Below are 71,777 nucleotides of genomic sequence, written 5' to 3'. Positions count from 1 at the left end.
GCCCATGTGGAACATTAACTACTTGCCCATCCGCCGACACTCCATATTTGTCTCGGACGATTGAACACCACAAATTGTTTGATTCCAACCTTGCTGAAAGTATTGCGATCAGAGCATTGTGCAATACCAGTTGAGTCTCCCTTCATCCAAGGCTGACATAAGGCATCCCAGCCAGCAAGCGAAGTCTTCGATACAAGACATCCCCTCCCATGCAGAATTCCTCACGGTTTGCTCCGGATGATGGATAATGATAGAAAAAACTGTTAGGATTTGATGCCTCGAAATTTGATCTATATTGAGCCTGCAGCGACGTTCGCGATGAAAAACAGAATCCAACGAGATCAAGATCATCCCAAACGGAGCTCGGATGAAAGAGATACGTACTTTTGAAGCTTGCACGGAATTCGAGGCGATGGAGGACCGGCGGCGGGCCGGCTGAGCGGCGATGGTACGGCCGCAGGAGGTGAGACGCAGCCCAGTGCGAGCCAGCATGCGGCTCGGCCCAGACGCGCATGTGGGGGGCGCGGTCCGGGCCCAGGGAGCCTGGTGTGGGCACGGCCCAGGCCCGCGCACGGGGGCCGGCCCAGGCGTGGCCCATGCCCAGGCGCCGCGCCTGGGGCCCGTACCTCGGTCCATCATGGACTGGGTGGTCCATGGCCCAGCGTATGGATCGCGTGGGTATTTTTTATGCGTTTCGTGCGATCTACAGTACTATTCCGTGAACCGATTATGATCGGACGGTTTTGGAAGGCTTGCGGTCTTGATCCAATGGTCGGAGAGGTTTTAAGCTTGATTAGGATTCCTAATCCTAATCTAAGAGGTGTTTAAGGCCTTTAAAAAGGCCTGCACAGGAAACAATGGCTTTGGTGGTGGTTGTGGCTTGGTTTTTCTCATGAAAAACCCATGAGGTCTGTGGACGTGCAGCGCGAAGATCAGAACCCGAGAGAGGAGAGAGAGCCGTACGCTGGGAGAGAAGGAGCAGGGCTCCTGGACAGCGGACAGCGGTCATTTCAGGGGTTCAGGGAGATCTTTCAAGAGAGAGAGCTTTTGTGAGGAAGAACTTTCTGTGAGGGAGAAATTGGATGTACGAGGGTTGAGGATGAGATCACCTCTTGTAAAATTTCTTTTTCATAGTGAAGTTTCCATGCCCCATGGAGGTAAGTCCTTTTGTGACTGATCCACGTATTTTGATTGTTTTCTATTTTATTTCTTCTTTCTTCTTGCTGCATCGTGTGGTACGGAAAAGGTCTTGAAAAATGGTGTCCTGACCAAACATCCACCCAACAAGTGGTATCAGAGCGAGATGGTACAAAGATGCAGATTGCAATGGTGGTGAGCAAGACTGAAGATGGAGAAGACAGGAACAATTAAGATTGAGATCAACAAATTTGATAGTAAGAGCAATTTCTTCTTGTAGCAAGCAAGAGTGAAGGACGTGTTCATCCAACAGGAGTTGATTGATGCTCTTTTGTGCGAGGAGAAGCTAACCACCATGGAGGGGAGGGATTGAAAACGGCTACAGATATAGGCGGTGAGTACCATCCGCATGTACCTAGCGGATGAGGTAGTGATCCATGTGCTGAGCGAGACTTTTCCGACAATACTGTGGTCGAAGCTCGAAGAGTTATACATGGCGAAGTCTCTCACAAATACTCTTTTCCTTTGGAGGTAGTTTTACCAGCTGCAGATGGCTGAGAGACAGAGCATACAGGAGCATTTAAGCCACTTCCAAAAGATCCTCACCGACCTCCTCAGCATTGGTGAGAATGTTGAGGAAAAGATCAGGGCACTGGTTTTGCTGGCGTCGCTTCCCTCTTTGTATGAGTCCTTGGTGACTGCTCTTCTAGTGGGGAAGAGCACTATCAAGATGGATGAGGTCACCGCAGTGATACTCTAGAACGATGATCTCAGAAGGGAGAACCCAGTTTCGAGTTTAGGTGGTGGTAGCTCAGCTTTGGTGGCTTCTGGAGGAGTAGGAGGCGATAGACGGAGCGACAGGAGATTGCGACGAGGGCGGTTCAAGTCCAAGAGGGACTTGAGCAAAACCAGATGTTACCGGTGTGAGGAGTTGGGGCATCTAGTCAGAGATTGCCCTCAACTCAAAAATCAAATGGTGGCTGCTGTAGCGAGGACCGGCAGCGATTCAGATAGAGATGTCCTGAAGATATCTGACGAGGTATCTACTTTTTCCCATTAGTGGATATTAGATTCTGCATGCACCCATTATGTATGTTGCAGCAAGGAGCAGTTTGACTCCCTAGAGAACAGTGAGGGCACTATATATCTGCCGGATGGATCGAGCTGTGCGATCAGAGGCATTGGGACGGTCAGCTGGAGGACACATGATGGTACAGTGAGAAGATTGGAAGAGGTCCGATACATGTCCGATTTCAGGTGGAATGTTATCTCACTTAGCAGACTGGATTCGAGAGGCTACAGGACGGTAGCTGATGGAGGAATCCTGAAGATGTTACACGGCGATAGGATTATGCTGGAGGGGAAGAAGGGGAGCAGAAGACATTATTATCTGGCAGAGTGCCTAATGCGAGGTGGAGCTTCAGGAGCCAGATGGAGCCCAGAGCGAGGTGGAGCTCCAAGTGGAGGTGGATCGAGCACGAGACAAGAGACTCGAGAGGATGAGAAGCGGCGTCGCAAGGTAAGATTCCTATTGCTGTAGGATGATGCCTCGAAGAGATCTCAGGTCAGGAGGAGCACAGCATACGATGGAGATATGATCGAGCGGTCTGATTCGACTCTTATGTTTGCCCGTCCATGATCAGTAGGCGATTGTCCTAGGGCATAGGGGCGAGGAGATCCAGAAGCTCTCGAAATTAGGAGGAGGTCGAATATCAAGTCGAGGTGGAGATTGTTAGGATTTGACATCTCGGGATTCAATTCACATTGAGCCCACAGCGAGGTTTGCGACGAAAAACAGAATCCAACGAGATCAAGATCACCCCAAACGGAACTCGGATTGAGGAAATACGTGCTTTTGAAGTTTGCACAGAATCTGAGGTGACGGAGGACCGCCGGCGGCGGGCCGGTGGAGTGGCGATGGCGTGGCCGCAGGAGGCGGGACGCCGCTCAGCGCGCGACAGAGCTCGGGCCAGGGGCACAAGGAGCGGCCTGGTGCGAGGCGTGCAGCCCAGGCGCGGGAGCGTGGCCCGGCGCGGGCGTGTGCGCGGGGCGCGGCCCAAGCCTGCACGTGCGGGCTGGCCCAGGTGCCGCACCTGGGCCTGTACCTCGGTCCACCATGGACCGGGTGATCAACGGCCCAGCGTGTGGACCGCATGGGCATTTCCCATGCATTTTGCATGATCCACGGCATTATTTCGTGGATCGGTCACGATTAGACGGCTCTGGGAGGCTTGCGGTCTTGATCCAACGGTCGGAGAGATTTTTAAGCTTGATTAGGATTCCTAATCCTAATCTAAGAGGTGTTTAAGGCCTTTAAAAGGGCCTGCACAGGGAATAATGGCTTTAGTGGTAGTCGTGGCTTGATTTTTCTCATAAAAAACCCATGAGGCCTGTGGATATGCGGCGCGAAGATCAGAACCCAAGAGAAGAGAGAGAGCCGTACGTTGGGAGAAAAAGAACAGGGCTCTTGGACAGCGGACAGCGATCGCTTCAGAGGTTCAGGGGAGTCTTCCAAGAGAGAGAGTTTTTATAAGGGAGAACTTTCTGTGAGGGAGAAATTGGGTGTACGAGGATTGAGGATGAGATTTCTCTTTATAATTTTTTTTTTTATAATAAAATTTATATATCTCATAGAGATGAATCTTTTTATAACTGATCCATGTATTTTGATTATTTTTTATTTTTTTTATATTATATGATACCGAAAAAATTTTAAGAGATGATGTCCTAATCAGATATCCACCCAACAAAATCACTGGGTTCATCGTTAGACGGATAGACGTAGCTGTTAGGACCGAGTGAACAGGGACAAGTCGGTTCATCATGGAGAGTCATCTCCACCGACGGCCTTCGAGTCTATCACAAACACGCCATGACGTTGGAATAATCCGAAACCACCAGCGGCCGTCCCAAAACTGGTATCTCTAAATATAATCTTTCAAAACGAGGAAAGAAAAAATAAAAAATAAAAAATAGTTGCTCCGCATCTTCTCCGTTCATAAATTTGTTTTGGAGCAACACCCAGGATTTGAACCCTGGTTGCTCTGTCCCCCCTCCTTCTTATGTTGCAAGTCTTCTTTTCTGGGTGCAGATTTGTTGGACTTCTTGGCTTGCAACCCACGAAGTTTAGAAAATTACAGGCTGCCTGCCACGTTTGAAAATCTCTGTCTCCATGCAGAGTAAACGGAACAGGGGAAAAAAGGGGAAATTTCTTCGTCTTCCTTCCCCTCCTCCCCAATCTCGATGCTTCCTCGCTGGAGAGCATGGCCATCTTAGCCTCATCGACTGCCTCTCCGACCCTTCGTCCCAGCTTCCCCGAAGTTTGCATCATCTAGTCCCTGGGATCAGGAGGAGTCTGTGGGAGGGTAACAAGAGGAGGGTTCACTGATAAATTCTTGACGAGAAATGAGAGAGCCTGAATGCAAACTGTGACATGGATCCACGGAAGAAACGAAGGTGTGGGAGATACAGATGATGGGTCACGGTGTGTCCGTAGGTCAGATTTGGACATCAAAATGCTTAAATCTACTGCAAGTAATCCAACCGAGACAAACAATTCAGTCTTGGTTTATATACTTAATTTTCAACTTATATAATATAGAATCTCTTAAAACGAAGGGTTCGCAGTGAGATTCCATATCACCTATGTAGCCACGAATAACTTTTTCACTCAAAAAAAAATCTGCACCCCTTCTTTTTCATTCCCATTACCCTTCTTCCGGACAAAAAAAAAAAAAAAAAAAAAAAAAGCCATTACCCTCCCCTGAAGTCGTTAGGTGTCAGCTCCTCCCTCTCCTCTCCCTGCCTGCTACCTTGTGACCCCCCACTGAACCTCGCATATATATCCCTTCTGTATAAGTCCCAGGTTCTCCAGACCAAAACCAGCAGGACAAGAGCCCCAAACACCGTCGCCGCTGTGATAATGAGGAAGGTGAGCTTATAGCACCGCACCCCCATGCATGTTAGTGACTTCTGGGAAGACTGCAAGAGCTGCAAATTCTGCTTGGCCGCCTCTCTGTCATAGAGGTACCCGGCGACCCTCACATTTAGTACATATGTCCCGATTGAGCTAGCCATGGGTAAAATATTGTACAGAGTGGAGTAGTACTTGAGACCGAACACCTCCGATAAGATAGCAAAGAACAATGGCATCTCTGCTCCGAAGCACGAGCCGATGATCACCGAAGCAATGTACAGGGCGCTGGGGACACCGAAGGCGATGAGGAGGTGGCCGGCACACGAGAGGAGCAGGACTATAGTGAGCATTAAAGGGCGGGGTAACTTATACTGTTCCAGAAGGATATCGGAAGCAAAACCGGCGGCCACCCTCCCCCCAAAGTTCCATATGCTGATGAGGGAGACAAAGGTGCCGATGGTCTGGGATGAGTAGCCTAATGACTCCCCAATCTGACCCATGTTATCAATGGCTGTTAGAGTGCCACCAATGCCACAAATCATCCCAATGAAGAGTACCATCATGTCTATACTTACTAAGGCTTGTAGAATGGAGTGGTCCTCACCCTTCCGAGGAGTCCTGAAGATGTTAGTGATATAAGATAGCATAGAAGAGGTTGTTGTCGGTACGATGGATGGAGCTGCGGGCAGCAGTGGTGGTTGGGGCGTCGATAGAGCTTCTGTAAGTGATGGAGAATTTTGGAGCAATTGCTCCTTTGATTTGTGGATTTTGAGCTCTTCTTTGATGACGATGGCAATAGGCAGTACAAGGAGGAGCACTTCGATGGCAGCGCTGATGCGATGCGCGGCAAGGGTGAAGATGACTTGTTTCTGGACGATGATCATGACCATGAGGTAGACGGCGAGGGCGACGGAGAAGCAGAGGAAATAGTAGAAGGGCTTGGTTGGGTCACCTGGCTGCTGCACCACCTTCAGGATCCGGATGGTGAAGAGGAACATAATGGTAACGGCGGTCGGGAGCCATGCGATGAGCAGCACCATGGATTTGGAGTCATCACCATAGAAAGCGAGGTAGAGCTGCGCAAAGATGGCTCCGCTAAGGCCGGCAAAGCCCTTGAGGAGGCCGAGCACGGTGCCGCGGCTCCCCGGGAAGTTCTTGAGGCAGGTGACGACCACGCCGGTGTTGCTGAAGGTTTGGGAATTGGCACCGATGCAAATATAGAGGCATACCTGCCAGAGAGAGGGGTGAGCGAGGCGGCCGGTGATGGCGAGGTAGATCATGAGGTAGCCGAAGAGGTTCATGACGGAGCCGAGGGCGAGAACAAACCAAGGAGGGGCGACCTCATAGATGAGACCGGCGAGGATGCCGACGCTGGCGCCGAGGTCCTTGAAGAAGGAGACGGTGTTGAGCTGCCGCTGGTCGTAGCCGAGGGAGGACTTGATGTCCTTGGAGTAGATGGCGAAGACGTAAAGGGAGCCGGAGGTCGCATTGATGAGGAAAGATGCAAAGACTGTGAACCAACGGCCTCGGAGAACCTGGATGATCCGGTTTAATGGGTTGAACGCCATTGTTTCTCTCTCCAAAGCGCGCACAGAAAAAAAAAAGTGAGCCGATAGTGTGGAGGTATATGCAAAGGGAGATCACGCCATACGCAAAGTGGAGGATGAGGTGTCGATATTGAATGCTTACGCCTGTGGGGGCCATTGTGGATATTTTTGTGTGAGAATAGGGCAACTTAATCTGTTCTTTCTTATTTTACCTGTGGAGCTTGCTATTTTTTATAAAATAAATAAATTAAATCAAATGAGTATAATTACAGCTATAAAAATCAGCAAACAAAATATTTAACAACAAAATAAAAAGACATCCTAAAACCCTTTTTCCTACGGCTATATAAGATGCCATCTAATGGGTTAGCCCATTGTTTTTTTTTATTTTTCCTTTAAAATTCATGCTGGAGTAGAATCCTAATTCTTTTTTCAGCCGCTTAAAGTATCAATTCTTAGTCACTTACCACAAGTATTTTAAAGTATAGATATGATTTTTCTAAAAAAAATTTAGAATGGTAGAAGCTCATGCTGAAATCCGAGTGAGGCTTAGAGGACCTCATGTATTTTGGGTTCGGTGGTATAATCAAATCGGTTTACATTATGAAAACCTTAAAGCTTTCTGTATTGAATAAAGATAGTGAAGATAAGATCAACATGTATCTTGAACAGCTACAACATCAAATAAGATTGAAATCGAATCGGATATCAGTACATCTATATCCATATGTATTTTGTTTGACGAATACAAATACAGATACAGATATTATTTAGATACAAAAATTTATATCCATATTTATTTTAAACAAATACGAATATAATTTAGATATTAGAAGTATGGATATAATTACGAATATTACTTAAATAATTAAACTTTATGACTACAGAATCAAAGATATTACTAAATACATGATAAATCAAGTTAATAACGTGTTTATATGGTTGTATAATTCTCTTAAAAATTAATAAGTTCCATATAAAATTATAGAGAGTTACATATAAATTTGAATATTTGAAAACAGATTGAATAGTTATCTGTCCATATCTGTATCCATTTTTTTTTTATAGATATAGATACGGATATGAATATTAATCAGATATTCAAATTCTTATCTATCTGAATTGATTCGGGTATGAAAATGAATTCGGACGGATAATATCCATATCATTTTCACCTCTAACATCAAGGTATTTTCTAAGCTGTTTAATGTGAATTAATTTGATGGTTGCTTCCAAAGCTGCCTCAAAAATACTTTAACAACTCAAAAAATATAAATAAAATAAAGAAATTAAAAATCACTCGGCTGATTTCTTGTATTCTTATTGCTCCTGGCATCCTGAAAACCACATAAAAAGGAAAATGAACGGTGAGTGACCTTTTTGAGTGTTTTTTTCCGAATTAACAAGCATAGCGTTGTCTAGTTTTATAGGTCATGTAAAGTAACAATGATGAATTTAGTATTGTATACATTACGTATATTAGACTTTTCTAACAATAAATGGATCATCACATATTTGGGGGCCATAGCAATGAATTTAGTAACGGTTTGACTAAAAGACAATCATGATTTTGGTAACGTTTCTAAATTGTATTAAACAAAAAATTTATTAATACTATTAAATTAATACCAAATATAGAAATCCATTAATATTGATAAATTATTGATAACCAAATTTACTGATATATACTTAATATGGGGAGGGTTGTATCTTTAGCACAAAAAGACTCACGTTCCGTCATGAATGCGCCGTTCGTGGCACCAAAATTATCTGCGCGGCTGAATGAATGAAAGAGCTTGGAGTGCTTTCAAATCTATTGTGGGGGCGATGAAACAATGGATAAGATCAATCATTATGTGTGAATAATTTAACCTGGACCCATTTAATATATGCTTATCAAAATAAATGATTCTTTCGTACAAGTAAATTAGTATAAAATTAATGATATTTTTAAAAGAATCTGATATTAGTGAAAAATTTTATTATACTAACCCTACTAATATTCCAATTATTATATTATATTAATATTTTAATTTTTAATATATTTCTAATATCATAATCTTACTTAAAAAATGAGAGGATAACCACCAATGATTATGCTATATCGCATTTAAATGCCCATGAATATAATAAATTTTTTTAATTTCATATTATATATCATACTCTTATTATTTTATTATATTGATAGATATACAAATATTATTAGAATTTTATATAGTGATAATATATCATGACACTGAAATCAAAAATTTATTTTAGACTGTTTACACAAAGTGAAGGGCTGAGTGTTGACTACAAAGATGACTCTGACAAAAAAATTCAAAGGTAGGTATTTAGAGATCATGAAGACTAAAAGACTATTTCAAAGGTCGCATCGAATAGACAATCAGTGTAGACCATGTCGAAATAAGCCAGAGGGTTGGCATGACTATTGGTTTGATAACTATACAATGAATATACTTGGAGTGAAGCCCTTTGCCAGCATGCTCTGATGAATAAGAACGTTTTTTTTTTTTTGGCACTGGATAAAGACCTCAGAAGATAGTTAGATTGCCATGCTACACTCTAAGCTTTCTTCTGCAGAACTATAAGTTCTCATAGTAATTCTACATCAGCAAAGTCATTAATCTTATTTTTCACTTGTTCTGATATATTTTTCTTATCTTTCAGCACAAATTCGCCAATCATTATTATGTAATTCAGCCACTGCTTCATCTCTCTGTTCTAATGAACTGATTATTTTATATAACATAATATATTTATGAGAGAAGTGTCTCACTAATCTCATTTTCATCAAAAACAATTGACAGTAAACAACAAGGAGTTCAGACCAAGCATGGGAAATAACCCATATATCAAAATGGATAGTTATTGTGTGTGAAGGCAATTATTATATATAACTAATAAAATTGTGCTCTATATTAAAGCCATTTGACTCTTTAATAATCAAACAATTTAGTTCATTTATCTTATTTTTTTAATTTTTTTAATTCTAAAAATAGGTATAATTTAGTTTTTCTATCGTAGCTCTATATAATACCTCTTATTGTAGCCTCATGCTATACTCCTTACCATAACTCTGTATTACACTTTTACTATAATCTTAGGCTACAACCTTTCTACTATCACTCGCTATTTTTGAATCCTTTAAATAATAGTATAGTAGTGGCGACAGTTATTAATGGTCAATATTAGCGTTGTCAATAGAGTGGATTCAATATAGTTGGTGACCAAATTGAAATTGGATCTGAAATCCATCACATCTCGCTGAAATCAAAGTTAAAACTGAATGATTTTTGAGGTAAAATACCATCAACACCACCAAAAGAAAATTGCGAAATGAAAATCGAAATCGAAAAACCAAAAATCATTTAACTTTTTTATTCTTTTAAAAATTTTTATATGAAAATATCGGAATTAAAGATATCATCTGTTGGTGCAGAATTCCGTCGAAGCCGGAGAAACTGGAGCTGAGATGACCATGGCCGCCGTCGGGACCTGCAAGAGAAGTCTAAATTGGAGTTGGGGGTGCTCCGGCAAGACTCTCCGACGCTCAAGTCAGTACTCTGCTTCAACAGAAATGGAGTGCTCGAGCGAAAATTTTAGCAGAGTTTCGAAATAGAGTTGAGAGCTTAGAGAATAACGTATCTGGAGGGTCGCTTTTATAGACGGAGGAGCGTAACTGATTGACAGCGACGTCCGTAACCGCCTGGTAGTGGGCCGTTCGTGGCCGCGCAGAGTTTATTGCGGAGAGTAGTGGCGTCAGTGGGCCGTTCAGACCCACGTGAGGTTTGTTATGGAGAGTGGAGTGGTGTCCGTTGTCGCGACTTGCCAGAGAGTGGTGGGACCACATGGAATCTGTTAGAGAGAGTGGAGTGGGGTAGTGGCCATTGTCGTGACTTGCCAGAGAGTTTGGGCCTGTCAACTGAAGCTCGGCTGGGACGTCTGATGGAGCGGAATGGCTCTCTGTCCCTGCAATCTAGGAGAAGCTCGGATGTTTTCGAGGTTGTTGATGGGTTAACGGTTGTTGAGTGCCATTGGTGCTGCAGACGGGAGTCATCTGCTGTAGAAGCTCGGATAGGAACCGCCTATTGAAGAAGTCTGGTAGGAGTCCGATTGCTAGAGAAGTCCGTCTGAAATTTGCCTGATGTAGAAGCCCGTTTGAAGATTATCCGCCGGAGAAGTCCGGTTTCATGAAGAATCTGACAGAGGGTCGGCCGGCGGTGGACATCGGATGGCGTTGGGGAGGTTCGTCCGCTGGAGGAGTTTGGGGATCCTGTGGAAGTTTGGATGGCGTTGTTGAAGTCGGACTGACGCTATTGAAGGTTGATGGCTGGGGAGGTTTGGCAGACATCAAAAACGATCGGTCGTTGTGAAAATCTGGCTACTGGGGCCCGTCTGTTGTAGAAGTTCGTCCGGAATCCATCTACTATGAAAGATCGGACGGAGTCCGATTCTTGCAGAAGGCTGAAAGGAGGCCGTTTATTGTAGAGGCCCGATCGAAGATCGGTTGTCGTGGGAGCTCGGAGTAGTGACTTGGCTGGTAGAGCCTATCTCGTTGTAGAAGCTCGTCTGGGATCCGTCCACTATAGGAGCTCGGCTGAAGTCTGCCTGTGATAGAAGTTTGGAAGAAATTTGTTTACAGTAGAAGCTCGGATGGAATTCGCTTACAGTAGAGATCCGGAGTAGACCGCTCGTAGTAGGAGTTTGACTGAAATCTATTTCTCGTAGGAGCTCGGATGGAATTCGCTTATAGTAGAGATCCGGAGTAGACCGCTCGTAGTAGGAGTCCGGCTGAAATCCATTTCTCGTAGGAGCTCGGATGGAATTCGCTTACAGTAGAGATCCAGAGTAGACCGCTCGTAGTAGGAGTTTGGCTGAAATCCATTTCTCGTAGGAGCTCGGATGAAATTCACTTACAGTAAAGATCCGGAGTAGACCGCTCGTAGTAGGAGTTCGGCTGGAATCTATTTCTCGTAGGAGCTCGAATGGAATCCGGAAGGTGGTTGACCATCGTAGAAGCTTGGATGGAGTCTGATTACTGTAGAAATCTCATCGTCAGAGAGGCTCGGATATTGATGAAGTTTGAAAGAAGTTCGGAGTAGGGTCGTCCGCGGTCGGAAGAAGTCTGGAAGGGATTCGGAGAATAGTTGATCACTGTAGAAGGTCGGCTGATAGTGAAGCCCAAAGAGCTTTTGGAGCGGCCCGATAGATGAATGGAGAAGCTCATTGTCGAAAAAATCCGGATGAAATTATGGAAGCTCGGACGGTCGAGGGAGTTCAAAAAGACGCCACACAAGGTCGGATGCCGGAAAAGCCCTGGAGGGGTCGGCCTTTTGCAAACTTCGACTGGGGGTATTTTATACCCAACACTAGTCTTTCTACTTTCGAGTTCGGATTCCGAACGAAGGAAGTACAGAAAAATTTTTACAGTCGAAGTTGCCTCCCTCGATTTCTGCACTCGGTGGTTTTCAGATATTTTGATGTTTGGCGCGCTAATGCTGGAGTCTTTTCAAATCAAGGCGATCCGAAAAGACTTTTTCGGAATTTCCACTGGAGCACTGCTCTAGGTGCGGTGCAATAATGATCTTGTCAGCTATCAGTCATTTTTAGCCACCTGCCATAGTGAGTGGGACACGCGGCAAGCGTAGGTCGGCCAGAGAAGATCCGCAATCATTATTGCATCGGACCCCGGGGGTTATTTAAACACATCCTCTTCCTTCAGGGGTTTCACTTTGCCTGAGAGAATCCTTTGGTCCCCTCCTCTTCCTTGAGAGCTCCAGCTTCTTTTAGCGTCTTTCTTGGCCTTAGGCATCCTCCAGGTCGACTTCCATCATCCTTGTCGTCTTCCTGTACTCCTCGGGCCAACCTAGGTTAGTTCCAGAACTCCCTCTATTTTCGTGGCTCTGTTTCTAAGCTGTGCCGATTTTCTTTCGTTGCAGATATGGACGCGAGCGTGGCTTGAATGCTAGCCAAGAGTCTCGAGGTCCACAAGAAAAAAGGCGCTGCAACTTTCGGATCGGCGAAGAAGGCGAGGGTAGAAGAGACAGATCCGACCGTGCTTCGCCTTGATTGCCCAGAGCCCGCGCCTGTGGCACATCTTCGACCGCGAGTACTTTCTACTCCTGTTGTTGGGTATAAATTATCCGCAGTCGAAATCGACAGCAGAACGACTCCGCCCGGACTCCTACGGGAGCCGGGCTCCTCCTTCAACAGCAAAACGGCTCCGCCCGGACTCCTACGGGAGCCGAGCTCCTCCATCAACAGCAGAACAGCTTCGCTCGGACTCCTACGGGAGCCGGGCTCCTCCATCAACAGCAGAACGGCTCCGCCCGGACTCCTACGAGAGCCGGGCTCCTCCATCAACAGCAGAACGGCTCCGCCCGGACTCCTACGGGAGCCGGGCTCCTCCTTCAACAGCAGAACGGCTCCGCCCGGACTCCTACGGGAGCCGGGCTCCTCCATCAACAGCAAAACGGCTCCGTCCGGACTCCTACGGGAGCCGGGCTCCACCATCGACAGCAGTTGCAGCTCCGCCCGGGCTCCGCTCTCGGTACCAATTGCAGGAGGAGCCGAGCCCTAAAAGAGCCGAGCCTTAAAGGAGCCGAGCCTCATCCCTGACGTCAACGACTACAACCGCAGGCAGACTCCTCCCGGACTCCTACAAAGGCCGAACTCCGACCGCTGCCGAGCCTTGATCAACAGATCTGTGTCCCCTGGCAGATAACAATAACTGCCATGATCCTGTTCCACTTCCTGTAGCGGATTCCACGCGGCTCCACCTCCCCCTACGACAGGTGCGGCACGATCCCACTACTCTCTGACAGGCTGTGTCGACAGCTATGATGCTGCTCCGCTCCCTGCAGAAGGTGCTGCACGATCCCACTACTCGCTGACAACTAGCAGTAACGGACGCCGCCCCACTACCTGCAGCAGGCCCTATGTGGCGGGATATGATGATGGCCACGTGTCTGCTCCATTATCTTTCGCAATCAATTTCCCTGACCATGGGCGGCCCACTACCAAGCGGTTGCAGACGTCGCCATCAGTCCGTTGCTTCCCCCGCCTATAAAAGGGGGGGGACTCAGATACATTATTCTTTAAGCTCTTTTGCCTTATCTCAAAACTCTGCTAAATTCTCCGTTCGAGCACTCCATTCTTGTTGAGGCAGAGAACTGACTTGAGCGTCGGAGGGTCTTGCCGGAGCAACCCCACCTCCGGTCTAGACTTCCCTTGCAGGTCCCGGCGGTGACCGCGGCTTCCTCAACTCCAGCTTCTCCGGCGCAGACGGATTTTTGCACCAACAGGATTGGCGCTAGAGGAAGGGGGGCTGTCTTCGCAGCACCCTTGTTCTTGAAGGAGCGCTCAACGGACCCGCTTCCGGCCATCTTTTCCGGCACCCAATCCTCTTTTTCTCATCCGATGCCCTCCCGTGAGGTTTCCGCACAACTACCTCCGGCTATGGTTGATGATAAAGGGTGGCCGGATGACCAGCCTTCGCCGGATTTCGTCAACGTCATCTCGGGAGAATCCCGGCCGGAGGCAACCAGCACATCAGCTGCACCCCTCAAGCGGCAAAAAGTTGAAGAGCCCATAGCCTTCACTGAAGAAGACGCCCAGGGAGTCCAATTCCCTCATAACGATGCGGTCGTAGTTTCCTTGAACATAGCAAATTATGATGTCCGTCGCATTCTCGTCGACAATGGAAGTTCGGCCGACATCTTATTCTACAGCGCCTATTCGAGAATGGCCACTCTTGGCGGTCGTCTAAGACCGATGTGCTCTCCCCTGATAGGGTTTACTGGTGACGCCGTTCCGACGGAAGGAATGATAGCTCTAACTGTGACCGCTGGTCAGCATCCAAAGCAGTCCAGAGCCCTGGTGAACTTCCTGGTGGTAAAGGCGCCGTCTGCCTACAATGCAATTCTCGGCCGACCCGGCCTCAATGCCCTTAAGGCCGTTGTTTCAACCTACCATTTGAAGTTGAAGTTCCCCACTGACAAGGGGATTAGAGAAGTTCGGGGAGACCAAGCGCTAGCCAGGCACTGCTACAATATTGCCCTGCAAAGAAGCGATCAAGCGGACCTCTGTCCAGTCGACGGGTTGGATGCGCGCGACGACCTCACTGAAGAGAGGGGCGGCCCGATCGAGGACTTAATACCAATCCCTTTGAATGATGGGAATGCGGAGCACGTGGTGTTAATTGGCTCCAACCTGGAGGAGGAGGTGCGAACGCATCTCGTGAATTTTCTCCGAAGGAATGCGGACGTTTTCGCATGGGTCCCGGCGGATATGCCGGAGATTGAGACAGAAGTCATGGAGCATCATCTGGCGGTCGACCCTAAACATCGGCCAACAAAAGAAAAAATCCGGAGTCATGCCCCGGAGAGGCAGAAGGCGATAGCCGAGGAAGTGGATAAACTTCTCAAGGCCGGATTCATCAAGGAGGTCAATTATCCAGAATGGATCTCCAATGTTGTCTTGGTCAAGAAAGCAAACGGCAAGTGGAGGATGTGTATCGACTTCAAAAAGCTGAATAAAGCTTGCCCAAAGGACAGCTACCCCCTTCCTAGAATCGACCAACTGGTGGACGCTACCTCGGGCCATGAGCTTCTCACTTTCATGGATGCATTCTCCGGCTATAACCAGATTAGAATGGCATCGGAAGATGAAGAAAAGACTGCTTTTATCACTAATCGCGGCCTTTACTGCTACAGGATTATGCCATTCGGCCTCAAGAACGCGGGTGCAACCTATCAACGACTGGTGAACAAAATCTTCAAGGAGCAGATCGGCCGAAATATGAAAGTTTATGTGGACGATATGCTCGTGAAAAGCAAGTCTTCCGGGAATCATGTCACCGACCTCGAAGAAACCTTTGGCACTCTTCGAAAGTATAGAATGAAGCTGAACCCAACCAAATGCGCCTTTGGGATAACCTCGGGGAAGTTCCTGGGCTTCATGGTATCAGGGCGCGGGATCGAGGCCAATCCGGAGAAAATCCGCGCCATCCAAAATATGATTGCCCCAAGATCGATCAAAGAGGTTCAGTGCCTCACGGGAAGAGTTGCGGCTCTCAATCGCTTTGTCGCAAGGTCGGCCGAGCGATGTCTGCCCTTCTTTCAAACTCTCAAGTAGCCGAAAAACTTCTGTTGGACCCCTGAATGCCAACAGGCATTCGAAGAGTTGAAAAGCTATCTTGGCTCACCCCCGCTGCTGGCAAAGCCCGAGCCCAAGGAGGAATTATTTTTGTACCTGGCGGTCTCTCCCACAGCCCTTGCAGCCGTCCTTGTTAAGGAGGAAATGAAAGTCCAGCGACCGGTCTACTACGTTAGTCGCGTGTTGAGGGACGCCGAGATCAGGTATACTAAATTAGAAAAACTGACCTACGCCTTGTTGATTGCAGCTCAGAGACTCCGACCTTACTTTCAAGGGCACACGGTGACGTTACTCACCAACCAACCGATCAAGGCGGTTTTACACCGAGCTGATATCTCCGGAAGAATGGCGAAATGGGCCATCGAGCTCACAGAATTCGACATCAACTACAAGCCTAGACCGGCGATAAAAGCCCAAGTGTTGGCGGATTTCATAGTAGAATGCACCATCCCCGAGGAGGCCGAACCCGGGCAAAACAAAATCGACGACCTGAGGACTCAACCGAACTCCCCCGACGAAGAAGCCAGTTCGTCCGATGACTTTTGGACCCTCCATGTGGACGGATCGTCCAACATGGCAGGCGCGGGTGCAGGCCTGATCTTGACCAGCCCGGAGGGAGTCATTGTGGAGTACGCTCTGCATTTCAAATTCCCCGCAACGGACAATGGAGCGGAGTATGAAGCTCTGATCGCAGGGTTGAGGATCGCTAAGGAGCTTGAAATAGGTCAGCTCCGGGTGCACAGCGATTTCCAACTTGTGGTAGGGCAGGTCAGCGGGAGCTTTGAGGCACGGGAGGACAGTATGGCCAAATATCTTGAGAAGGTGAAGGAGTTCATCCCTGCCTTTGGCAATTTCGACATCAGGCAAATTTCAAGGTCGGAAAACACCAGAGCCGATCTTCTCTCCAAACTGGCGACATCGGTTCCGGCCGAATTGCCAAAAAGCATCCTCTTTGAAGTTCTAAAGCATCCGAGTACGGAGGAGCCGCGACTCGTAATGGAGATCGACCATGAGCCCAGCTGGGTCGACCCGCTAATAACCTATCTTAGAGATGGGATTCTCCCCCAGGATGCGAAAGAAGCCCGAAAACTCCGAAATCAAGCCTCCCGGTACATCCTTTATGAGGGCAAATTATACAAAAGATCGTACTCCTTGCCTCTCTTGAGATGCCTCCGACCCTCAGAAGTTGACTACGCTTTATGGGAAGTGCACGAGGGAGCTTGCGAAAGCCATTTAGGTGCCAGATCTCTATCCCACAAGCTACTCCGCCAAGGGTATTACTGGCCAACAATGCACCATGATTCAATTGAATATGTCAAAAAATGTGATCGATGCCAGAGATACACCAACGTCCAGAGACAACCTGCTGCCGAGCTTACACCCTTGAGCGCCCCATGGCCTTTTGCGCAATGGGGAATGGATATTCTTGGCCCCTTTCCCATGGCATATGGTCAGAGGAAATTCCTCCTTGTAGCGATCGACTACTTCACCAAATGGGTCGAGGCCGAGCCACTAGCCAAGATCACAGAAGCGAAAGTGCAAGATTTCGTCTGGAAATCGATCGTGTGCAGGTTCGGTTTACCTAGAACCCTCATCACTGATAATGGACGGCAATTCGCGGGAGCCAGATTTGCTGAATTCTGTGAAGACCTAAACATCTCCCACAAATTCACATCAGTGGCCCATCCTCAGGCGAACGGCGAAGCCGAGGTAACAAACAGAACCCTTTTGCAGGGTATTAAGACCAGGCTCGAAAGAGCAAAAGGGACTTGGACAGACGAACTTTATCATGTACTATGGGCTTATCGGACCACCCAGAGGTTGCCTACAGGAGAGACTCCCTTTGCTCTAGCCTTTGGTACGGAAGCCGTCATCCCGATCGAGCTCAAGCTCCCGTCGGCACGAGTCGTGGCATTCGACGAACCCCAAAACGCGCAAAGTCTCAGAGCCAACCTCGACCTACTGGAAGAAAGGCGGGAGATAGCTCAGGTTCGAATGGCAGCCTACAGACAGAAAGTTGCCCGATATTACAACGCCCGAGTGAAGAACAAGGCATTCAAAGCAGGGGATCTAGTGCTCCAACGAGCTGCTGTCTCACAACCTCAGAGCCAGGGGAAGCTTGCCCCAAACTGGGAGGGACCTTATGAGGTCAAGGAAGTAGTCCGACCTGGAACTTATTATCTCAGGGAGCTCGGGGGAGCTGACCTCCCGCGACCGTGGAGCTCAGAAAACTTGCGGATGTACTACCAGTGATTTCGTCCTAATCAAAAAATGCGTGCCCATTTGTCTTAGGACAATTCAGGCAGGCGGTATCAAAAACGAGAGGGCAACCTTATAAAAGTCGAAGGCCCGGTTCTTTTAGACCGGATGGGGGGAGAGGCCTTACAACGCCCATATGTGCCCCCACAGCCCTGTTAGGGATAGGAGGAGAACCTCGCCCTAACTTGAGCAAAGTCGAAGGCCCGGTTCTTTTAGACCGGATGGGGGGAGAGGCCTTACAACGCCCATATGTGCCCCCACAGCCCTGTTAGCGACAGGAGGAGAACCTCGCCCTAACTTGAGCAAAGTCGAAGGCCCGGTTCTTTTAGACCGGATGGGGGGAGAGGCCTTGCAACGCCCATATGTGCCCCCACAACCCTGTTAGGGACAGGAGGAGAACCTCGCCCTAACTTGAGCAAAGTCGAAGGCCCGGTTCTTTTAGACCGGATGGGGGGAGAGGCCTTGCAACGCCCATGTGTGCCCCCGCAGCCCTGTTAGGGACAGGAGGAGAACCTCGCCCTAACTTGAGCAAAGTCGAAGGCCCGGTTCTTTTAGACCGGATGGGGGGAGAGGCCTTGCAACGCCCATATGTGCCCCCACAGCCCTGTCAGGAACAGGAGAAGAACATCGTCCTGACATGAGCAAAGTGGAAGACCCGGACTCCTACGGGAGCCGGGTCCCTACGCCAGGAAGACTTCGCCCGGACTCCTACGGGAGCCGGGTTCCGCCGCAAAAAAGACTTCGCCCGGACTCCTACGGGAGCCGGGTCCCTACGCCAGGAAGACTTCGCCCGGACTCCTACGGGAGCCGGGTTCCGCCGCAAAAAAGACTTCGCCCGGACTCCTACGGGAGCCGGGTCCCTACGCCAGGAAGACTTTGCCCGGACTCCTACGGGAGCCGGGTTCCGCCGCAAAAAAGACTTCGCCCGGACTCCTACGGGAGCCGGGTCCCTACGCCAGGAAAACTTCGCCCGGACTCCTACGGGAGCCGGGTTCCGTCGCTAAGAAGGCTTCGCCCGGGCTCCAACGGGAGCCGGGCCCTGCCATCGACAGCAACAAAGGCTTCGCCCGGACTCCTACGGGAGCCGGGCTCCACCGCCAACGACAGCTACAGGACAACTCCGCCCGGACTTCTACGGAAGCCGGACTTTACTTATGACTTTGATTGCAGAAAAACTCTGCCCTGGCTCTTACGAGAATCGAGCTACTCCAACTCCCGGAGGGCTTCTCCGTTCGGACTATCAAGGGGGCCGAACTTAGCCCCGACTTCAGCGGAGAAGAATTCGGGCGAACCTGACAAGTGGGTATCCCCGAACGGCACAAAAGCCGAAAAGGAGCTCGGCAAATGACGACCCCACGTGAACTGAAAAAGTCGCCGACGACCTTGGAACAACGTAACACAGACAAAGAGAACGAAAGGAAAATGAAGAAGTCCGACAGACAACTATTTAACACAAGATGCAAACAAGGTACTGAAATCACTTTTTCATTTAACAGAAGTACACATTACAGGATCCGGTGGGTCAGGAAAAAAGAAGATACATGTCATCGCAAGTATCGCGGGCACGGTTCGGGCAGGACGAACCGGAGACCGCTCCGAGCTACGAACTCCGTCTCTATCCTTCTCAATCGCATGCTCCAGTGCGTGTAACAGCTCTCGCCCATCTCACCTCATTCTGTTCCCGAGGTCCCAACCTTGGCAGAAAAGGGGTGGGGTAGATCCCCGGAGGCGGAGGGGGCAACGACGGCCGCCACCCGAGACGCTCCGGCAAGGTCGGCATGCGTTACTTCCTCCGCCCCCGCAACAAGTTCTACTGCCCCACCGTCAACGCCGACCGCCTCTGGTCTCTCGGCCCCGACGGCGTCAAGGATCCCGTCATGGCTTGTGACGTCTATTCTGCCCTCTTGACCGGTATCACCCCGCCTTGCTGCCCCGAGATTCGCGGGCAGAATAGCTTCCCCGACAGCCCCCGTTATTAAACCCCTGTTGTTGAAGGAATTCTTCCTTGGGCTCCCTCTAGAGCGACGGAGATTCTCACCGGCCGCCATTCTCCTTCTCTCCTTCCTCCAAACCCTAAGAATTCCCTCGAGGACAGCCTCCCAAGTAGATAACATGGTTTAAGGGAAGGGGACAGGGACTGGGGCGAGAGAAGCAGGGCTCTCAGATGAAAGAACAACGTCAGAATGAAGCTACGAAGGGGCCGATGGGTTTAAATAGCCGATGGATCCTGGCGCAGTTATGGCGGCGGGTATTCCTGGGCCAACCAAGGTGTGCCGCGTGGCGCGCTTATCCCCTTCACCACCATCGAGGGTTGACCGCTCACAAATTCCCGCAAAGCAACGCTTGGGATCGCATTCCAGCGGGGGTTCCGAAAAGACTTTTCAAGTCACCTTCACCAAAAAACGGACTCTGACGTGCGCGCATTAAATAGGGGTGGCAGTGCGCAGGATTCGAAGGGACGATTCCGGCTGCGCACATCTCTCTCTGCATACTTTCTTCGCTTGAAATTCAAACTCGAAAGTAGGGGGACTGGTGTTGGGTATAAATTACCCGCAGCCGAAATCGACAGCAGAACGGCTCCGCCTGGACTCCTACGGGAGCCGGGCTCCTCCTTCAACAGCAGAACGGCTCCGCCCGGACTCCTACGGGAGCCGGGCTCCTCCTTCAACAGCAGAACGGCTCCGCCCGGACTCCTACGGGAGCCGGGCTCCTCCATCAACAGCAGAACGGCTCCGCCCGGACTCCTACGGGAGCCGGGCTCCTCCTTCAACAGCAGAACGGCTCCGCCCGGACTCCTACGGGAGCCGGGCTCCTCCATCAACAGCAGAACGGCTCCGCCCGGACTGCTACGGGAGCCGGGCTCCTCCTTCAACAGCAGAACGGCTCCGCCCGGACTCCTACGGGAGCTGGGCTCCTCCATCAACAGCAGAACGGCTCCGTCCGGACTCCTACGGGAGCCGGGCTCCTCCATCAACAGCAAAACGGCTCCGCCCGGACTCCTACGGGAGCCGGGCTCCACCATCGACAGCAGTTGCAGCTCCGCCCGGGCTCCGCTCTCGGTACCAATTGCAGGAGGAGCCGAGCCCTAAAAGAGCCGAGCCTTAAAGGAGCCGAGCCTCATCCCTGACGTCAACGACTACAACCGCAGGCAGACTCCTCCCGGACTCCTACAAAGGCCGAACTCCGACCGCTGTCGAGCCTTGATCAACAGATTTGTGTCCCCTGGCAGATAACAATAACTGCCATGATCCTGTTCCACTTCCTGTAGCGGATTCCACGCGGCTCCACCTCCCCCTGCGACAGGTGCGGCACGATCCCACTACTCTCTGACAGGCTGTGTCGACAGCTATGATGCTGCTCCGCTCCCTGCGGCAGGTGCTGCACGATCCCACTACTCGCTGACAACTAGCAATAACGGACGCCGTCCCACTACCTGCAGCAGGCCCTATGTGGCGGGATATGATGATGGCCACGTGTCTGCTCCATTATCTTTCGCAATCAATTCGCCTGACCATGGGCGGCCCACTACCAGGCGGTTGCAGACGTCGCCATCAGTCCGTTGCTTCCCCCACCTATAAAAGGGGGGGGACTCAGATACGTTATTCTTTAAGCTCTTTTGCCTTATCTCAAAACTTTGCTAAATTCTCCGTTTGAGCACTCCATTCTTGTTGAGGCAGAGAACTGACTTGAGCGTCGGAGGGTCTTACCGGAGCAACCCCACCTCCGGTCTAGACTTCCCTTGCAGGCCCCGACGGCGACCGCGGCTTCCTCAACTCCAGCTTCTCCGACGCAGGCGGATTTTTGCACCAACACCTGTGAAAGGGGGAAGCCGTAGGGGGACTGGAAGAAGAAGTCAGAAAGAAGGGGAAATCCGATCTCAGAGAGAAGGTTATGCTTGCCGTCATTGTGAGGCAGCGGAAGCCATGGCGCAAAAAGGATGGCGTCTACATGTACTTTGAAGATAATGCTGGAGTAATTGTTAATCCAAAGGGAGACTGGAAGAAGAAGTCGGGTACTTAAAGCAATCCTCGACGATGACTGAAATCGAGAGTTCGAAGTCCGACAGCACCGAGCTTCCTTGGAGCTCTTTTGCCTTATATTCCTTTCCTTTCTTGTCGTTTTTCTTTTTTGGCCTTCAAGGCTTTGTAATGTACACTTCACTAATGAAATGAAAAAAAAATTTTTTATTATCTTGTCCATTCTTGCGTTAAGTTGTCGTTTACCAGACTTCTTTTGTCTTTTGTCATATTTGATATCGACGTTGTTTGATGGTCGTTGCCGTGTTGATTCGCCCTTTTTGTTCATGACCGTAGGCCTTTTTGAAGCTATTCGAGTTTGTCGTTTTCTTTCGGTGCTCAAGCTTGGGGGCCCAAACTTCTCGTCGCCTTGAGGAAGTCGATTTTTTCGAACTTCTTGCTGTCTGGTGGAAGTCGATTTTTTTGAACTTCTCATCACCTTGTGGAAGTTGATTTTTCTGAACTTCTCGTCGCCTGTGTTGAGTTTCCTCTTAGGAACTGAGGATTTTTGATAAGAGTCTCCTCCCTTCCCTTGTATCTTTAATGTAGTTCATTTTTTCCTTATTACTGGTGTGGTTCGTCGCTTTCCCTTTTGACTCTCCTCTTCTTTCTTTTTTTTTATACTTGGGCGAGGGTTTTCCCTCTGTTCTTAACGGGGTTGTAGGGATGTAGAGGAGCCATCGAGGAGGCTTTTCTCCTCATCCGATCTTGAACGATTAGATCTTCGTCTGTGTCAGGATGAGGTTATCTTCCTATTTCCTACACAGTCAATTTTAGCTCATGTTACTACGGAGTTTTCCTACTGTTCCTGATAGGGCTGTGAGGGCACATAAGGGCCGTTGCAAAGGGCCTCTCCCTCCATCCGGTCTCTAAATAATCGGACCTTCGACCTTGCTCATGTTAGAACGAGGTTCTCCTCCTGTTCCTAACAAGACTGTGAGGGCACATAAGGACCGTTGCAAAGGGCCTCTCCCCCTATCCGGTCTCTAAATAATTGGACTTTCGACTTTGCTCATGTTAGGACGAGGTTCTCCTCCTGTTCCTAACAAGGTTGTGGGGGTACATAAGGGCCGTTGTAAGGGCCTCTCCCCCATCCGGTCTTAAGTAACCGGGCCTTCGACTTTGTTCATGTTAGGACGAGGTTCTCCTTCTGTTCCTAATATGGCTGTGAGGGTACATAAGGGCCGTTGTAAGGGCCTCTCCCTCCATCCGGTCTTAAATAATCGGGCCTTCGACTTTGCTCATGTTAGGATGAGGTTCTACTCCTGTTCCTAACAAGGCTGTGGGGGCACATAAGGGCCTTTCCCCCCATCCGGTCTTAAGTAATTGGGCCTTCGACTTTGCTCATGTTAGGACGAGGTTCTCCTCCTATTCCTAACAAGGCTGTGGGGGCACATAAGGGCCGCTGTAAGGGCCTCTCCCCCCATCCGATCTTAAGTAATCGGACCTTTGACTTTGCTCATGTTAGGACGAGGTTCTCCTCCTGTTCCTAACATGCTTAATTTCGATTGTTGAAAGGAGCTGCTCCCTGTCATTATGAGCTCAAGCCAAAAAGAAGATATACAAATATGAAAAAAACTTTTATTTGAGGCTAAGTTATTGGTAATACATTCATAGATTTTTCGAATTTCATGGTCGCGGAAGGTTTGCCCCCCGTCGGGGTCCTTCAGAGATGGAGTTGATGATCCCAATTGGAGGCCGATCTTCAGGCTGGTCCTCCCTCCTTGGCGTCTCCGATTGTGGCAGGGCCCTTGGCCGATCTTCCCTACTTTCAGGTCGACGTCGAATGAATCTGTCGAGCTGACCTCGCCTGATGAGCTCCTCGATCTCGTCTCGGAGCTGAATGCACTTCTCCGTGTCGTGGCCATGGTCACGATGGTAAAGACAGAATTTGTTAGGGTTGCACTTCTCGGGGTGTGTGCGCATCCTTTTCGGCCTCAGCAGCTGCTCCTTGATCTCCATCAGTACTTAGATTTTCGATGCATTGAGAGGGGCGTAGCTGTAAAATCTTCTCGGGGGAGAGCCCCGCCGAACTCTGCGGTCCGAGCTTCTCTGCCTACGGGCCCGGAGAGGAGTCTGGACACGCTTGTGTCCGGAGGGAGTTCGAGAATGTGATCGAGCTTCACTCGACCCTTTTTCAATTGTGGACTTGCTGGAACCTCCTGCCTGCCGCTCCTTCGCGGTCTCCTCGTCCTTCATCTTGAAGGCTTCTTTTGCATGGACATATCCTTCAGCCCGAGCCAGTAAATCGGTGAAGTTCCTGGGATACTTCTTTTTCAGAGAAAATAGAAGATCGTTCTTTTGAAGACCACCCTTCAGGGCGGCCATCGTAATCGATTGGTCCAAGTTCTGGACCTCCAATGCGGCGACGTTGAAACGGTTGATGTAAGCTCGAATGGATTCTCCCTCCTTTTGCTTGATGTTAATGAGGGACTCCGAACCCCTCCGGGGATGCCGGCTGCTGACTAAATGAGCAACGAACTGGTGGCTCATCTGATCAAAGGAGAAGATAGTATCCGGCTTCAGTGCTGAGTACTAATTTCTTGCTGCTCCCTTCAAGGTTGACGAGAAAGCTCGGCACAGGATGGCGTCTGGCGCGTCATGGAGCAGCATCATTGTCCGGAAGGCCTTCAGGTGGTCGATCGGATCTGAGGTCCCGTCGTAGCTCTCGAATTGGGGGAGCTTGAAGTTTGGCGGGATCGATTCCTGCATAATCATTTGAGAGAAAGGAGGGTCAGTACATATATCCTCATCATAAGCAGGGGGAGCATGGCGGAGCTCTTCGATCCGTCGGTTCATCTCCTGGAGTCTTTGATCCAAGAGGTCCTCTCGACTGCGGGTCTCGAGGGTCTTCTGGTGGAACGGTGGTAGGAACTCTCTGGGGGTGGAATCATGATCGGATGGTAGGCTCTCCGCCTTCTGCTTCCTTTTTTCAGGGAAGACAGGGCGACTTGCCTAAGTGGCTCGTCCGGTTGTCAGATTCTAAAACTCCGACGATGCTCTTTCCAGCTGCACTGATGCTTGTGGATGTTGCTGCATGGTCTGTACTGCTTCGGTGAGGCCTCTGACCTGCTGAACTAGCAGGTCGAACTGCTCCATGCCGACTGCCGTTGCCCGAGGAGGAGGAGGAGAAGCCTGAAAAACTAGAGACGAGGTCGGGTCTTGCAGAGCTCGCTGAGATCTGGCCGCGGAGGCTATGGATCGCCTAGTGGATACCTTTCAGGGAGGCATCAGGTGGAGATCTAGAAGGAGAAGGAGAAGGGGATGTCAGAGAAAATGATCGGGGTCAGTCCCATTGAGTACTCCTTTAAAAACAAGGGTACTGCGAAGATACAGTTCTCTTTTCTCTAGCGCCAATTCTGTTGGTGCAGAATTTTGCCGAAGCCGGAGAAGCTAGAGCTGAGATGACCGCGGCCACCATCGGGACCTGCAAAGAAAGTCTAAATCGGAGTTGGGGGTGCTCTGACAAGACCCTCCGATGCTCAAGTCAGTACTCTACTTCAACAGAAATAGAGTGCTCGAGCAAAAATTTTAGCAGAGTTTCGGGATAGAGTTGAGAGCTTAGAGAATAACATATCTGGAGGGTCCTTTTTATAGACGGAGGAGCGTAACTGATTGACAGTGACGTCCGTAACCATCTGGTAGTGGGCCGTTCGTGGCCGCGCAAAATTTGTTGCGGAGAGTAGTGACGTCAGTGGGCCATTTAGAGCTACGTGGGATTTGTTATGGAGAGCGGAGTGGTGTCCATTGTCGTGACTTGCCAGAGAGTGGTGGGACCACATGGAATTTGTTACAGAGAGAGGGGTGGGGTAGTGGCCATTGTCGTGACTTGCCAGAGAGTTCGGGCCTGTTGGCTGAAGCTCGATTGGGACGTCTGATGGAAAGGAATGGTTCTCTGTCCCTGCAATCTGGGAGAAGCTCGGATGTTCCCGAGGTTGTTGATGGGTTAACGGTTGTTGAGTACCATTGGTGCTGCAAACGGGAGTCATCTACTGTAGAAGCTCGGATAGGAACCGCTTGTTGAAGAAGTCCGATAGGAGTCCGATTGCTAGAGAAGTTCGTCTGAAATTTGTCTGACGTGGAAGCTCGTCTGAAGATTATCCATTGGAGAAGTCCGATTTCATAAAAAATCTGGTGGAGGATCGGCTGGCGGTGGACTTCGGATGGTGTTGGGGAGGTTCGTCCGCTGGAGGAGTCTGCGGATCCTGTGGAAGTCTGGATGGCATTGTTGAAGTCCGACTGACGCTATTGAAGGTTGATGGCTGGGGAGGTTTGGCAGACACCAGAGATGATCGGCCGTTGTGAAAATCCGGCTGTTGGGGCCCGTCTGTTGTAGAAGCTCGTCCGAAATCCATCCACTATGGAAGTTCGGACGGAGTCCGATTCTTACAGAAGGCTGAAAGGAGGCCGCTTATTGTAGAGGCCCGATCGAAGATCGATTGTCGTGGGATTTCGAAGTAGTGACCTGGCCGGTGGAGCCTATCCCGTTGTAGAAGCTCGTCTGGGATCCGTCTACTGTAGGAGCTCGGTTGAAGTCTGCTTATGATAGAAGTTCGGAAGGAATTTATTTACAATAGAAGCTCGGATAGAATTTGCTTACAGTAGAGATCCGGAGTGGACCGCTCGTAGTAGGAGTTCAGCTGAAATCCGTTTCTCGTAGGAGCTCGGATGGAATTCGCTTACAGTAGAGATTCGGAGTAGACCGCTCGTAGTAGGAGTTCGGCTGGAATCCATTTCTCGTAGGAGCTCGGATGGAATCCGGAAGGTGGTCGACCGTTGTAGAAGCTTGGATGGAGTCTGGTTACTGTAGAAATCTCATTGTCAGAGTGGCTCGGATATTGACAAAGTCTGAAAAAAGTTCGGAGTAGGGTCATCCGCGGTCGAAAGAAGTCGGGAAGGGATTCGAAGAATAGTTGATCACTGTAGAAGGTCGGCTGATAGTGAAGCCCAAAGAGCTTTTGGAGCGGCCCGGTAGATGAATGGAGAAGCTCATTATCGGAGAAATCCGGATGAAATTATGGAAGCTCGGACGGTCGAGGGAGTTCAGAAAGACACCACACAAGGTCGGACGCCGGAAAAGCCCTGGAAGGGTCGGCCTTTTGCAAACTTCAGCTGGAGGTATTTTATACCCAACATCATCTATTTTTATATAACTCTAAAACAATAACATTACTATCCAACAAACTTAATTACTCTAAAATAATAATATAACCCTCCAACAAATATAATAATCTAAGTTAAAAATAAGTCCAATTATATTAAAGAAGGCAAGTCTAACAAATATAATAATTGTGAAGAAAATCAAATAGAGAGGAAAAAAACTGCCTCTCTATTCTTTAGGGTTTGATCATTTAATCATTTATCCATCTACGGTCTTTAAAGGGTCTAGATTAAATGAGATAGAGGGTTAGGATTGTACTAAATGTTAAATGATTTTCGATTTCAGTTTTGTGGTTTAGATTTGAGTTGAGTTCAGTTTCAGATTCACTATTAGATTTGATTTTGGGTTTGGTTTTGAGTTATGTTTAGATCGGGATTTTATCCAACCTAAAATTGGAATCGAAATGGAATAATTTTTTATTTTTCAAACCATCACAGGAACCATCTCCTTTTAATTTTAGATAAAACCATTTCATTCGTTTGAGGACAGATAAAATATTTAAATATCCATCCCTATTTATATCTCTAGTCTAGCTAGGTATCTGGATTTGGATTACTTTCCATTCTTTCTTTGAATTATTAGCCTTCTAGCTGATCTAATTATGTTAGTGACATGCCTAGGTACACATTTTTCAGCGCTATTAGAACTTGAAACCCCTTGCTGGCCGGCAGAATTACTCATAACCCCAAATTCCCTGACAAATTCGGAACTGTGCGGAAAAGGAGGGCCAACATACTCTTATACCTATTATATTATATTATATTATATTATATTCTATATATATATATATATATATATATTATAATATTAATTATATTTTCAGAAAATTAAAAAAAAGGGCATCCAACATATTGCGTATTGGACACTTATAGCGTGGGATCGTCATAATTTTGCAAGTTGTGTCCGTAGTTTTGGTGATAGTTTGACTGTAGTAATGAATCCACGATCATCCCAATTTGACGAGTTATGCCATGTCATAGCAATGAATTGAGTAACGTGCATAAATAAATGGGCGCTACAATTTTGAAAAAGCCTGCTTAAATAACTGGTAACTATTTTGTGTAATTTAAGATCATTTCTTTCATCGGTTGATCATTTCTATTCTACAAGCATTTGGAACAAACCAACTGATCCGGAGATTTAGAAAAAGTAGGGCAGTCCTCTGCTCAAACTTATATTCCAAAATGAAAGTTTATTAAGGAGATCAATGTATGCGTTTCCAATTACTGATTAGGAGTGGGAGGCAGAGATAGTCAACAGTGTAAAAGAAAAAAATAGGATCAACAGAAAAATAACCAGAGAAAATAGAAGTCAAGCAACAAAAGGCTTATATTATCAAGTAATACAAATGAATTTAGTAATACATAAAATACGTATGTTGGATACTTATAGCAATAGGCGAATTATCTTTGTTTTACAGCTCATGGCAATAACTTTAGTAATAATTTGGCTATAACAATGAATCCTGTTGCGGCCAATCACCTCGTCGCCCGATCGTCGGGGAACGTGCACCTGCAAAAATGAGAAGTCCACACTGACCGGAGGCGGCTCCGACGGGGACTCTCCGACGGTCAAGTCAGAGAGGTGACAGGGCAACAGTGAAAAGAAAACAGAGAGCTCGATCGAGAGAAAGAGAGGGAGAGAGGAGCGAGCCTGTGGTCTCGAAGGCGAGAATGGAGATGGAGCGGATCCCTTGCACTGTTGCCTTCCCCGGTTTATATAGTGGAGCACGGTATGGCGCCGTCATTAATGGCGCAGACAAGTGAGGAACTATCAACTCACTGTAGACTGTCAGAGTCGTCGTGAAAGTGTCATGTCGCCGTGGGGCTGTCACATCATCAGGGTTGACAATGCCCTCGGCGAGACAATGCCCCTAGATGGCCGTGCCGCATGTTGCTGTCAGAACTGACAAGATCTGGCAGCTGTACGGCGATTGGAGGAGTCGACCGACCCTAAGTCGGTGGCCAGCAGAGTGGCGTCGGGCTCCTCCGTCGGTCGGCGAGTTTTACGTTAGTCGGCCATCAGACCTCCGGGTTCAGTCGGTCGGGAAAGGTGCGCCCGACATATCCTCAGTCGGTCGTAAGCCGATGATGGGCCGGCGATGGCGTCAATCGGTCGGTCGGTCCCTCCGGCCGTAAGTCGGTCGGTCGGTCCGACTGTCAATCGGTCGGTCGGTCAGTCGGTGGGTATTCTCCAACAGTTGCCCCCCTCCACTCCTGAGTCGGACGGTGAGCTGGCCGATGCTTTTATTTGGGCAGCAACCCGAGGCGAACAGGAGTGGATTCGTCGTATGCCAGATTCCGACCGTACCGCGGGTTGATCCGATATCAGACGTCTCATAAATGCCAAGCGATTTGGATGTCTAGTCGGTGTCAGATATCACGTCGGCGTCAGGTGTCAGACGTCGCGTCTTGTCGTCGTCAGACGTTACGTCGGTGTCAGGGGATCGGGCGTCGGACGATACGGTGTCAGATATCCGGATATCCGGCACCGATCGTGGGAGCGCGGGGCGCTGTCAGGCATCCCATCGGGAACGCGAATCGACGCGGGCGCATAAATGCGAAACCGCGTCCCCGCGTGCCGCGTGTCGAAGGTGGTTGGCCGGCGCCCCCCGTATTTATTATGGGCGGTGCGGCCGTCCCGGGATGGGGCGCACCGAATCCTCAGGCCACCCGGAGGCCGCCACGTGTCGAGCATCCATGGAGCTTCGGTCGGTGCGGAGTCATCTTGGCCGTCGGACGGGCCTATATATATAGGACCTCTCGGACCCAAGACCCCACCATTGCCATTTTGCTGCCGAAACTCTGTCCGGGCGATTTCTCAGTCGTCGCGGGCAGAGCTTTCTTGCTTCCAGAAGAGCTCCTCCGGTTCGTGGTCTCCCCTTCGTCCTCCTCTTCTTCTTCTTCGCCTCTGCTTCTTTCTTATTCGGTTCTAGTACAATGGCCAGGAATCCGACTCAGGGAGCTCGGTCGGAGAATCCGACTGACGACTCCCGGTCGACTCTGGAAGTTGAGGTTTCCTCGCTTTCGGGGCCAAATGTTGATCGGCTTCGGGAGCAGTATTGCATCCCGGAGCAGTTTCAACTGTCCGCCCCAGGGGCCGGCGGTCGGGTTAACAGCCCTCCGCCTGGCCAGCTGGCGCTGTATGTCGAGGACCTTCGCGCGGGTCTTCGGCTCCCGATTTCGGAGTTCGTCCGGAATCTTCTGAACTATTACGGACTCTGTCCGGCGCAACTAGCGCCGAACTCCGTCCATCTCATAATCAGTTTTGCATTGTTGTGTCAGCTCTTGCCGACCAACCCTCGCATTTCTCTCTTCCGGGCCTTCTTTGTGCTCCGACCCCACCCTAAGGCCCGAGGGTGGTGGCTCTTCAACCCCCGGAAGGGCCTTTCCTTTATCACCGGTCTTCCATCGTCCATCCATGGGTGGAAGAACCAATTCTTCTTTGTTTCTTCTCCATCTTCTTGGGGCTTTCCTTCTCACTGGGGCGTGCCCCGAACCGAAGCCAATGACAACAGCCGGGTGGAAGCGGACGACCGGGAGGACTTCCACCGACTAAAAGATATGTCGGTCCCGAAGCAGAGGGAGCTTGTTACCGAACAAGCTCTCTATGACGCCGGCTTAAGCTTGGTCCCCCGACTAGGTATCGTCCGATCTCCCGGTCTCCTTTTCATCTGGCCCTTAGTCCGGTTCTTTAGTTAACACCTTTGTCGGTATTGCAGGGACGCCTCCAAGAATGCGGCCGACAGACGCGGAGATTCGGCAATTCGCGACAAGGAAGAGGCCAGCATCGTGGGCCGGACCTTCGCGCCCTCCGAAGAGGCCTGCTCCAGCGGCGCCGATCGTCGAAGCGTCGGTGACCGATCAGTCAGAGCCCGTCATCGCGCTCGCGGCTCCGACGGCGTGTACGGAGGAGAGGTCGGTGGAAGAGGCGGCCGAAGGAGCGTCGGCGGCATCACCGGAGGTGGTGGAGCCGGATGTCGTTCGGGAAACCGAACATCATCCGGTGGCGTCCGTGGCCGCAGCGGGGGGTGCTGGTTCTACTTCGAGCATCCCCTCGCTGCCGGTTCCGTCGGTCGGGGCGGCCGATCGAGGGAAAGCCCCGATGGACCCCGCGGACGAAACAAGGTCGGGGAGCCGATCTGTGCCACCCAGCGCACAGTTCTCCGAAGGTGCGTCGGCGTTGGCCGACCATAACCTGGCGAGAAGGTTGTGCCAGGGGATCCTACTCCCGGCCGACGTGGAGTCGCTGAGGTCTCGGCAAGTGACCGAGATGCTGTCCAGGTTCTACCCGACCATGGTCGAGGTAAATTTTGTATCACCTTCTTTTTCCTTAGAAATTTTTCTCATTATGTGATCCTGACGAAGCGTTTGCAATCAGCAGCTGATCTACACAATGTCGGAGCTCGAGGTCGGGTACCGGAGGTTCGGTAACATCCGGGCCGCTTATAAGGAGAGGTCGGCGGCGGTCGAAGCTGAGAAGGCAATGTTGGTCGACCATCTTCAGCAGTCGGCCGACCGGGAGGCCAAGTTAGTGGATGAGGTCTCCCGGCTTGGGTCCGAGCTGAGGTCGGCCAAGAAGGAGGCCAGACACAAGGGCCGGGCCGTGCGTCGTCTTCGGCACGAACGGGACGGCGTTGCCGCCGAACTCCAAGGCGAGCGCGAGCAGCTCCGGGTGAGCCTGGAGAAGCTCGCCAAGGCTGAGGAGGAGCTTTCGATCACCCAAGCTGATGCCGACATAGCAAAGGCGGAGGCAGAGTCGGCGAAGGAGTCGCTTGGCCGGGCAGAGGAAGAGGCAAGGTCGGCGAAGGAGTCGGCCGACCGGGCGGTTGAAGACTTCCGGGCCTCCGACCAGTATCGGGAGGAGATGCTCGAGTCGGGTTTCGCCTCGTACCGGGTGGGGTACGAGGACGGTCGGAAGGCAGTCCGGGCCTTGTACCCGGAGCTGGATCTCAGCAGCATCGTCCCATCGGGGGCCGAGGAGGAAGCCACCGAGGAGATGGCCGACCAGCCGTCGGGAGGCGTAGTCGCTGCGGAGGAAGCCATCCCGGAGGAAGCGGCGCCGACCGCCAGTCCCCCGCCGACCGAAGGACCAGCTTCAGCCGTCGACCCAGCTCCGATCGTGGCCGACACACCAGTCATCCCCGATCTCCCGTCGGTCGAGGAGATCGACTCAGATGGGTGATCGGGCCTTACCGACTTTCTTTTACCTTTTCTGTTTTTGAAATACTTGTAATCGGGCTTCGACCCGACTTTGTACACTTTGAATGAAAACTTCTTCCGCTTTCCCTTTATCTACTTTTTTTAGATGTATGGTTGAATGTCTCAATGAGCCACTAACTTGTGTAAGTCGCTAACTCACATAAGTCGGTAGGACGTTCGACAACTAGTGCCACTACCAAGGTGGGGGTAAGTCTCGACTTCGGATCGGCTTCTGACAGTCAGGGTCGTCAGTCGGGCGCGTCTGTTGAGTCGGGAGACGATCGAACCTGGCAAAGGTTCGGTAGTCGGGCTTCCATTGACGCATTCAATCGAATGTCGTCCGACGCAGTGTCGGGATCCCAATGCTCTTGCGTCGGGTATTCGCTCTGTGTCTTTCGATATACGGTGGTAAGCCGAATATCGTCCGATCGGCCGTGGCTCGGTCGGCAAGTCGTGGATGCGACTAAGGTCGCGTTGTGCGATAGATGGTGGTAAGCCGAATATCCCTCGACCGACCGTGGCCTGATCAGAAGTCACGACGTCAGTCGCGTAGGCTTTTCGCCTCTCTTTGGTCGGGGCCCGATCGGCTTGTTAGCCGACGGTTTGGCCCGAAAGTTCGACCGTAGAAGGAGTGTCAACTCCCATCAATGTAGATGCGTCGGTCCTCTTAAGAGTCCGATGTATCGTCGAAGGTCGAAGGAGTGTCAACTCCCATCCATAAGGGTGCATCGGTCCTTGTAAGGGTCCGATGTATCGTCGATCGTCGAAGGAGTGTCAACTCCCGTCCATAAGGGTGCATCGGTCCTTGTAAGGGTCCGATGTATCGTCGATCGTCGAAGGAGTGTCAACTCCCGTCCATAAGGGTGCATCGGTCCTTGTAAGGGTCCGATGTATCGTCGATCGTCGAAGGAGTGTCAACTCCCATCCATAAGGGTGCATCGGTCCTTGTAAGGGTCCGATGTATCGTCGATAAGGTCGCCGGTTCCAGGCGGACACTAAGTCCACGTTGGTATGTCGGGGCTTGAGCTTGGTGAGCACCGATCATTAGTCGAAGAGTTAAAACTTCGAATTTTCAAACTGAATTTGTATTCCGACTATCGAATTACAAAGTTCATTGGTAATACAGCTTCAAGTTGTCGGCGTTCCAAGTTCGGGGAATGGGTTTTCCCTCAAGGGTCTCCAGTCGGTAGGCTCTCGGACCGTAGGTGTCTGCTACCTTGTAGGGTCCTTCCCAATTGGGAGCCAATTTTCCTTGGTCCAAGGGCTTCGACACTTCTGCCTTCCTCAAGACCAAGTCGCCAGGCCTGAAAAACTTTGGTCTGACCCTGGCGTTGTAATACTGAGCGACCCTCTGTCGGTACGAAGCCATGCGAATTTGAGCCTCGTCCCGCAGTTCGGAGAGGAGGTCTAGGTCAGCCCTCCGACTCTCGAAGTTGTCCGGCTCTTGATACCGCTCGACCCTTGAAGATGGCAGTCCAATCTCGAGCGGGATCATGGCCTCCGTTCCATAGGCCAAACTGAAAGGCGACTCCCCGGTCGGAACACGGGGGGTCGTTCGGTAAGCCCACAGAACGGAGCCTAGCTCGTCGACCCAGAGGCCTTTGGCTTCGTTTAGTCGGGTCTTGAGTCCGTGGAGCAAGGTTCGGTTGGTCACCTCGACCTCGCCGTTGGACTGGGGGTGCCCGACTGAAGTCAGTTGGTGTTTGATGTGGAACCTGGCGCAGAAGTCTCTGAAGTCCTGGTTGTCGAATTGTCGTCCGTTGTCGGTGATGATGGTGTGCGGCAATCCAAACCTGAAGATGACGGATTTCTGGATAAAGTCCTCCATCTTCCGCTCGGTGATCTGCGCCAATGGTTCGGCCTCCACCCACTTGGGAAGTAGTCGATGGCGACGATGATGAACTTCCTCTGATCCGATGCTGGTGGAAAAAGACCTAGAATGTCGACCCCCCACTGGGCGAAGGGCCATGGAGCGACAAAAGGAGCAATTTGGCTGGCCGGTTGGTGCTGAATGTTGGCGTACTTTTGACATGGTTCGCACCTCCGGACCAACTCAGCCGCGTCCTTCTTCATGGTAGGCCAGTAATAACCTTGTCGCAGGACTTTGTAGGCCAGGGACCTGCCCCCCAAGTGATTCCCGCAAATTCCTTCGTGAACCTCTCGGAGAGCGTAGTCGGCGTCGGTCGGTCCCAAGCACCTAAGCAGGGGAAGGGAGAACGACCTCTTGTAGAGTCGGCCATCCATGATGACATATTGAGAGGCCGACCATCGGAGTCGCTTGGCCTCCGCGGGATCCTCGAGATCGATCCCGTCGGTCAGATACCGAACGATCGGGTCTATCCAGCTCGGTTCGGCGGTCAGCTGCTGTACTTCTTCGACTCGATCGACGCTCGACTGCTCGAGGTTCTCCACGAACGTCCGACCCAAGGAGTCGTAAGGCGAAGTCGCCAGTCTGGAAAGTGCGTCGGCACGGGCGTTCTCCGACCTAGGGATGTGAGAAATTTCAAAATACCTGAGGCGTGCCACGAGGTCCTTCACTTTCTGAAGGTATTTGACCATGGTCGGATCTCGCACCTCGAATTCGCCCTTGACCTGTCCCACGATCAGCTGAGAGTCGAAGAATGCCCGGAGGCTGTCGACGCCCAGTTCTTTCACCATCCTCAAGCCGGCGAGGAGAGCCTCGTATTCGGCTTGATTGTTGGAGGCCTTGAAGTCGAACCGGAGGGCGTACTCGGTGACCACCCCATCCGAATTCGTGAGTAGGAGCCCGGCCCCGCTTCCCTGAGCGTTTGAGGCTCCGTCGATGTGGAGTACCCAGGTGGAGATCGGGTCTGGCTCAGAGACCGCATCTCGTCCCGGGTCTTCAGCTCCCGACCCTTGGTCGGTCGTCGGGCATTCGGCGATGAAGTCGGCCAAGACCTGAGCTTTCAGGGCAGGCCTTGGTCGGTACTGAATGTCGAACTCGCTGAGCTTCATTGCCCACTTCGCGAGTCATCCAGATGTGTCGAGTCGGCACAATATTGCCCTCTGGGGCTGGTTGGTGAGCACCACTATGGCGTGGGCCTGGAAGTATGGACGGAGTCGTTGCGCGGAGACGGTCAGGGCGAAAATCATCTTTTCCATCTCCGAGTATCTGGCCTCGGCGTCGTGGAGCACTTTGCTGGTGTAGTAGATAGGCTGATGGGTCTGGTACTCATTTTCTCGGACGAGTACCGAACTAATCGCCTCAGAAGATGTGGCCAAGTAGAGATACAAGGTTTCCCCGACCTGCGGCTTTACGAGCAGCGACGGGGAAGCCAAGTACTTTTTCAGGTCTTCGAAGGCCTGTTGGCACTCATCCGACCAAGAAAATCTATTTGCGTGACGCAAAGTTTTGAAAAATGGGAGGCACCTTTCAGCTGATCGTGAAATGAATCGGCTAAGAGCGATGATTTTTTCGTTCAGCTGTTGGACCTCCTTCTTGGTGTTCGGATGACGCATGTCGAGGATTGCCTTTATTTTCTCAGGGTTGGCCTCAATCCCTCTCTGAGAAATGAGGAATCCGAGGAACTTCCTCGAGGTCACCCCAAAAGCGCACTTGGTTGGGTTGAGCTTCATTCGGTGTCGTCGAAGGGTGCGGAAGGTCTCCTCGAGATCCTGAACATGGTCCGGGATCTGCGTGCTCTTCACCAGCATGTCATCCACGTACACCTCCATGTTGCGCTTGATCTGGTCTTTGAAGATCTTATTAACAAGTCGTTGGTAGGTGGCGCCGGCGTTCTTCAGTCCGAAGGGCATCACCCGATAACAGTAGAGGCCCTTGGGAGTCACGAACGCGGTGTGCTCCTCGTCTTCAGGCGCCATCCGGATCTGGTTGTATCCGGCGAAGGCGTCCATGAAGCTGAGCAGTCGAAATCCGGATGTCGCGTCCACCAGCTGGTCGATCTTGGGAAGTGGGAAGCTATCTTTTGGGCAGGCTCGATTGAGGTCGGTGTAGTCGATGCAGATCCTCCACTTCCCGTTGGCTTTTTTGACCATGACAATATTGGCAAGCCAATCGGGATACGTGGATTCTCGGATGAAGCCTGCTTCAAGTAGCTTGTCCACTTCTTCGTCGATGGCCCTCTGCCTCTCTGGGGCGAAGGACCTTTTCTTCTGCCTCACCGGCCTCATCGTTGGGTCGATGTTGAGTCAGTGGGTTATGGTTTTCGGAGGGATGCCCGACATATCTGCTGCCGACCAAGCAAATATGTCGGCATTGGCCGTCAACAGCTCCGTCAGTCGGCGTCGTTCTGGGTCGGACAGTTGGGACCCGACCCAAACCTTCCTGTCAGGATTTTCTCCTATCGAGATCGCCTCGAGCTGTTCGGCCGGGGAACCTCGTTCTTCCTCCTCCCGTTGGTCCAGCTTGTCGATTGTCAGGGAGCCCTTCGACTCGTCGTTTTGAGCGGAGATTTGGAAGAATCGTCGGGCGAGCTGTTGATCCCCGCGCATCTCTCCGATTCCATTTTTGGTCGGAAACCGAACGAGGAGATGGTACGTCGAGACGATCGCCTTGAGGGCGTTCAGTCCGGGTCGTCCAAGTATGACGTTGTAGGCCGAAGGAACTTGGACGACCGCGAAAGTTAGGTGGACCGTGCTTTGCCGTGGTTCGGTGCCGACCGTCACGGGTAGGGTGATTTCTCCCTCTGTCGTGACGGCGTCTCCGGCAAAGCCGATCAAGGGCATGGAGACCCTCTTAAGTCGGTCAGTTGACAGTTGCATCCGGAAGAAGGTCGAGTAAAACAAAATATTTGTCGAACTTCCATTATCAACAAAAATTTGTTTTACATCATAATTTGCTATTGTTGCCGACACAACAACAGCATCGTCGTGGGGAGTTTGGATGCCCTGAACGTCGTCCTCCGTGAAGGTGATTGCGTCGTCCGGGCGTGGCTTTTTCATCGGCTCCCCTCCCACAGGCGTCCCTGGGCCCAGCCGCTTGGAGATCATGTTGATGACTCCGGCCGTCGGCTGATTGTTCGCCGCTTCTTCAGTCGGCTGGGGTCGTCGGTCGGCAACTGGTTGGGTCGACGGACCCTTCCAAAATTTGCCGAGATACCCCCGGCGGATGAGGGCTTCGATCTCATCCTTCAGCTGGATGCACTGCTCGATGTTGTGGCCGTTGCCTCGGTGAAATCGGCAGTACTTCCAACGGTCGAGGCCTTTTGCCTTCAAAGGCGGAGGCCGTCGCAGGTATTCTTCCCTCTCGATCTCCATTAGAATCTGTGCACGAGGAGCGGAGAGAGGAGTGTAGGAGTCATACCTGGGGCGTGCCGGCCTCGGAGTTTGTCGTCGGGGTGATTTTTGGGTTCGTCGGGGTGGCGAGACCCGACTATCGGTCGGTGGCCTGCTGGGTTCGACGGGCTCCCAACCTTTCCTCCGCTTCTCTTTCAGGCCTCTGGGCTCGGCCAAGCGTCGGTCGGATGCTCCTTCGTCCGCACGCATATACTTGTATGCGCGCTCCAGTAGCTCTGCGTATGTCCGGGGGAGGGTCTTGTCCAGAGAGTAGGTGAATCGGGACGCCCTCAGACCCCGTTTCATGGCTGAGACAGCCATGTCTTCGTTGAGGTCCCGGACCTCAAGCGTGGCCGTGTTGAATCGCGTCACGAAGTGTCGGAGCGTCTTATTTTCCTCTTGCTTGAGGGAGAAAAGGCTGTCCGACGTTCGCGGCGGCTTTCGACTGATGCTGAAATGGGCCACGAACGAGTGCTCGAGCTGCCCGAAGGAGTGGATACTCCCCGATCGAAGACCGGAGTACCAGGCCCTGGCAGCCTTGCGGAGTGTGGCGGGGAAGCCGATGCAAAAAAGAGCGTCGGTTGCCCCTTGAATCATCATGAGAGCTTTATAGCTCTCGAGGTGGTCGACTGGGTCGGTGGAAACGTCATATGGCTCCACGTGCGGCATCTTGAACCGACTGGGAATCGGTTCATCGAGGACCAGTCGGGAGAGAGGTTGGGCGGTCTGGAAGTCGACGTCGTTCGAAGACTTCTGGCCGTCCATCTGCAACTGCGCGAGCCGGCGGTCGATTTCCTCGAACCGGCGCTCGTAGTCGTCCGCTCGTCGATGCTGGGAGACCTCGGGAGTGGAGTCTCCAGAAGATTCTGAGAGGGAGGCCGACGGCGTGCGTGGTCGTTTCTCCTTCCTTGCCCATTTCAGCGGGGAAGGAGAGGGCTGCTGGGACCGTCGGTCAGCACGCCAGGGCCGCTCCTCCTCTTCTCCGTGGGAGCGCTGTTGAGGGCGCTCGCGTGGAGGTGACAGGGATCGGCGCGGTCGTCGGCGGCTGCTCCTGGAGGGCATCGGACGGGCCACCGGTTGTTGCTGGAGGCTCTTGACTGCGTCCGTCAGTACGGTCATCTGCCGTACGATGGCCGCGATCTGCGCCTCCGTGGTCACCGCGGGGTGCGGAGAGCTGGGCTCCGCCGCCGGCGGTGGCGGGGAGGCCTCTTCCCGGCGGGAAGAGCGCCTTGCCGATCCGGTGATCCTCGATCGTTGAGCTCTTGTCTTTGTCATTCTGTTCCCTACCTGATGTGCCAATCTGTTGCGGCCAATCGCCTCGTCGCCCGATCGCCGGGGAACGTGCACCTGCAAAAATGAGAAGTCCACACTGATCGGAGGCGGCTCCGGCGGGGACCCTCCGACGGTCAAGTCAGAGAGGTGACTGGACAACAGTGAAATGAAGACAGAGAGCTCGATCGAGAGAAAGAGAGGGAAAGAGGAGCGAGCCTGTGGTCTCGAAGGCGAGAATGGAGATGGAGCGGATCCCTTGCACTGTTGCCTTCTCCGGTTTATATAGTGGAGCACGGTATGGCGCCGTCATTAATGGTGCAGACAAGTGAGGAACTGTCAACTCACTGTAGACTGTCAGAGTCGCCGTGAAAGTGTCATGTCGCCGTGGGGCTGTCACATCATCAGGGTTGATAATGCCCTCGACGGGACAATGCCCCTAGATGGCCGTGCCGCATGTTGCTGTCAGAATTGACAAGATCTGACGGCTGTACGGCGATTGGAGGAGTCGACCGACCCTAAGTCGGTGGCCAGCTGAGTGGCGTCGGGCTCCTCCATCGGTCGGCGAGTTTTACGTTAGTCGGCCATCAGATCTCCGGGTTCAGTCGGTCGGGAAAGGTGTGCCCGACATATCCTCTGTCGGTCGTAAGCCGATGATGGGCCGGTGATGGCGTCAATCGATCGGTCGGTCCCTCCGGTCGTAAGTCGGTCGGTCGGTCCGACTGTCAATCGGTCGGTCGGTCAGTCGGTGGGTATTCCCCAACAAATCCCATATCATCATAATATGGCAAGTCACAATAAACTACACAACGAATGTAGTAACGTATAAATTATGTACATCAAATGCATGGTTCAAGTTTAAAAACAATCTTGCCATTAGCCCCATATCTCAATCGGCTAATAATTATTTTTTGTATGATCTAAGATCATTCTACTCACCGATTGAATTTTCCATCCACTAAACAATAGAGAACCAGAACACATAGCAATCAAGCACATTGGGAAAAAAGACAAAAAAAAACAATAGCTTATAATGGGACAAAATGCATCGATAGTGTTGCTGCTGAAATCAATCGAGATTGGAAGACGGACACCTAATCCTCGTGCGGGGATGCTGGTGCTGGAGCGACCTGCAAAACAAGTTCCAAACCGGAGGTTGTGCTCTGACGAGGATCTTCCGATGCTCAAATCAAAAAAGCAGAGGATAAAAGAGCAGCAATAAGTTCTCTGAGAGGAATTTGATTTGACTTACCTAGGTCCTCGAGGCTCTGGTTGTTTATATAGAAGGATGTCAGACAGCTAAATTGTTAGCTATGAAATTACACGATCCCGAGATTGTCGGATTGTTAGACATACCAAACTGGGCAAGATAATTCAGTCCTCAATCGCTCTCGTGAGATCAGGGGAGGTGGTTGTACCAAATCTTATCTATTCGAGATAGACAACTGTTGTGCATGTTGAGGAAATAAATTGAATAAGTAGCTCATATACAGGTTAGACCTTTGGGATGTCTAAGCTCAGCTTGGAGACGGACTCCTCAGCTCATACGGCAGTCAGCGATCATGTTGATGACTCGAGAACTTGAGATTTTTTGTGATATAACGCTGATCTGAGGCTTTCATGGTAACCACCGTAACACTACCCTTTACTCCTGAGTTTGAGAATCAGGTGAAAGAAGTACTCCAAAAGTACCTTGGATCCAATGCCATGTGCTTCTGCCTTCACACTCACTTTCTGCATTTAAAGCGTGTGACATCAGCTTAACATGATTGACACGGACGGACATAACTGATGGGACCACTCAGACGATGGTCTCTTCGAGATTTTTAATTACTTTACGGTGGCATTTCATTTTTTTCCTTCTTTAAATTTGTGCTTTGAAGGCACAGATAGCCACAGATCTGTAGAAGTAGTCACAAATTTTTTTATACTGATTATACATCACGATTCTTTGGAGCAAGATAGATTCACAGTGCGTGAAGAGACTTGAGTAAATTCTGGCTCATAGGAGGTAGGTAGTAGTTCTGGTTGCTGAAACAGGACCCGCGGTCAGAGAAGAAGAACATGCCATCCCAATTGTTGAGCCTACGCCTTGCTATTGGAAGCCGTGTCATAGGATTCTCTAGAAGAAAGTTCCAGTCAACAGGACGTCGATGGAGACGGCACCAAAAATGAGTGTCGAGGGACGCTCCGAAAAAGATTCGACTGAAGTAATGCGGATGGAGAAGGCGGTCAACAATCTGAAGATGGATCTGACGACGACGATGGAGATTGGAAGATCTCTGGAGATGGCGAAACTTGTTGGATGCTTTCTTGCATCCACTTCTCAGACCCTCAGATTCAACCCCACGTGCTCCATCCAAAGAAAAGAGCCCTCAATCCACGGTGGAGTATTTGATGAACCTCCTACCGCCAGCTGAGAGGTTGTTCCTTAACAGACAAAGGGGAGAGAAGCAATTTGCTGACGCTTTAAGATCTTTTGTACATATGGGTCAATGTCTGATGAGCCTCGTCGGTTCCAACCTCAGTGTTCCGACGATAGAGGAGGAGATCGACTTGTTGAAGTACGATTAGAGCATCTGGAGAAAGATAATGCCGAACTGGTCAAGGAGCTCAGTTTTACAGAGGAGGCTCTTCAAGAGGCCCAGGAATCATTCTCCATCGAGACAAAGAACTATGGCAGATCGAAAGATGGATTGAGACCCTCGAATAACAGAAATCTAGGACCGACAGAAAGGTTGAAGACCTCGAAGGGCAGATTAGAACCCTCGAGAGACTGAGGTCTGAGGATGAGAGAGACTGTCATCGGATCCATGATGATCTGGAGCATCTGAGGTGGACATTTGAAGTGGGAAGAGATTCTCCTTGTCTTGAAACTCGCTCCTGAAGGAGTCTCAACAGTGGTCCATTCAAGAGAGTCAGAATCTTCGAAGGGACGAGCCGTGGAGAGAGAGCGGAATGCCATTATAAGAGATGCCCATCGGAGGTACCTAGCTCGTGAAGGAGAGAGAGCTAGGCGGGCCGGCGCATCCACTTCTCATGGGGCTCCTCCTCCTTTGCCTCCTGCGATCAGGCTCTCCTCTCAGCCTGAGCACATCCCATCTGCAATTCGAGAGCACTGCATTGCAGAGTTTCAAAATTCTACAGCATTTCAGAGGGAGATGCTCGATGTTGCCGCCGCCGCTTTCATCCAGAGCTTCGATGATTAAGGCCCATCTGCTGAGGATAATGCCGCATTTAGAACTTTACGGCATATAGGCTGGCGATACCGATGAAAAGGTGGAGACCTCGATGGATGAAGATTGAATCAGCTCATCCAAATGGTGAGGAGGTGAAGTCCTCGATGGACGAAGATCGAACTAGCTCACTTGGCCGATTTGAAGCTTCATCATTAGATGATAGCTTGAGACATCAGCTTTCAAAGTTCTCAGGCTGGGATGATCGAGGATGGCATTGTAAGCCAAGGGACTCCCCTGATCCAGATGAGCACCCAATAATCATGTGGATTTCTCCTTGGATGGGTCGCTCTTCTTCCGCCATTTGCCCTCCGAGCTATTGCCATTCCTACCGCGCTGGTGCTTGCTGCTGCTGAGGCTGAGGAAGAGACTGCTGAGGCTGAGGGAGAGGCTACTGAATTCTCGGAGCTCGATGCTGAGGGGCCGCTCTTCAAACAAAATGATTCAACAGCCCCTACCTGACAAGCCTCTCAATCTCGTCACAAAGCTGGTGGCAGTCTTCAATATTGTGACCGTGGTCATGATGGTAAAAGCAGTATTTATTCGGATCTCGATGGCGTTCCAACCTTGTTCTCATCAATTGAGGCTCGGATAACTTGAGCCCCACTTGTAACAACACCTCTCTCCGAGGAATAGTCAGGGAAGTGTAGTTATCATACAGCCGAGGAAGTGATGGTTGCTGAACTCTTTTCGGAGGACTCCAAGATCGACGATTTTGACCTTTATTATTTCACCTTAGGGGCAGAGATCAAGAGCGCTGGCATCTTTTCTCTTCTCATCTTGGATGGCACTCTTTACTGGATCTCACTACGGTTGAACCGACAGGAGTATCATCGACAAAGGCCTCTTCCATGTGGGCATGCTTCTTCGCACGGACAAGTATATTCGGGAGATCCCGAGGATAATCTTAATGAACGACTTTTTCAAGTCGTTCTTCAATAGACCGCTTATCATTGCAGTAATCGCGGTTGACTGATCCAGATTTTGGATCTCCAGAGTTGTCACATTGAATCTATTCATTGAAGAGCTGATTGACTCGCTCTCCTTTTGCTTGATAGTATGGAGGTAGTCAGATTATCTCTGTTGTCGTCGGCTGCTGATGAAATGATCGACGAAAGATTGGCACAAGTCTTCAAAGAAATAGATAGATGCTGGTCTCAAACTCGAGTACCACTATCGAGCAGCTCCCTTAAGAGTTGGAGGGAATGCTCAATAGAGGATTGCATCCGATGCTCCTTGAAAGAGTCTGACTGTCTTGAAGGTCTCCACATGATCGACGGGATCGGCGGTCCCGTCGTAGACTTCTAGCTGAGGCAGTTTAAAGTGCAGGAGGAGTGGTTTCTGTACAATAGGATGAAGGATGGCTGGCTGTTATACCCTTCGTAAGGCAGTGCTGAAAAGCCATTATTATTGAGGGCCTTTTCTATTTTCTGATCCAACTGCTGGCTGAGCTTCTGAAACTGCCTTTCAAAATCAACTTCACGGACAGTACCAGCCTCGGAGCGCAAAGAAGGTTGGCATCCGGAAGTTGAATCATGGCCCAACTATGGGCTTGGAGATTGTCGCCTGATCAGCTGTTGGGCCTTAAGGTGACTTTGATGAGTCAACCTCCTCTCCGAACTTTGAGGAGGCACTTGCAGCTCTGATTGAGGTGGTGGCTGCGGAGCCGCAATCAAAGTAGGATTCTGTGGGGGCATCATTGCGGAAGGTACAGACGGTACCATCCAAAAAATTATATGACGCACCACTGTAGAAGTGCAGGGACAGCCTGAGGAGGCTGTGGTGCCACCTGGAAGGTTGTGAGAAAGGTCTATACTGCTTGAATCACAGTCGTCAGATATTGAACTTGTTGGAATAGCTGATCGAATTGGTCGGCCGTGATCGGTGCCGGTTGGGCCAGTTGAACCGGTGAAGAGATGACTGGTTGAACTGGTGGAGGGATTTCAGATGCCAGAAATTGAACTTGATTGTCAGCTTAGCTGACTGCTTGTCGGGAAGCAGCGACAATAGAAAGTCGGGAAGATGTCCATCTTGGAGCCATGAATACGAATGTAGGTCCTTCTTCTATCTGTTGCTGTTGAAATCGATCGAGATCGAAAGATGGACACCTGATCCTCGTGCAGGGACGCTGGCGTTGGAGTGACTTGCAAAATAAGTCTCAAACCGGAAGTTGTGGTTCTGGCGAGGATCCTCCGACACTTAAGTCAGAAAAGTAGAGAACAAAAGAACAGTAACAAATTCTCTGAGAGGAATTTGATTTGACTTATCTGGGTCCTCGAGGCTCTGGTTGTTTGTATAGAAAGATGTTGGACAGCTAGATTATTAGCTACGAGATTGCACGATTTCGAGATTGCCAGGTCGTTAAACATACCAAATTGGACGAGATAATTCAGTCCTCAATCATTTCCATGAGATTAGGAGAGGCGATTGCACCAAATATTTTCTATTCGGGATAGACAATTATTGCGCACGTTGAGGAGATAAATCGATTGAGCAGCTCATACACAGGTGAGACCTCGAGGATATTTCAGCTCAGTATAGAGACGGACTCCTTAGCTTATGCGACAGTCAGCGACTGTATTGATAATCCGAGAATTTGAGATTTTTTGTGATACAGCACTGATTCAAAATTCTCACGGTAACCACCGTAATAATTAGATTCTAAAAAAAGATGCACCAAGAATATGAGTTAATTACAAAACTAATTTTAAATGCTTAAAATGAGAAGACACAGAATATGATATCTCTGTGTCTCTCTTGTCCCTATCCCCGTGTGCCTCTCTCTAGCTATGCCCCAGCCTTCTAAGCATTCGATCATTTTTACCTCACAGCGTTAGAGGGTTGTGCCCGTTTGCCCACAGCCTGTTGTTTAAATGTCATTAGACTCTGTACTTAGATTCCAATGAAGGATCGGTCAAACCTTTCATTAGAGCTATCTCCCATCTAAACTCAAATTGCATCCGAGGTAAGCACTCGTTCACGAGGCGAACGCCACGTGCTTGGGTGGCACGCGATCCTAAAAACAAAAGCTTTTTTTTGTACGCTATAGCAAATCCCAATTATTCATATCAAGCTACTCATCCAGTTGACTTAGCATCACTAAAGAAAAAAATAATCCTGATTGTGTTGCACCAAGAGAAAAAAAATATGGATGCATGTGATCTCCTATTGCTAGTATATTAAGTTTAATTTCGAGTATCTTCGTTGTCGAGGAAGGCAAAGGAAAATAATACAAGCAAGCCTGGCCGTGGTATACCATTTTGAGAGAGAGAAAAATATGCAGATTAGTGCATCCTCAGAGTTATTAGAATTTTAATGGTGATTTCGGGAAGATTTGACAACCTCGTGACTCCAACTCACTGCTTTTGGTTTTACGTTACTTGACAAAAAGTACTTCTTGCACTCCAAAAAAAAAAAAAAACAGAGATAAGAAATACTACCGCCCTGAGCAATCATCAATTTATCTTGCTTTTCTCACATAAAGCGGGGAAGATTTGAACAAATATCAAACTGTTGAGTAAACCAAGAACCAAACACCTAACCAAATTATGGAGTTTTGTCATATGGTATCAATGATGATCTCTAGAATCGCATATCCAACAGTTTGCATATGCTCACAACTTGATGTGTAATATTCAAAAGCAAGCTTGCGAATGGGCTATAGAAAGCAATTCAGCTATTGTTGTCGATTAGATCAGGAGCACCAATATAAGCCATGGCTTCGTTTCAAACTGTTTAGATTGTATATAATTGCTGCCACAATTTCTAGACAAGATCTGGACATAGATACATGGATGAGGACTGCACTTCTACGCCGCCTGCCAGATAACAGAGAAGGAGTCCCATCTGTCACTCTACTAACATTGGCAAGTGCTCCAAATTAGCCTCGTCCTATCAAAACACGGTCATGACAGCCTAGGCTTATGTTGCCTAACCTTTTCCCCTCTTCTTTCCCTTTCTTTGTTTCACTTCATGTTCCCATTTGCCTTCTCCCCAGGCGCAGGAGTCATCTCCTTCTTTTTCTCTTCTTCTTGGCTGTTACCCTGTGCCCACTCTGTATACTTCTCAAACATATCATCTTTGTAGAAATCCCAAGTTCTCCACACCAAAACCAGCATGACAAGAGCTCCGAGTACCGTCACCGCCGCGACAATGAGGAAGGAAAGCTTAAAGCACTGCACTCCGGTGCACGTTAACGCCTTCCCGGCGGAACCAGAGAGGTTCGCATTCTGCTTCGCCGCCTCTCTGTCATACAATTTCCCGGCAACCTTCACGTTCAGTACATACGTCCCGATCGGCGTGGCGAGAGGTACGAAGTTGAACAGCGTCGAGTAGTACTTGAGACCGAACACTTCTGATATGATTGCGAAGAGCAGCGGCAACTGTGCTCCCAAGCTGAAGCCGATGATCACCGACGCAAGGTAGAGGGAGCCCGGGATTCCGAAGGCGATGAGGAGGTGGCCGGCGCCGGCGAGGAGGAGGACCGCCGCGAGCATCAAAGGGCGAGGCACTTTGTACTTGGTGAGGAGGATATCGGAGGCGAACCCGGCCGCCACCCGGCCAGCATAGTTCCATATGCTGATGAGGGAGACGAAGGTGTTGATGTTCCGAGAAGGGTAGCCCAACGACTCGCCGATCTGGCCCATGTTGTCGATCGCCGTCAGGGTGCCGCCGACGCCGGAAATGGTGGAGAAGAAGAGGATCAGCATGTCGATGCTCACAATGGCTTGGAGGATGGAGTAGTCCATCCCCCTGTCAGGGGCCTTGAAGATGTGGGTGACGTAAGAGAGCGGTGAGCCCTTTTCGGTAGGTGCTGCGGTGGTTGGGGTTGGTTTCAGCTCGGGCGGTGGTGGTTGGGGGACCGTCGGCGTCTCGATGGCTACGGACAGAGGTGGGGCGTCCTGGGGGGATTGCTTCCTTTTCCTGAAGATCTTGAACTCTTCTTTGGTGGCTACGGCGAGGGGGAGAAAGAGGAGGAGGAGGACGATGGCGGCGCTGACGCTGTACTCGGAGTGGGAGAAAGTGAACCTCTTTTGGACCACGATCATGACCATGAGGAAGGTGGCGAGGGCGAGGGAGACGTAGAGGAAGCAGTAGAACGGCTTGGTGGAGTCGCCCGGCCGGCGCGGCGACTTGAAGATCCGAATGGTGGAGATGAAGACGAGGGGGATGGCGGCGGGGAGCCATGCGATGAGAAGGACGAGGGTCTTGGAGTCGTCGCCATAGAAGGCGAGGTAGAGCTGGGTGACGATGGCACCGCTGAGGCCGACATAGCCCTTGAGGAGGCCGATGATGATGCCGCGGCTCTCCGGGAAGTTCTTGACGGAGGTGACGACGGCGCCGGTGTTGGTGAAGGACTGCGAGTTGCCGCCGAGGCATAAGTAGAGGCACATCTGCCAAACGTGGGGGCGGGCGATGCGGCCCGTGATGGCGAGGTAGATCATGAGGTAGCTGAAGAGGTTCATGCCGGCGCTGAGGGCGAGGACCACCCATGGAGGGGTGACCTCATAAATGAGGCCGGAGATGATGCCGGCGCTGGCGCCCAGGTCTTTGAAGAAGGCCAGGGTGTTAAGGGTCTGCTGGTCGTAGCCCAGGGTGGTCTTGATGTCGTTGGAGTAGATGCCGAAGATGTAGATGCCACCGGAGGCTGCCATGATGAGGAACGATGCGAAGACGGTGAACCACCGCCCCCGGACCACCTGGACGGCGAGGCTGGAGATCTCAGCCACCTTCATCTCTACCGACTACTTCTCTCACCCACCACAAGCACAAAGAAAGTTACGGATGGAATGGTGTTAAGAGAGAGGATACTGCCACTATATATGAAATTTAGAGGTAATGGGTCAGTAGAAGAAAGGAACTTATTTAGTGGGGGCTTAGCTGTTGCTCTCCCACGGCGAGGCAGTTGAGTGCCGGTATGAAATGGTGGACTCGTGGACGGCTTGCGGGACCATGTAATGGGTTTTCTTGACTTGGATGTTGACTCGAGTGACAACTGATAAGAGGCAGGTGAGCAATAAATGTTTCCCTCTTTTTTCTAATTTTTTTTTTTTTGTTAAGCTAAAGTTGGAAGGTTCGCTTACTTAATTCACAGCGTGGGGAGAGTGATTTTGACGTCATGGTTGTTTAATTGCTGAGATTCTCGTTGGTCGTTTTAAAGATTTTATCGAGCCAAGTCGAGAAGTCTCTAGTTAGTCTTTCTTCATTGTTAAAGTAAGTTGGCCGCGGATTGAGGATCTCCGTGACTGACGAGCTTATCCATTCAGTCGAATTTTGTATTTTTTTTTTTTTTTTCCTTTTAAAATAAGAGCTAGTGGGATCGGTGGATCACCAGAGCAAGAACAAAACTCATATATGGTGAGCGTACCATCTGCTTGCCTAGTGTTGGCTGTACGTTAGATGATGAGTGATGACCAGTAACGTCACGCTTTACTGTATCTTTTTCGAATTTGGTCATCCGGTCTTTATTGTATCGGACCTCCATATTCAATGAATCTAGTACAGCTTATAATTATATGTTTTGAGCTGGCATGAACATGAATTCTTGAGGCAGATATTTACTCGTACTAACGAGCTTCACCGTGAATCCAGAAGATGGCAAACTAGTTTTTCAATGAAATGAACCTATTCTCCCAGAAGATTGTCCAATTGTCTTTAGAAATCAAGTCCGAGTCCCCCCATGGCATGCTCAAATCGCCAGCCCGGTGACTAGCTGGGTCCGTGGAAAAGACAGCTTACTGCACCCGTCGACGTCTCAAGTAATGCCATGCCCGTGAATCGTGCTCGCTCTCAGAAGATGCCAACCATTATACATGGCTCATAAAATTATTGAGGGCTATTAGGTACGACCTGGGTTCAAATTCTGCGCCCTGCCAACTTTTGATTGGGCTTTTTTCCCATCCTAATTCTGAAAATTTAATAAAACCTGTTGGATATTTGGCAGTATAATGAAAGAGCATCAGTGCAAATTAAAAACCAGTATAATATTTATATGAGAGGATGATTCCATATTAAGTTTTAAATGATAAATTATTGTATTCAACTTATCTTGTACTTATCTCAGTGATTAATGGTGTGCATCAGCATCACCGAGCATACAGTGCATGCTATAATTTTTTGCAGTTTTAGTGGGGGCAAAGAAGTTTTATTTTGCAAGCGATTGACGCTTTAAAGCACTTCTCTCGCGCAAGCGTTTCCCAATATATCTCTTTCTGAACTTCAAGCTAAACTGTTACCGGGTCAAACTGGCAGCGAAATGCGGCTCATGTGTCCAAACCTCCTTTACCAAAAGGAATGGGAAAAAGATTCAAACACTCAACATAATCCCCCTAGAAAAACTTACCTAGCAATGGAATCGTGACCTAAGATGCCCACCATTGTAAGAAAATGAACTCACTTTGCAGCACCTCCCTTTGTAGTCCAACTTCAACTTGGGCTTCGTACAGCAAAGTTTTTGAACTTTGGATGCCAAAGCACGGCTTCGCACTGCAAGTAGGACGGCAAAGCACGGGGAGATGTCTTTTGGTCAATCTGTAAGGCCCACGAGTACTTACCCGCCACATTTTAGGATCCGGATTTTACCCAGTCTCGTTGTCTGGACCATGGATCGGATTCAGTTTCCCAAAACCGAACCCAATTCTCCGTCCCAATCTGATGGTGCAGTCGCTGGGAGAGATTCCTGCTGCATTGTTCTGCACGTCTTCTGCTGTTAAAATATTCCCTTGTATTGGGACCAATCACCAACTTATAAGATAAATTAATAAAAAATATTTAATTAAATTTAAATTTAAAAATAACTATCCATTTAATTTTCAGATTAAAAATCTTTCACATTTAAAACATAACTTAAAAACAATTATCCAAACAAAATAAAATGATCTAATTATTCTTGTAATTATAAAATAATATTAAATTATTATAAAACAATATTATACTGTTATAAAGTAAAACTATACTATTATAAAATTATACTACACTGTTATAAACCAACATTGTATTATTGTAAAGTAATACTACACTATGATAATATAATACTATTTTATTATAAAAGAATACTATACTAATATAATACAATAAAGTAATATTATATTATTATAAAAGAATACTACACTAATATAATGTAATATTATTTTATTATAAAAGAATACTGTACTAATATAATATAATAAAGCAATACTACATTATTATAAAGGAATAATATACTAATATAATGTAATACTGAATTATTGTAAAGAAATATTACACTATTTTAAAGGGTATAAGAGTATAAGGACGATTTCAGCCAAAGATGGATAGTTGCTTTTAATTCATGTTTGGAATAGATAGCTACTTTTACATAAAATTTATATGGGAGCTGTTTTTAAGTTAAAAATAGAGTTAAAAATTTATCTCTAATAATCTAAATTTATAATTTTTTATTTATTTTTTTAAAAAAGATTACTACGAATCTATGATCAACTCGGTCTGTATCTTTCATCTGAAAGAATGAGCGATCTTTTTTCGCCACGTCGATTGTTGGATCGCATCTTGCATGATTTTTAAAGCACTCTAATTTTTATTTATCATCCATCTGCACAACTCTCAAAGCAGATATTGCACCATCTGACGGCGGACATCATGAAAGAAAGAAAGGGAAACATTCCTTCGTGTAGAAACAACCCGAACACATGTATGATAAGTCTAATCAAATGGATAGAGAAGAATTTGGAGTTTGGATCATCTCCAACAATTCAAGGTCCATACCAATCACATGTTGCATTCTAAGTCAAAGGGATCATTACTCATGGATATATTATGCTTCAAAATTTCAGTGGCATGCACTACATGACCAGTGTAATTGTTTGTCAATGTCTATCTTTATTTTTAAATCGTTCAGAACAGTTGGTGTTGCCGGTTACCACATTTCATCAGTGGTGGCATGTGAATCCCCTTATTTTGCGTAAAGTTTGTCCTCTCTTTAAGATAAGATGGTGATGGTGTCTTCTCACACTTTGAAAGTCAATGGCCGAGCCTAAACTTGGAACTTCAACAATATCTTTATATCTAGTTTAGTGAATGCTTGATTGATACAATTATGAGCGAGTTTTTGAAGGAGATTTAGCCTTTGCTGCTCGTTAGATCTCCATTCACAGGAACCAACGTAACTTGTTTCCTAGCGACTTGCTTCAGGTTGTCAGATTTTTTTTTATTTTTTCTTTGGTAGAAAGTTTGATTATTTTTTTTTTATAATCCAGCTACCGTTGATAGTGTGACTATTTATATTTATCACCTATTTTATATATATATATATATATATATATATATATATATATGCCATGGCTTAGCTTCTATAAAATTCTTCATTCATCATATAAATATTACTATTAATCATGCTAATATAATGTGCTGTGCCAACGTTAAAAATTATTGCTGAATATGGATTTGATAATAATGATAATTATATTAATATGCTTGATTGCTTATGTGTAAAAGAAATTTGACTATTCAAATTTTTTATTTATTATAATTTTAATATTATTATATTAATTTCAAAAATATTTAAAAAAAATTATATTTCGCACATTGCGTGAGGCCAATACCAGTGCAGAGTTTCCCGTTCATTTTGTGGATGGTGGTTTCTATCCGGTTGCACAATATAATGTTAACAATTTTAGAGGCACCTCTTGAGAATAATTAAACCTTGCTATTTGTATTTTAAGAAGAGTTTGAAGAAAATGTATTGTATCCCTTGCATTATATAAATTATATGCAAGTATATATCTAAAAATAGAGGCTTGGTTTATACAGGATTCTCTATTCATCGTGTAAAAGCCTGTATTAATGATAACAGTATGTATATGGTCTACCATCATTAAAGTTTATTATTTAATATATAATAAATATTAATAACACATATTTCAATGTTCATTGTTTGATGTACAATAGAAATTTGGTTACTAAAATTTTTTATTTATTATAATTTATTATATTATCATATTGCATCCCAAGAATGATTAGAAAAAAAAAAAGAAGAAACGACTGCTTTTTGCACATCATACAGGTTAATGGTTGAAGTTTCTATACGAAAACCTTGGATAAAGTTATCCATTTTGCATAATTAAATTTTATTACTCAGCATGACTCAGGTTGTGTGTAAAGTTCTCCGTTTACTATATAGATGTCCATATCGATGGCCAGAATTTCTACGAAAAGGCTCAACTTGTGCAAAATTATTTGCTCACCGTGTTAATACCGGTATTAATAATTAAAATGAGTTTTCACATGGCCATCATGACAATTTATTACTTAATATTCAACAGAAATTTGATTATGGAAACTTTCAGTTATTATAATTTATTAAATTATTATATCACATTTCAAGAACAGTTGGAAAAAAAAGAAAAATCGTACTGTATTGCACAAGGTTATGATATTGGTACGAATGATAGGAGTTTTAATCAAATATCACTAAATATCATTACTTGAAACCAAAATTTGACAGTAAAAACTTTTATTTATTATAATTTATTATACTACTATATTATATTTTAAGAATAGTTGAAAAATAAGAAAGTAAAATCATAATCATGCATTGCATAGGTTATATGCTAGTGAGCAAATAAATAAGAGATTGCAATAGGCTACATATATTTGCTAGGACAAAATTAGGTGAAGCTTGACCCAAGAGTATATGATAAATTAAAAGATTTTTTTTTAAAGATTACAATATTGAAAAAATTAATTTTTTGATTTCTAGAACAATAAATTATATTGATTGTTGTACCCTTCAGTATATTTATGACTACCTACTAATTCTCTAAAAGACACAATAATTAATTTACAGTATGTTTGCTTTTGCGATAACAAAACTAGTTTTAGCAATCACCTCCGATCATCAGAAATGTAAGACTTGAATTTGGTCCAATCAATAAAAAATTATACCCTACACTATATGCACCAATGTGGCCATGCACTATATGAATGAGTATATTTTTCTGTAGGCTAATCACCATGATAAGTGCATCCTGAATGGGATCCGTTGGAAGCAGACAATGATTGGTGCATTGCATGCCACGTGAAGTGCACAATGTAGGATATAATTTCTCTCAATCAACACCTAGATATGAGGCTAGATTTCCAAACTCCACTTGTTACTCCGAATTGTGTTAGGTATGAAAATGAAATTTGTGAGACCAATAAAAAGCAAGTGCCATCTGTGTTGCAACTTTCTCCTAAATTTTTGAATGTAGACATGCGCCGCTAAAGTTCTTGTTGTCGGATATATTTGGTGGAAAATGAAGTCCAAGCCCATGTTTGTATGCCATAATTCTCAGACTTAGGAGGGATGTTGGCTCGATCTCCCTCCCTCATCGATGTTTTTTCATAAAAGTAATTCTTTGTATATCGCATGCGGTGTAGAAAAAATACACTGCTTCATCTAATTGGACCACGTAGCTATCACTTTTTAATACGTATTAAATATCTGTAGTTCCATTTTTTTCATTTAAAATTTTGAATAAGAAAAATATCCATTCTCTTTTGAAAAATTATGATATCCTGCGACCATATTATGACATCCTACGGTTAAATTATGACTTTTTGTTCATAATTCAGCGATAGAATATCATAAGGAAGGAAAAGATATTTTTATTATTTAAAAATTTATAAATTTTTAATGATAAAAATATCAAATTTTTTTATAATTTTTTTTAAAAAATTATGACTTTCTGTATGTAAAAAAACATAATTTTACTGCGGGATGTAATAATATGATCACAGAATCTCATAATTTTTTTTATAATATAGAAATATTTTTATTATTTAAAATTTTAAATAAAAAATAAAATTATAAATATTAAATATATATTAAAAAAAGAATAATTATATATTGTAATATAATTAGATGATGTATTGCACGTTAATTTTATTGTACCGTATGCGCCACAAAGCTTTTATCTTTTCATGGCCTATCGGTTTCACATGTCCTTGGACCTCGGTCTGTATGCGATGGATCTTTTCCAGCTTTATGTCTTTACATAAACACTGGCTTATAAACACGAACACGAACGCGCTTGTGCTGTACCTTCTTTGGAGTGTAGTCGCCTTCTACTTTCCCTCTTTCCGATCTCATTTTGTTACTGGCCAATTTAAACCAAGCCTGACACGTTTTCCCGGCAGAGCATGTGGAAATATCTCTTGTCAATTTCGGCCAATTGGCCCTTGTGCATCAGATCATAGGGCCCAGCTACCTTGCCTGGGTCGCGGTTCAATTTAAACCCAAAATCCCAATCTGCTCCTGGACAGTCCAGATTCTCACAGCAGGGCAAGGAGTACTCCATGCTACATTATCCTGCAAGCCGTGAAGTGGAAATGTTTCCTTCTCTCTCTCTCTCCAATCCTTCTCTACCAAGCAACCCAAATAGCACCAGTGTACTCCATATATGCGGCTCTTCATGACATGCATTGGATGTACCATGCTCTAGCATAATATGCCATATCAAAGAATGATTATTGGTTGGATTAGGTCCAGTACCGAACAGTCCAACCACAAAGCAACATACAGTAAAACAGAAAAGCTTGCAATACAAGTGTTTTTATGTGTCGTAATTCATGGTTGGATTGATCCATCAGATCAGTGATAGATCTGATCCAACCAATAATTAGTATATATTAAAAATCGACCATCCTAGAGATTAGACAATGATGGGTGGGGGTAGTATTTAATCACATGACGTTTCATGTATGGCCTTAAGAGACATGGGGTCAATCAAGCCATATATTATAGTATTTTAAAAAACATCATAATTTTAACTTTTCTTTTTTTTTGGTAATCATAATTGTAACTTTGATTGGTGGTTGTGAATGAAAAACCAAATACTATTATAACTCAACTAACAAGAATAAATAGCCAACCATACGGGACTTGAGCCAACCAGGAAACGTATAGAAACATGAGGTTTAGCTTGGATAGACTGGAATCGAAAACTGGATTGAAATACAACTCAACCAGCAAATCTATAAATATCCAATCCAAACTCAACTAAGCCACCAATAAACCTTGACTACCTTGACCCTTTCCAGTCCAAACACAATCCAGGCCAACTTATGATCAAGATGGAGACTAGATTTGTTGAAAAGCATTAGGACTATAGTTTCTTACGAATTGGGAATTCCATTCGTGGAATTTGAATTCGGATCCACTTAGCCAGGCCTTCAATCCTAAGCATACCTGACTTAGAATTGGGTCAACGTATTCCCACCTAAGTCAGGTATATAATATACATACCGGACGCAATCCGATCCCAACCATGCCCATGGAAAGGAACAAGGGGAGTTAGAATTGGACTGGGCTAGGGTTGTGGGCCGTGGCTTGCTCCGGAGCAGGGGCCGCCCGATGTGTATAAGATCTGGCTGTGAGTGGAGAGAGGGCCAGTGAGGCGGACGAAGTCTCCCTCGCTGTCTCTCTCTCTCCTCCCGTTTCTCTCTCATCCCCCAGCACCGCATAATAAAAATATAATACTAAAAGCCACCACAGAAACCGTCCTCCGAACTCCCGCCCCATGCAAACACCCCTCCTCTTCTAACTCCTCTTCGTCTCGCCTCGCCCCCCTCCTCGCCTCCGAAACCCTAACCCTAACCCTAGATTTTTATTTTCTTGGATTATTGGGGGAGCAATGGCGGTGCCTCCGACAGTCCCGGTGCCGGCGCTCTACGTCGGGGACCTCCACGGGGAAGTGACGGACGCGGACGTCTTCGCTCTCTTCTCCACCGTCGGGGCTCTGACGACCGTTCGCGTCTGCCGCGATTCCGCCACCGGACGCTCCCTTGGATACGGCTACGTCAACTACATTTCCGCCCAAGATGGTATGAACCTTGGATTTCTCGATGCCTTTGCGCGTTCTTGATTTCGATTTCTTCTTGTTGGAATCTTTCCGGGATTCTGATTCTTTTTCTCGCCGATTCTTTGAGGTTCTGTTGGGTTTTGGATCGGATTCGTACCGAAAATATCGAGTGATTCTTGGTTGGATCGTGTTCTTGTTTCTCGACTGGTTCTTTTCATTCAAATTTTACCCTATTTTCTTTCTGTTTTGTGATTCTGATAGGCGCTTCGAGTTCTCCATTGCATGCTGTCTTATGGTTTCCGTTTTTTTCTTTTTCTTTTAAATTTGTATGGGGCTGTAGATGTTGTTATGTCTGCTATCGGTATTTTTTCTCTTGGGCTGAATGTATGGATTATTTTTCGGAATAGTATTAATTTGTTGTTGACGATAACCCTTTTCGTTTACGGATTATTTTTCTCTTTTTCCTGCATTTATTTTTTTTATAATCTACACATTGCCATGAAATTTCTTTCCAGGATTGCACTTAGTCGCAGTACAGATCAAATTCTGCTGTAACAATGACGTGAGTACTCCTCGTTGGAGTGTTCTCGGATTCATACCTTTCATATTGTTTCTGTCCCCCTTCTTGTTGAAACTTTTTACTTGATTTCTTGAGTCCTTAGCTTTGATTGCGTCTGATGTGGAGTATCCTTGTTTGTTTCTGCTGATTTAACTCGATTTTCACTGTCTTATGATTTGTTTATTCTGTTGTTTATAGTTTACTTTTCTACTTAAATGTTGTTCCTGCAATGGCTTCCAGTATTTGATGAGTCAATACATTGACTCTTGTTGATTTGTTTGGTTTTTGTGTTCTATTTTTGGTGCAGCCAAGCATGCTCTGGTGAAGTTGAATCACAGTGTTTTGAATGGCAAACCGATAAGAATTATGTGGTCCCATCGGGATCCCGATGCAAGGAACAGCGGGGTTGGAAATCTGTTTGTGAAGGTAAACTAAAGGAACTACTATAGGATACTCCTCCTCTGTTTTCCTGCTTCTATTATTTTGGAGGTTTTAATTGTGTTGCATTTTGAAATGCATTCAATCATCGAGTTTTATTTCACAGAACCTAAGTGACTCCATCAGTAATGCATGGCTTCATCAGATGTTTGGGAAATTTGGGACCATTTTGTCGTGTAAAGTTGCTACGGATGATGATGGGAATAGCAGAGGGTATGGATTTGTTCAATTTGACAAACAAGAGTCGGCAGAATCTGCCATTGAGGCACTCAATGGAACCACTGTCGCAGGCAAGCAAATGTAGGCTTCTATCCTCTGACTGTCATCATATATGCTAGTTACTATTTGCTTTCTCTATGTAATTGTCATTTGCCGATATCATTTGTTATCTTTTGGATCTCCTTTTGCTATGTGTTTGTTCTTGTGCAATGTAGATATGTTGGAACTTTCATCAAAAAGAGTGAACGTGTAGTGCTGAGCCCTGAAGCTAAATATACTAACCTGTACATGAAGAACCTGGACCAGGACATAACAGAAGAACTTATTGAACTGAAGTTCTCTGAGTTTGGTAAAATTTCTAATGTAAAAATTGCGAAAGATGATAATGGGAACTCAAAGGGATTTGGGTTTGTGAACTTTGAAAGCCCTGATAGTGCCAAAAGGGCAGTGGAAGCTATGAATGGAGTTCAACTCGGTAAGTCTACTGGTACCAATATGGAACTTCTCCTTTTCCTTTTTTTTGGAAATAACAAAATAAGCTATATTACGATCATCTACTGACTCACTCTATTTTCTTTACTATGTTGTGTAGGATCCAAGACCCTGTATGTGGCAAGGGCTCAGAAGAAAGCAGAACGGCGACAAATTTTGCGGCATTTGTATGAGGAAAAGCGTAACGAGCAGATCAGGAAAAGCATGGTAGCTTATCTTATGCTTTGCTCTTTTGGAGGTTTTTTGCTTGATTTTTTTTTACCCTGCAGTCTCTTCTGTTGGTTTTGAGCAGAAATTGACATTTTCTTCAGGCCTCAAATGTCTATGTCAAAAATATTGATGATACCGTTGATGATGATGCTCTGCGGGAACGTTTCAGTCAATGTGGCAGCATCACTTCTGCAAAAATTATGCGTGACGATAAAGGAATAAGCAAAGGATTTGGGTTTGTATGCTTTAGCACTCCAGAGGAAGCCAACAAAGCTGTGAACACTCTGCATGGTAGTTTTCTTTGCAAGTTACTCTCTGTTTTTCATCTGGATTCAAATAATAATTTTAAGTGCATGTATTTAATACAGGATGTATGTTCTACGGAAAGCCTTTGTATGTTGCAATTGCCCAAAGGAAAGAGGAAAGACAGGCTCAGTTGCAGCTTCAATATGCTCAGCGCATGGCAGGATTAACCGGTTCTTCAACTGCTGTTATGCCTGCTGGATATCCTCATCTTTACTACACTCCTCCTGGTGTTGTCCCACAAATTCCTCCAAGGCAAGGCCTTGTTTATCAGCCCTTTGGACTTAGTCCTGGATGGAGGCCTAGTGGATTTGTTCCTCCATCAGGGCCAGCTTTCCAACCAATGCCGCTTCCAGTGGTATGCACACAAATGTTTTAATTGTTTGACATGAAATGTAGTTTGCTGAAGATGATAAATAGGAAATTTGGAAGTTTTTCCTCATGTAGTTTATGGCTGCTTGATTGCTGGTGGAACTGTTCATTTTTTCCCTACAGATGCCAAATACTCCAAGGCAACATAGACAAAATAGGGGTCGGATGAATGGACCTTCACTGCCTCAGTCTGGACACCCTGTTCCATACTTGCCGCATATGCAACGGGCAAACCATTTGAATTCTTCCAAAGATTCTAACAGCCAGCAGGTGGCTTATTGTTTATTTAATTGTGAAGTTTATAATACTATCTTTTGCAATATTCGCTGTACTGCCCTATACTGTCTAGTATGGAGCATACCATACCGTACTGTACGCCATACTGTATGCTGTACTGTATCATACCAACATTGTCGTATCAGTCCGTATTGTGTACCGATACTATAAAAGGATGGTACTAGTATGGGGTCCAGTACGGAGATGATGAATCTTGATCTTTTGTTTTTTAATACTATTGGGATGTTCATTTTGAAATGTTTGTGTTTTGAAGTGTTCCAATGCCACTCTAGTATCTGAATGCCTGATGGCATCATGTTAGATATAGTCTTGATTATGATTATTGTTTTTCTGGGCATCACACCATGTGGATGCTTGTTTTGAATGAGAGTAGCTATCTGAAGATATAGAAGACTTTGGTTCCTGTTGGACCATGATTAGTTATCATGTTTTGCCGTATTGAATTTTATTACTGTTTTTCAGTGCATCACAACACGTGGATGCTTGTTTTGAAAGAGAGTAGCTATCTGGGGATATAAAATACTTCAGTTTCTTTTGGACCATCATTAGTTATCATATTTTGGTGTATTGAATTTCTGCATGTTATCAGGATAAGTAATGTAAGTGCAACTCGTCGGATACTTCTATAAATGTTCTGGATGCATGTTTGGTACTTGTGTAAAGTTTCCTATTTTTCATATTTATCTGCACTGGAGATGCTTCCCTGGTACCTCCAGAAACAAGGGGGAGCCATTTTCTTTCCTTCTTTGGTTTAACTTTATTTTGTTTCATCTATGATATTTAAATATTAAGTATGGATTGGTGTTGGGATCTGAATGATGACTAAATGATGAACGTGTAAAAATTGACGTTATCATTTAATGTACATAATATGTCATTTTGATAGCTTAGTATATGTTATGGAGGCTTTTCAAATGCATGTGTATATACATATACATATGGTTGTTTATGTTTATGTGCATGTATAAATGTGTATATACATATATGCATGCATGGATACATACATGTATATTCATTGATGTATCCTAGCCTTATCAGTCCTACCCTTTGAAGATTGCCATATCTGTGTCTGTATCATGTTGTATCCATGTCCTATTTTCGTGTCTGTGCTTCATAGGTGGAAAGGGAAGAAGGATTAGGCTGGACTTGTATAAAGAGGAGAGAGCCTACCAAGTACATAACCAACCCCTGCATTAACTTGCATAAGGTCTCTTGTCAAGTTGGAAAGAAATTTGTTCCCAAAAGATGTTGATTCTTTAATCATTAACAGTTTTGGCTCTATGTGAAGTTAACTGCAACTCTTCTGTGGTCACATAAAAAGGCTGGTACTGAAGAAAGCTAAGTATCAGAAACACAAGGAAATGTAGCTGATTCATTTCAAGTGATGCTTGCAGTTTGAGGAGGACAAGTGGCATTGTTTATGAGTAATCACTGCCCATTGGCAAGAGTCAATTTAAGTGATGGAATTTAGCATGCTGCTTAATTGGGGTGGGATGAAGAAGGGGATTTTGAGGGACCTTTGTTTTTTAGAATAAAGATCGGTTGGAATTGATGGAAAATTGTCGCTAAAATGCTGGAGTAATTCTAGGTATATTTTCATACCTTTTCAAGGCATTTGGAATGAATGGATGCATGGTCAAGGGAGGGTCTTGAGTTGATAAGAAGTTTTGGTTCTATTCAGTTATACTTTGAACATTATAGATCATGTTTAATGTTTTAGATTTCCATTTTTGCATCCTTTTGTTTGAATTTCACCCAACCAAATTTGAGGGCCAGTCTAGTCAATAATACCATAATCTACTTCTGTGTATATGTTAATTTTTTTAGCCATCTAGATTTGGAAGAAATATATATTAAGGTAGTTAATCTTTTTTTTTTTTTACGAGTTTGGTCATTTGTATAAGTTTTTTTTTTTTTTTTGTGTGTAAAGTGTTCACTTAGTAGTGATTTGTTAATTCATTATGGACTATGTTTTCTTGTTTGATGCGCATGTTGCATGAATGCTTCTATAGACCTTAAAATATGATCTCATGTGAAAATCATGATGTGTAAGATTTGCCTATATTTAGTTACAGCTAAATCATATTAGTGTCAAGAATGATGAGAAAGACTCAAAAGTTTACAAGATTACTGTTATGCATCTCACCACTAGTATCATCATTAGAATACTTACTCATAACATCTTGCAAAGGTTTTTAAATTCCACTATCATAAACCCAATCCCACAAAAACCAAAAGCTCACTTTCAACAACATTATGGTGGATCAAACTCAGTGTCATGAGAGCTTAACTCTTGACCAAGTTATAAATTATGCAACAATAAAATTTGCTAAGTATTTAAACTGCTAAATGCTGGTTTCTTTAACTAGTTTTCTTAGCTTAAAATTTGAGAGTTTGTGTACTGCTAATATTTGCTCCATAGGATCACCTGGGGGTCTTCATTACTAATGTGATCCCATCTAGGTGGTTTGGCCATCACTTTGTCCAATTTTGGCAACCAATGGGCTTCCTTAGAATAAGTTTAATGCCATCTTACTATGTTACACATTGTTGTCCAATAATAATCACAAATTGTTCTAGTCTTTTTCCAACTGTTTTGGGTCAGCTTTATGGATCCTTATTTGCAAGGTTTTCCTATCTCAATTGTAAATCATACTTAGTATGTTGCTTTATGTTGCACATCCTTGTCCAACAATCATTTTATTCCTCTGCATCATTGCTGACATAAAGATGAAAAAATGCTGGTCATGTGACTTCTTTCTGTAATAATTTTTGATACCCGACTATATCTTTTATATACATATTCGCTATACATACCCTGCTTCAATTATAGTGTTTTCATCTCACTCACCCAAATATATCAGATATAGTGTGTGGGTAACGATTATGCAATAATTTAAATTTTGATAAAGATTCTATATTGTGTGTATCCCCATCAAACATGCAATCATTTGCAGGTGCTCAGTTATGTCTTCAACTTACATGATTAGGAATTTTATTAACAAATGCTTGAGGCTGACGGCCAATGTGGTCTAGAGGGGTAGAGCCATCTCAAGTTAAAAGTAGTTATAAAATAATTTAAAGCAAAATAATACTGATTAACATAAATTTCAAACATAAAATATTTTCCATTTTATTTTTTGGTAGATTTTATTATTCATCGACATGTGAATGGTAATAGACACAAGGTCCATATCAAATATCTAAAAAGTCCATTATTTAAAATTTATAATTTTTAAGGCATTAATATTAAAGAGAAGAAAAAATGGAGACTTAAGGATTGTAAAGAAAGATACACTTGAACTCTAGCAATGGCAAGCAAGTGTGATACTTTCAGATTTTGGCGGTTGATCAGTGTTAATCCAGAATACAAGTACTGTTATGGGCTGTAAATAAAAATGTTTGACAGAGAGTAATCGCACCAAATTTATAGTTGGTTTGTGAAGCTTGTCATAGATAGGGGAATTTTGAAGGCTAAATGTTTGACAGGATGGAGTCAATTTTTCTTAAGGAAATTCTTATATGTTAATATGGCATCTTCTTTCAAAGAATTGCATTCTAGAAAATAATTTTTCCCTAAAAGAGAGGCGGTAGTCAAGTTTGGTGTGTAAAGTTCATGTCGAGGCAGCATGTGCAAGATTAGAGAGTTGTAATTAGTGTTTTATTTCGAGAGTTCTAATTAATGTTTTATGACGAATAAAACTCCTGTTTTTGTGAGAGTTAGGATGTGGTGGGGCATAAATTGGATGGTTCATGTGGGCAAGGAGTGGGAAACAAGGGTCTGACACTCTGACTAGGAGGTTGGTGGGGGGACTTGAATATAGATCTTCCCATGATGGTCTAACTGACAAAGAATCCTTTATGTTGCATGCATTCAGCATGCTAGCTTTCCAATTTAATATATGATCACATTAAAAAACTGCAAAGCAATGTTCTTGGTTGGTAGACGTTTTACCATGAGAAGCTATAATTTGCCTAAATAGTAAAAGTTTGTTATTAAATATTTGTATCATATATATATACAGTACTTGCAAACAATGTTATAGATATCTATCTATTTGATTTTGTTTTCGTATGTATTTCAAATTAAGGTTTTAAATCCTGTGGTATGGAGGTGTTCGGTTATCTCCATAGAATGGGACATCCCGTTGTCCCATCTCATCTTGACAGTGGTCCCGGTAAATATCCTCTACCTCTATCCCCTTCTTTTCTTTCTTTTTCTTTTTCCCTCTTCTTCTTCCTTTTTCTTTTTCTTATCCCTTTCGTTCTTTCTTCTTTTCATTTTTTTCTTCTTTCCTTTCTTCCTTCTTTCCTTTCTTTTTCTTACCCCTTTTTTTCTTCTTTCCTTTCACTTTTTTTCTTTCTTTCTTTTCTCTTTCTTTTTCTCTCCCCGCATGGATGGATTTCAGATTCCCAACTCTATCTCTGTCCTGTTTTCTCATAGGAATGGGACGGGACGGCCGAGATGCCCTCCATCCTACCGGAACATAAAATCTTACTTTAAATATATATAAATGTAAATGTTCTTTGATGTAAACATCGCTTTTATGGTTTCGAGTGTAGAAAAATAAGGTAACAATTAAGAAGACAGTCTTTTGTGAAGGAACTTTATTAATTCTCTCTAATTTAGTTTATGAATGATAGGGTCTTAAGCAATCACAGTTGCACGTTGTTACTAAGTTAATTTTGCAGCTGCTATGTTGCAGACTTACTTCTATCTATACTGTACCTTCTTGATCATTTGTTTAGATGTTTGGGAGATATCATGTAGCCATGAGTCAATTTTTGTGTGACTAAACAGAACAAACTGACATTACATGATTTTTAATACATGTTTCTTTGGGGAGACATAAAAATGTAGTGGATCATTCAGAAAGGGAACTTTATCCATTAACCATGATATGTTTCTGAAGTCATCATTTTTGTAGTTTTAAGTGGTAGAAAAGTTTGAGATATAACTGCAAATATGCATTTTTTATGCGAAGGAACATTATCTCACTTCGATTTTCTCTAGTTTAGTTTACAAATCATAATGCTATAAGTGATCACACTTGTGTGCTGTTACTAGGTCAATTCTGCAGTTGCTATGTTGGACATTTGTTACTAAATACCTTCACAACCAGTTGGGAGGTGTCACAATGAAGCCATGAATCCATTTTTCTTGTGATAAAGAAAATAGATAATGCACACTTTTTGATGTGACTTCCCAACATCATTCCATATGATCCTTTAAAGAGTCAGAGGCAAGGAGTGGAACTCTCAAAAAGGAAAGTTTCTATGCTAGCTTGCATATGATACATAGCGTGACTCTACAAATAGCCTAGTTTGTCTCCAAATGCTATGCTTTTGCAATCATGATTATGTTGATTGCATTCTGGCATGTACTCTTTCTAGATTGACTTCATGGCCCTTTATGTATCTGATTTTAAATAAAATTCCTGACTTGGAGAAAGCTTATGACATGGTACAGAAGAAAAAATAGATTGGTGGGCTTTGGGAAAGAAAAGTGTGCATGTGCAGTGTATTGAAATTACTGAGCACTTGTAAGCTGAGTCAATATCAAGTGCTAGGAGTAGTTCTGATATGACCAGGTCAAAGTAGGTTTGTCCCAAGAATAAACTTTAAGTACGATTCTTTTTATGCCCCTTGTAGGTGCTTGTTGATTTTTCTGATGATGCTCCATACTGCATGCTATTGGCAGATGTATAATGCTAATTGATGAGAAGAGGACAGTCAAATACTAAATTTGTTTTGTGGACAAATAAAACCTTAGGGGATATGGTTTCAATTCCAAATTGATGGACAAAGGTTTCATAAAGTAATTGACTTTGTTATCTTTGATCCGTTATGTGAAAGATGGGTAGATGTAAGACATATATGTCAACAGAACTAGAGTTGGATGGATAAAGTGGAGAGGTGCTTCTGGGTTGTTATGTGGGCATTGTATGTCTTGATGTCTGAAAAATGGCCGTAAGACTAATATCATTGTATGGCTCACAATGTTGGCAGTTGGTGGTTTATTAATACAAGATAAACATAAAGGAAACAAGAATGAGCATGTTGAGTTGTTTGTGCAGTAAAGTTAACGAGGATTAATTGAGGAGTATATCAGATCTCTCAGAGTTGCATCAATTAAGGATGATGTGATAGAACTAGTTTAGTTTGTATGGAAATCTGAGGATACAATGCAGAGAGATACCAGAATCTGTGTTGAATGGTTTAGATAGAAGGGACGACCTAATAAGGTACAATGGATGGAAGTTTTGAGAGCTTGCAACAAGACCAGAGGCGCTGCTTGATAGGAATGTTTGGTGAATAGAAGTTTTCAAAGTTGATTGTAGGTTAGTTAGGACAAGGCTATGATTATTGTTTTTATCAAGTAGGCATGCACTATTGATTGATATCTAGTGTACTTATGAATTATGCATGAGATTCTGTTTGTAGATGAAAGAAATCAGAATGAATCCATGCCTAAAAAAGGATTTTGTTTTTTTTCCTCCCTGGTAAGCGATGCTTGTGGGCAATTTTTGTCTACTTGACCCCTGTTACCATGGTAGAAGCAGGAATTGGTTTAAGTCTTTACTGCAACCCCTAAGAGACAATACCAGCAGACAAATGGGAACCTTAGAAAATGTAATTCTGAATATATGCATAATATTGGCATACCTCCATACCAATACATTGATTTCCTATCATTGTTGTGTTACAGATGCAACAAACATTCATTATTTATCAAAATGCTAAAAATTGTCAAGAGTTAATATTGTTGTCTGAGTTAACAAGTAAACAGAAAAGTATGAAAAAATTGTGATGTGATGATAATGCTAGTACCCTTGTCACAGTTGAATATCATAACATGATCATGGTGAGAAATCAGCAAGGGGATTTAAGAAGCTCAATTTGACAAAAGGATAACCCCTTTGGAAATCAATTGCAAGCAAGTAATCGATAAGACTACTACTTCTGTAATATGGGAAAATGGTATGCACGGTTATTCCCAGGAGTGTTGTTAAGGTTGAATCTGTGTATCATCCTCGTATACCTATGTAGAGTCTTTCTTCTTTGTTGGTGTTAAAATAATGAATTACACATTGCCATCATAATAAGAATTAACATTTAAAGAATGTTGAAGTAATTGCAGTATAACATAAAATCATTTTTACTATGAGTACTTATCTTCCATTGCATTATCTAATTAGCCCAACAGTCATTGTTTATGTTATTGGAAATAAAGTACTAAGCTAATCCAAATTTCTTTCTTATTCAAGATGTCGAGAAAGCTAAATTGGTTATGTAAATCATCATTAATGAACACCCTTTTGATTTGGTTTTGAGCCCTGCAAGCTATGTGCCTGATTGTTTGCTCAAATGCTTAATTGCAACCAGTCCCATCTTGGGAACAGCTACATTGGATCATGTACTTGTAATGGAGCTGTAATGCTGTCCTATCATCAACCGTTAAAGGAACAGCTGACCTGGATTAAATTCATGGGATGTAGTGATGCCACCTACCAGCATTCTTCAGTGATGTGGCTTTAGGTCTTTCTGAGCAGAGAAAGAGGAATAGGAGAGTTAGAGATCTGGCCTATTGAGGGATGGAAGTTGTGGGCTTTAGGTTTTGAAATTTCTTCAATGAATTTAGATTGGAAGGACCATGGAAGTGATTAACACTTTCCTTTATCTTTGTAAAAACCATTCTTTTTGTTTTTTTGTTTTGAAAGACTTCATGCAACTGGCCAGACTCTTCAGTCTTTCAGTTTCATAACATAATATTGAGTTCCTTTCTGAAAATTGGGTTGCCGGTAGCTCATCATTTCTTACAAATGTGCTATTCTTACCAAAAGCAGGGTAATTCAAAGATTGAACATACTTGCAACGAATTCTGAGTGTACCCTTTACCAAATTTCAGCTCTGTTTCAGCTGCTTTCAACATTTCTCTACTTGAATGTCAATCTAGCAGACATCTTAACTGCAGATGTTCGATGATTTCTTAGTTTCAGATTGATAAACAAAATTGTTTTATTTTTCCATGTGTTGTGACAGTGATTGTCTAATTTTGAGCAACAGTCTTTGGAGGTGATTCTGATAATTTTTTGGTACAAACAAAGCTGAAGTGCCTAAGAAGGCAAAATGACAACCATTGCTTTCAGAATGATAAAGTCAATCTGCAAAATTGTGTTTTTCTTTTGTATTTTGTAGGTGATTGTCTAATTTGGAAGAATGGTCATTTCAGGTCAGTCGGATCATATTTCTGGTATATAAGAGGCTAAAAAATATCTAAGAAAGCAAAACAACGATCTTTGAATTATGCATAAAAAATTTTATTGAGTCACTATGGTCAGTCCGCTCATATTTCGGAATGACAGCTTTTCTGGGTTGTGCCTTATTTGGTATCTCTTGCTTGAATTGACACTTTCTGGGGGTCCTTTCAATTAGGAAGAAGTGAGAATGAGCAGTCTCTAGTGCCTTGATCTCATATTGTCTCACCGTTTCGCAAGAATTGCAATTTTCGCTGCATAGATGTACCATGATTCATAATTTCTTTTTCTGGAGGAAATTTTTGTGAACGTTACATCACTAAAATGTTGCGATGAACACCTTGATTTGTTTTGAGCACATTAGAGCAATTCCATGGGATATCCTAACACATTTTTTCTCCATCCTGCAGCGATTTGGGCAGACCAAGTATGTGCCAAATGGACGCCAGCGTGAAATGAATCATGGATCAATGGTTCCACCAGGTGCTCCAAACTTGCAAGGTACAATGACGCTCAGCAGCATGCTTGCTGCTGCTACACCACAGCAACAAAAACAAATGCTTGGCGAACGCCTTTTCCCCTTGGTTGAAAAACTTAAGGTGGTATTCCATTGCCCTTTGTTTCAAAGAATAATTGATGCTTTATCCAGCTTTTGTGTTTTTTATGAATAACATTCATGTTGTCTCAGACTCTGGCATTAACTTGTTATCTTTGTATTGTTTAGTTTGATCTTGCTGCTAAAATTACTGGAATGCTGTTGGAGATGGACAATTCTGAATTGCTTCTGCTGTTGGAGTCACCAGAATCATTGGCTGCCAAAGTGGAAGAAGCAGTCGAAGTGCTGAAGCTATCTAAAACCAACGTAGGTGGTCAAGAGTCTCTCCACCCCAATTACTTTTCAAATGAGGTTGCCGTCAACTGAAAGGAGTACAGAGTCTGAAAATACCATTCTTTTGGACTACAGATCATCAGTCACATTTTGCATTGAGGGCTTATGATTTTTATTTGCGTTTCTATTTTGCTGCTAGAGTATGGGAAGTTCACTTATGTGCTCCCCAGGACCTTTGATATTAGTCTAGTTGTTTCATTATCACCATAACTGACAATCTAGTGTTGAAGACTTTTTTTGTCCTTTTCTTTATAAATGACTGATTATAGAACTGTCTATATTTCTGGGTTTTTACATGTTAAGTGGAACCTTATTCTGCATTCATGGTTTATGAACCATTAAGGATGTGCACTTTTCCAATCAGGAATTTTCTTGGTGATATTGATTTGATTGATGCCATGCCCTTTGATGTGGCATTTATGTATGATAGTTATTCTGGTTATGCTTTCATAGTTTGTGTGTAATTGAGCTTGGCCTTCATCTCCTAAGCTGATACGTGACTTGGTGGCAAAGAGTGGTGCCAGTTATATACCTTGATGTTGATGAGTATTCTGGTGGGTTTCTGAAAAGTTGTTCTCAGTAGTTTGATGGACATATGATCTTTGATAGTGCAGGCTAATGCCTGTCATTTCTTATTTGGACTTTGCAATTCTTCCCAGTAAATGTGTCTGGGTGGGTATACAGATTATTTTTTCGCCGTATGGTTGTGGGTTGTTGGGATGGTTTTGTTAAATGGAGTTTCAGGAGCTGAATTATTGTTTGTTTGCAGCTGAGTTTCTGTTTTTCAATGTTCAAATGCTGTGCAAAGGGAGCCCATCTCTTTGAGATGTTGAGGATCTGTTTCCTTTGCAAAGTTCTAATTCCCTTCAGCATGTGTGTAAAGACGTCATGGCCAAATCTTGGTGAATGCTGTGTTTTAATTTGATTATTACTGTGATCTTCAACAATTTAAGGCCTTCAATGACAGTGTCCATCTGTTAAATCTATCCTTAATCATATAGTTTATAACATATTAGGGCTTAGGTCTTATGGAATGTTTTGATTGAGAGAGTTTTGCAATGAAGAATTGTAGTGCTAGCCCCATTGATGTAATCATTTCTTTTTTCCAATCCTATATATACATGTGTATGTATGAGAGAGTTCTGCAATGAAAAATTGTAGTGCCAGCCACATGGATGTAATCATTTCTCTTTTTAATCCTATGTATACACAAATGTATGTATGTATGTATGTATGTATGTATGTATGATGTATGTATGTATGCTCCCTTGAATATAGGGTGCATGTATGTATGTATGTGTGTGCTTTCTTTTCTTTTTTTAATACAAGCGGACGATCACATCATTCTAATGTGAGAGCAGCTCAAAGAATCAGCGTACAAGATGTCACGCAATGTCTGAGGGTATTCATCTCTATAGCATTAGGATCAGTCTTCAGTATGATCAGTAATAAAGAAAGCCATCCAATCCGTAGCACTGTTCGTCTCCTAATAGACATGAGTTACATAATGAACAACCATCGCAGAGCACTGACAGAGAGATTTTTAAATATCACGAAGGAGCGGATGAACTTGTAAGTGCTTCATGTCATTTTGGATCTAGCCTATGATCATGGTAGAGTTGCCCTCCACAAGGATCTTCTTCGCATGCAGCTCCTGATGTGTGCAAATGATGTCCATCAGGCAGTCTGGAGCTCCGCTTAAGGGATCGAAGGCTCAAAAAAGGAGGAGCAACCAGTAGCTAGCAGCCTACCATCCAGACCCCGGATGACATAGCCCGCATCATCTCTGCCATCTCTGACACTGCTATCGAAGTTGACCTTGCAAATCTCAAGGGGGAAGGCTTCTAGGAAATGAGAAGAATCCTACGGATCGCTACATTCGTAGCAGGGGAGTCTCAGAACCTCAAGCTATCAAGAGATTGTCTAGTAGCGTCGAACCAACAGTACTCCTCCATAAGATGGCAAGCTCTCTCCAACAATCGATATGCAGGCACAAAATTAGCCTCGAAGACGAAAGTGTTCCTGGAAAGCTAAATCTGATAAGCAATGTACGCCATCCTACTGCCTGAGGGCTGGCACTCAGTCATACTCTGGCGTATCACATCCAAGAAGGAGGAGAGGCAGGAGCCATTGGTGGTCTCCTAGGATTGGTTGCCCACCATCCCCCAGATCAAACATGCCCTCGGGTAGCGAAGTATGGCATGCTCCATCATCTCATCCTCTAGCCCGCAGATCGAATAGATGGACGGAATCTCCAAGCCTTTATTCTTGAGAAGAGTCAAAGTTGATAGCCAGTCCCAGGCAACCTTTCAAAAAAAGAGTCTGATCTTGGGATGGATTGCCATTCTCCAGATCCAAGCAAGCTCCATTCTTCGTACTGATGCTGGCCTATACACTACAGCAAGATTAAAGGTAGGAGCCTTAGAGCAATATGATCGGCCCTACACTCTTAAATCATGATTTTTATGGATAGGAATAAGGATAGCAAGGATCCTATTAGCAAGTTGGCTATTAAAGAGGTGGATGATCTCACGAGTCCTCCAACCCCTGCCATCGTTAGCGATAAGCTCACTAAACCACAAGCCATCATCCACCTCCATGCTAACATAAGTGGGCCAACGAGAGAGGAGGAGACTGGATACCCAAGCATCCTGACTCACATCGATCGAGGTCCCATCACCAATAAGCCACCTAACCTGGGCCACCACTATTGGAGCACGGATGCAAATCTCTCTCCAGATGAAGGAGCTTTTGTAATCCATGCGAATCTAGGATCCTTGGCTCCAATCTGCATATCGAATCCTCATCATCCTGCTCCACAGGCAAGCAGGCTGGATGAGAAATCTAACCGCATGTCTGACAATCATCACCTCTCTCGTAACTAGTAAGGACCGGATACCAAGACCTCCATCCCATATTGGCTGGTAGACGACCTCCCAAGATAGCAGGTGAAGCTCATGACTACCCAGTCTAAAGCCTCAGACAAAATTTTGGAGTTGTTGCTCCAGCCTTTCGAGACTAGAATATGGCATAACAGTATTAGCCAGAAGATAAGTCGGTATAGAACTCAAAATAGATCTCACGAGTATAGTCCTCCCCATTATAGAGAGGGTAGTAGCTTGTCAGCCCTTGAGATACCCCCGAACCCACTGCTCCATAGCCCTGTAGTCGGCCCTTCAGAGTCGCCATCCTGTGATAGGAAATCCAAGGTAGGTCCGGGTCCTTATCTACTCAGGGATCTCCAGCCTATCCCGAATCGCCTACTTCACCTGGATCTTCATTTTGGGACTGAATATGATAGTGAACTTCTATAGATTCACGAGCTGATCAGAGGTCTGACAATAGGTGTCAACAATAGACACGAAGCATCTAGCATTCTGCACTGAAGTCCAATCGATGAGCAAGCAGTTATCTACAAATAAAAGATGTGAGAGTGGTTGCATCCCAGAGGCAGGCCAGTAGGGCTCTAGCTCTGCCCCTTAAACCATCACTCGAAGAGAACGAGATAGAGCATCAGCACATAAAATAAATAGATAGGGAGAGAGGGCATCCTTGACAAAGGCCACTAGTCGTGTGAAAAAAATCCATCGGAGAGCCATTGATCAGGATGGCATAGCTTGGGGCCTCCACACAGTCTATAATCTAGCCAATCCATCTATCCTGAAATCTAAACTCTTGAAGCATCCGCCATAAAAAATGCCAACTCATTTGGTCGTAGGTCCGCTTCATGTCCAGCTTGATCGCCATCAAGCTTTGATGAATA

The 71,777-nt window shown here is 45.9% G+C and overlaps 3 protein-coding genes across 3 annotated transcripts; 1 reads left to right on the top strand and 2 right to left on the bottom strand.

The window, feature by feature from the left end:
• Positions 1-4,684: 4,684 nt before the first annotated feature.
• On the bottom strand, positions 4,685-6,777 carry LOC105053716 (protein NUCLEAR FUSION DEFECTIVE 4). The gene has a single exon (XM_010934978.3). It carries the CDS (start codon positions 6,619-6,621, stop codon positions 4,891-4,893), a length of 1,731 nt encoding a protein of 576 aa, XP_010933280.1. The 5' UTR covers positions 6,622-6,777; the 3' UTR covers positions 4,685-4,890.
• A 39,100-nt stretch (positions 6,778-45,877) lies between these two features.
• Positions 45,878-47,998, bottom strand: LOC105053726 (protein NUCLEAR FUSION DEFECTIVE 4). The gene has a single exon (XM_010934990.4). The coding sequence runs from the start codon at positions 47,890-47,892 to the stop codon at positions 46,123-46,125; it is 1,770 nt and encodes a 589-aa protein (XP_010933292.1). The 5' UTR covers positions 47,893-47,998; the 3' UTR covers positions 45,878-46,122.
• A 7,566-nt stretch (positions 47,999-55,564) lies between these two features.
• Positions 55,565-68,334, top strand: LOC105053735 (polyadenylate-binding protein 7). Its single transcript, XM_010935003.4, has 10 exons — positions 55,565-55,999; positions 56,844-56,962; positions 57,081-57,274; positions 57,409-57,668; positions 57,786-57,892; positions 57,997-58,186; positions 58,264-58,556; positions 58,694-58,840; positions 67,536-67,724; positions 67,850-68,334. Exons 1-10 carry the CDS (start codon positions 55,810-55,812, stop codon positions 68,045-68,047), a joined length of 1,887 nt encoding a protein of 628 aa, XP_010933305.1. The 5' UTR covers positions 55,565-55,809; the 3' UTR covers positions 68,048-68,334.
• Positions 68,335-71,777: the final 3,443 nt, after the last annotated feature.

Source organism: Elaeis guineensis, chromosome 2 (assembly GCF_000442705.2).
Source record: "Elaeis guineensis isolate ETL-2024a chromosome 2, EG11, whole genome shotgun sequence".
NCBI lineage: Eukaryota > Viridiplantae > Streptophyta > Magnoliopsida > Arecales > Arecaceae > Elaeis > Elaeis guineensis.
This window is presented reverse-complemented; position numbering and strand designations above follow the sequence as displayed.

Bases quoted from the DNA above. Each gene is read 5' to 3' on its own strand.
- LOC105053716 (XM_010934978.3), bottom strand. From the start codon at position 6,621: ATGGCGTTCAACCCATTAAACCGGATCATCCAGGTTCTCCGAGGCCGT.
- LOC105053726 (XM_010934990.4), bottom strand. From the start codon at position 47,892: ATGAAGGTGGCTGAGATCTCCAGCCTCGCCGTCCAGGTGGTCCGGGGG.
- LOC105053735 (XM_010935003.4), top strand. From the start codon at position 55,810: ATGGCGGTGCCTCCGACAGTCCCGGTGCCGGCGCTCTACGTCGGGGAC. The intron at 56,963-57,080 runs GTAAACTAAAGG...TTTATTTCACAG, and splicing joins TTGGAAATCTGTTTGTGAAG to AACCTAAGTGACTCCATCAG. The intron at 57,669-57,785 runs GTAAGTCTACTG...TATGTTGTGTAG, and splicing joins TATGAATGGAGTTCAACTCG to GATCCAAGACCCTGTATGTG.